Raw genomic sequence first — 72,089 nt, 5'->3', positions numbered from 1 at the left:
TCCCAGTCTTCCGGAATCCAAAGGAGATGAGTAAAGATCCCAAAGAAGTCCAGGCAGGAACAGCATGCGATGGTAGTACTTGCAGGAACCCAGACAGGTAGCCACTGAGTGCTATTTAAAGGTAGCAGCAGCAGCTGTAGGGAATGAGGAAGTCAGAGAGAGGCTTACTTCCTGTCAGGAGGAAGAGGGCAGGATTTGCCCGGAAGCAAGATGGCGTAGTTTGCTTCAGGATACTTAAAAACACAGGATCTTGACTCGCAGCTAGAGGGCGGCGATCAGAAGTTAAACAGGTAAGGAAGGAACACACCGCAGGGGGCGTGTTCCGCGCATCGTTACAGTACCCCCCTCTTCAGGATCGAACTCCGGGCGATCCAACAGACTAAGGGGCAGAGATGCATAGGAAGATAGACTCGCAGCTAGAAGTCAGTGCCTGGCACACAGAGAATCAACAGGGAATCTTGACTCGCAGCTAGAGGGCGGCGCATGCCAGAGAGACATCAGAGAATCTTGACTCGCAGCTGGAGGGCGGTGCACGCTGACACGTGTACGCGCCACGCGTGAGAGAATGCGCGACGCGACCGGGGGTGGCCGGGCTCCGTGGTACGAGTAGGGAACCGCGGCTGCGTGCATGCTCTCTATGGAGAGCAGGAACTGAGATGCGGCAGGCAAGAAGGGAACACGCAGGGAGCGTGTTCCCCAATTCCCTACAGCCTATATGTGGACTATCGTACCCTAAATCACGGTCCTGGACCAATATACTTTACCCCGGATTGAAGAGATCCTCAGTGCCTTCTCTGGCTGTCAGTGGTTTAGCTTGCTGGATTTGCGGTCCGGGTACTACCAGGTCCCCATGAACCCCAAAGACCAGGAGAAGACAGCGTTTGTCTGCTCTCTTGGGTTTTATCAGTTCACCCAGATGCCTAAAGGCATCTGTGGGGCACCCGCCACCTTACAGAGACTGATGGAGAAGACCATCGGAGATATGAATCCCCGGGAGTGTCTGGTCTACCTTGACGATATCATCCTCTATGGACGGACACTAGAATAGCACAAAGAACACCTTCTTACAGTCTTGGACAGACTAGGGAAAGAAGGTCTGAAGTTGTCTTTGGGCAAATGTCGTTTCTGTCGCACCTCGGCCACCTATGTGGGCCACATCGTGTTTGCGGAAGGAGTGGCCACCAACCCAGCCAAGGTCGAAGCAGTAGTGAACTGGCCTAGACCAGAGAACGTAATGGAGCTCCAGTCCTTCCTGGGATTCTGTGGATACTACCAGAGATTCGTGGAAGGATACTCAAGTAAGGCCAAGGTTTCCAACAATCTGCTGAGGATCTATCCAGAAGACCCTCAGCAAAAACAGCGACCCCACGAATGCCGTTCGGTGACAAGTGGACATTTGCCTGTGAGAAGGCATTTATGGAACTTAGGAAAAGTCTTACCGAAGCTCCTGTCTTGGCCTATGCAGACCCGGAGCAACATACGTGTTGCATGACGATGCCAGTTTCAACGGGCTGGGAGCGGTAATACACCAAAAATACTCTGCGGGCCTCCGACCAATATCCTATGTGAGTCGCAGGCTGACGCCAAGTGAACTGAACTACCCAGTCCATAAACTGGAATTCCTAGCGCTCAAGTGGGCTGTTGTAGATAAACTACATGGGGTCTATGGGATCTCCTTCGAGGTAAGGACCGACAACAATCCGTTGACCTACTGTGACAAAATACCCTTTTTGTCTGAAGGGTTCTTGTCTGGGAACCTTAAAACCATTGTCTTTTATGGTAAAGCACAGTCACAGAACCATCAAGCTCTGGTTTGAGTGCTTAATTTTCTTTGTCACTCCAGCAGACAAAATCAAGACAAACAAAAAATAATCAAAATAAATCCTAGCTCTATCTGAGCATTAACTAGACAGCAATTCTCTAGCTATCTTTGGGTGGCTTTCCCACTTACCAAACAATAAAGCAGATATCATAAACCAAACCTGTTGCAGGTCAGAGCCTGTCTGTCGCATCCAGCTCTCTTAGCTGGAATAAGGGGAGGGGGAAGAACTGATCCAGCTTGGCCTTTTTAAATTCTGTTAATTAAGACCAGCTGATCTGCACCTGGCTTCATTTGCAAAACCTTCCCTGGGCCTTTAACCCTTAGGAGGGATAGGTATAATTTGCAAATGCAGGGCTTATGTATCTCTCATCCACAACTTCACCACCTTTCCTCTCGCACTACATCCTGACCTCCGCCAAGCTGGATGCCACAGGCGGTTGGCTGCTCTGTTTAATTACCAGTTCCCTGAAATACAAGCAGGGTCTTCTAGTAATGCTGATAGAATGTTTTTAATTCCATTTTGGATTATGTGCTGCTTTTAATATTCCTTCCTCTGTCGTTTATGTTTTTGTAATTGGGACAGAGGATTGGCATAATATGTACTGTTTAACTTTCTATGTGTGGGGCCTGGGGCAACAGAGGTTAGTCACCAGTGGTGACATCCCCCTGTGTTTATATACACAGTAATGGGGGGATTTCATTCCTTTTATGATTGCTAGGTGTGTGTATTCACAGAGTGGCCTTGGCTGATATCACAGTACTGTCCCTGAGTGCCCCGGGCCGTTCGCGGAGGCACTGACGGGACGGTGTAGAGCATTCTTTAGCCAGTGTCTATTGGCTGAGGTGCGACGCACGGACCAATCAGCCGCCGGAAAATACATCCTGGGAGGGCGGGGACTCACGGCGAATTGCCAGGACAATGGTGAGACATGGAGTAAGTACAGCCCTCTGGAGGGCGCGCGCTGGCGGAGAGAGGGGGGGCGTGCTCACTTGTCGGCATCTTGACTGACATTGTGGCGCCTCGCATGACGTCACGTGCATGCACAATAGAGAGGTGTGTCGACTTTCAATTATCCTTGATTGTTTAGGGTTATGAGAGGGGTATATAAGTAACCTAGGTTGCTGCAGGCTCTATACTCCTTGATAAAGGACCTACCGGTCCGAAACGTGTAGGAGGATTTTGTGCCCCTCCTGGTGTGATGTTTTTACTGGCTTTGTGCTGAATAAATAGGATTTAATTTTTCACCACCTGACTCCCTGGCAGTGCGCTGTTTTCTTCTTTTTCTGTTGTTCTGGATCTCAAGTCGATGGTAGCCTATCCGACCATGAATAATTTGAAGAAGTTTGTCGGAGCCAAAGACCGAGACGTCCTCCAATGAGGGTGGCTTACGATTCATTAGGGGCACCCCACTATGAATCTCAGCAATCGTCTCGGTGCAAGTTAGCCTCCATAATGGTAACTCTGACAGGAGTGTTAAATGCCATTTAAGCATGAACATATTATACTGTTGCTTTTCATTATATAAATGTATGAGATGCATTTTTATTATAAAATATGTTGTGTGTGTTCTCAAGCGGGGACGTTGAATTCTCCACCAAGGGGAGGATGTAGCAGAAACCCTCTCCTTACCTCCGGTGAGGGGGAACTGCTTAGCTGTTTAGCCGGGCTGCAAAACGCGTAAGGCAACACTAAAGGCCAAGATAAGCTAAATAAGCAGAGGTGTTGTGGAGGAACACTGAGGACGTCTGAACCCCTAAACACAGTGACTTTTTGTGGACGGCCGCCACGAGGGTCTGCTGCAAGAAGAGCTTCCCCTGGACTTTTCTCCCCCCCTCCGTGACCCAGGGGGCTCCCACTGCCTACACATGCTTATATACCTGTAAGTGTTTACTGTTTTTACTACTATATTTTCATAAAGTTATCTACATTATTCCTGTGTCCTCTCCTTTGTTTTCCTGGGAGTATCCTGTTCCTCCAGTGGATGATCTACTATCTGAGTTGATCAATCTGAACAACCGAAAGGCTTATATTGCTTACATAAAATGTGAGTGATATCATAATTTTTTTACTGTTGCATTTTACTTATTTTTATTGTGCTACACTATTTTTTGGTATTTTGTTTTTTCTTTTTTTTACATACATACCTGGATGAAAGTGTTCTCCTGACTCCTTTGCTGTTATCCATATAGTGGACTTGGACTAAATCCACCCCAGCTGCAGCACCCATTACAGGACAGTACTTATTTTTATGTAATATTTAATATTAATCCTTTGTCCATAGTTGAGTATTGTAGGGAAGCCCCCCAGATAGGGACCCTCCCCTTAGTATTATAGTAGCACTACTGTGCTGGTGGACGGACATCCACATGGCGACCTGCAGCCTTGGACAAGAGCTGCACGTGGCGGCAGAGAAGAGGAATCCTCCATCTGGAGGCTTCACCGCGGACCGCGCCCTGGATAAGGGGAGTGAGGGGAGTTGTGTTGGAGACCCTGCTGCGTGGGACCTGATCCATCGTCCTCCTCTCATTATTGCCTGGTCAGGCCTGTGACCAGGAAGGTACCACCGTGCACCGACACATCACAGGGGGGTAGCACTACCTCACTCTTGGGTGGGATTGCTTGTGCAAACACTGGGGTTATAGATGCCCAGGCACCCTCAGCACTTTGGGGGAACTACACAGGAAGTGATATTATTGTATATTATTGTGTTGGTGCATTATACTGTGTATAGTAAAGACGAGTTATATATACCTGGTGTGATATTGTTATTACTGTTTGTATTTGTTCCTATGAGGAGTCATCCCGCCGACGCTGGGATCCTTCATAGGTGGAGGCGCTGCACTAAAAGAGAGAGAGAGCTCACCCCAGGCTCCCAGAAGCAGAGGCTCAGGCCTCCTGTGAGCGTACAGGTAACAGCAGCACACGTAATCGCCCACGGTTTCCCTTAGGCATGAGGAAAGGGGGTTACTGTAGCATCCAGAACTCTTTTGACATTACATTTGTATTAAGTAGAAATCGCGGTGTTAGTCCAGTTGCGATAGTGCAGAGTAAATGAGTACTTCAGTTTTAGATGATACCTTTTTTTATTTGGACTAACAATTGATATTATAAGACAAGCTTTGAGAGCTCTCCTCTCTTCCGCCGGTCAGCAATACTGATTTCCAAAGATTCCATGACCTTAACATGTGCTCTCTAAGGCAGATCATGTAGAGAAGGAATGAGAAATTAGATTCAATGAAAAAACTTTACTGCATTTCTCAGTAACTTCAGTTGACCACTTGGTGGCAATATTTACTTGCAGTCTGAAAGACTTCTGTAAAGATATTGCAACAACAAAAAAATACCACTTATCAGCACATTTATGTCTTCAACGGGTCCACAAACCTACCCATTAGCTATTAGTATACAATTCTTCCACTGCTTTTTTGCTTCTTAGCCATTTTAACATGGATCCCTGTAAACCTGGGTTAAAGAAGTGCATGGTCAGTAAACCTACAGTATTCACAGACAGCTATTTTGACCTTTTGGGTCTCATCTGTGTGAGGATGGTTACTGGCTTTGATATTGTAAACATTTAGCAATATTATATTAGTCGTTTTTATTAATTATGTCCAAGAAAAGATATTCATAAGATCAGACATGAAGCAATCCGAAGATGCAGGAACAAGATTTAAATATGTAGAGCTGCGCAAGACAATCCGTAAATGTATAACTGAATGTCAGGCACCACACAGAGAAATCCACTGGGAGAGCTAGAGTTGGAACCAGGGTTCAGGGTGAGTAGAGTAAACAGGGTAAAGCTGAGTCCCCGCTGGAGCTGAGCTCGCTGAGCGGGCGGCGCTTGGCGCGGTTACTTGAATATATATATATATATATATATGTGCAAGTTCCGGCTTGCGCGATATGCACGGGCACACACACTCGGTGCTTTTGTAAATAACATTTTTATACTTTCCCGCTTGCTCAGATAGCCCGCAATTGCGCCCACCCTGCTCCTCCCCCCCGCGCGCAAGTTGCAGGACACCCGGCGCTCATGCTCTAAGCATGAGCGCGCTCAGCGCCAGCGGGGACTCAGCCTAATGCCAGAGTCAGTACCAGGAATCAGGATGAGAAGAGTTAGTCAGTGAGCAAGCCGAACTCAGAACCAGGGTTCAAGATCAGCACATAAGTCAAAGAGCAAGCCAGAGTCTGTACCAGAGTTTATCAACAGCCAAGAACTGAAGCAGTAAATACTGCAGAAACAGCGAAAGGATAGGGAGTGATCACAGGACCATACCAATTGTATAATGTAATCAATTATGTAAGTGAGGTAATCAAAGGATGGGTGCAAACTGTGAACTGAAAAAGTGAATCAGAAAAGGGAAGGGAAACACAAAATGGATGTGCACCCAGGAGCAACACTGCGTTACACTGGAATAGCCAAAAGACTGTGAAGCCTTGATACAAAAAAAAAGGTGCCCTCATATAGGCAGCGGGCATGCCTGGGAATACCATCAGAGTCCACCCACCACAGAGTGCTTATGGACCAACATAAACCCAGCACGTGAGTCCCCACATTACCTCCCCTTCTACCGGTTAAGACACAGGCTGGTGTATGTGGGTACCAGCATGGAATTGTTTAACTAGCCGCGGAGCATGGACCACAGTTGCCAGCTCCCATGAACGTTCTTCAGGGCCATAAATCTTCCAGTCCACCAGGTAAACTAGTCCTCTGCTGAACCGTTTAGCATTACATGTGGGATGTCCTTGAACTTGAACGGATGTAGGGGGTCTTAAAACACTGTTGGCATAAGGATTTTCATGCGAGGACTTTAGCTGTGAGGTGTAAAATACGGGATGTATTCTCCAAGACTGTGGTAATTGCAGACGATAGGACACCAAATGAATCCTCTTCGTGATGGGAAAGAGTCTGACAAACTTGGGCGCAAATTTTCTTGGTATGTTTTTTAACAGAAGGTCCTTTGTGGAGAGCCATAATTTGTCGCCAAGTTGGTAGTTCGGAGCAAGCATCCGGCAACGATCCACAAACCTCTTACTTGTTCTGTACCTGGCATAAACATAATGATAATTCTTGATGAACCTGCTGTTCTGTATGTAACAAAGGAGGTCAGAGCTGGAGCAGGAGACCACTCATCCTAAGGGAAGCATTTTCGGATGGTAGGCAAAAAATGGACTAGTATCAATGGAAGAAGGTGTAGAGTTATTGTAAGTATATACTGCTCTAGGGTCTGGTTTAAACGTTCTGTCTGCATATTGGACTGTGGGTGGTAACCAGAAAACAGGGCTTGCTGGATTTGCAGTAGCAAACACATCTTGGACCAAAACCAGGAGATAAACTGAGATCTTCTATCAGTAATAATCTTACTGGGAAGACAATGCAGATGGTATACCTCTTTCCAAAAGATCTGGGCCAACCTTTGGGCTGTAGGTAATCAAAGAAATTTCACAAAATGAGCCAATTTCAAAATGAATCAATAATAGGAAAAATTACAGTAAACCCCTCAGAATGGGGCAATTCCACAATGAAATCCAAAGAAATACTGGTCCATGGTCTGGATAGATTGTCGATAGGCAGTAACAGCCCTGCAGGACTCTGTCGTGCTTTCTTCATTTGTGCACAGGTCTCACAAAATACGAACAAATTGAGCCATGCAGAGTTGGAGTTGCGGCCACAAACAAAATTGTCTGAGCAATTCCAATATCTCTGATACCCTTGTGACCGCCGCCGGTAGATCATTGTTCCACTGGAGGACTGCAGATGTAATGCCTTAGGCTGAGACCCCACACCCAAAGAATGGACAGGCGCTCCCACACTGATATTATAATATTAAAGTGGATAATTAGATGTAGGTGAAAGAAACTAAGTATACGATCCGCTCAAACCTCTGATGAGGACTTGTTAGGCTGAGTCCCACTGGCGCTGAGCGCGCTCATGCTTGGAGTGCTCTCCAAGCATAAGCGCCGGGTGTCCTGCATTTACGAGCGCGGGTGGGGGCGAGTGGAGAGTTGCAAGTAGTTGAGCGTGCGGGAAAATATAATTTTTTTGTTTATCTAAGCGCCGAGCGCGGGTAAGCGTGTGAGCGCACATAGCATGAGCGGGGACTTACATATATCTATATATGTAAGTAACCTCGCTCAGTGCTAGCGGGGACGCAGCCTTAGTGGGAATATAGAGTCTATTCTTATACCATAAGCATTTACTCCGAATCCCGAAGTTACGTGGCTGGTTATGTTGTATCTTTCTACAAAAACTGTCATTTCCTGTAGCCCATCTGACTTTGTGAAGAAACTTGTCATATATTTTAATTACTGCTAGTACACAGCCTGTAGATAGGACCAACTCCGACGGCCCATGTGGGAACACTGGGGGATCTGTATGTGAGAGAGCATCCACTTTTCTATTGCTTTTTCCCGTTGGTATTTAAGTGATAATCCCCGAAGAACAGGGCATTATTGACCAGTAATGCCCTGTTCTGAGGGGATAAATACAAGTATAGGCTAAATGTAGGCTTATTTATTTTTTACATTTTACATTAAAAAAGACTATTTTGTAGTCATATTGATTTTTATCAGCATGATCATTTACATTCTTATGCTTTTACTGCACGTGTCTATTAAAATGAAATTGTATATACACACAATCCCCCTCTACATACACACTCTCTGCAGCCCCCCCTCTATAAACACAAACACACTTTGCACCCCCCCCCCCTACACCCACAAAACATACTCTGCTGCTCTCCTCCACCCTCTATACTCACAAAACACACACTGAAGACACACACACAACAAACGCAGCAGACCCCCCCCCCCGTACACCCACAAAACACACCAGCAGCCCCCTCTATGCCCACAAACACACACAGCAGACACACACACACCAACAAAACACTCTTCTGGCCCTGTCTAGACCCACAAAACACACAACAGACACACGTACACACAACTTTTTCCTCACTCTACTGTGCTGAGCCCTCTGCAGGCAGGGTGGTGGAGGAGTCAGTGCCTTGATGTTGCCTCCTGTCCAATCACCTCCTCTGTATCAGAGCTGTTCTCACTCTGTGTATGAGAACTCAAAGCTCATTGGCTTAAAAAAGTGGCAGGGTGCTAAAAATTCCGGACCATTGCCCGGAATTTTAACCAATCAGAGAGCAGGAATTTCAATAATGCCCGGAATTTAACAGCCTATCATTAACATTAAAATGAAAACTGTACAAGGAGGCGCATGCACGACACCAGATGAGATGGTCGCATCGGGTAAGATGCACCGATGGCACCCATAAAAATCACCCGAAATACTCCCAAACCCTGAAAAACTAGAGCACTCACCTTTTGGAAGCATAAACATGCCCCCCACTCCCAGAAACAACCAAAGGCCACAGAGCTTATAGGATTATTCCAGCGATGTGACCCACCAAGACCGGTGGCAGAAAATTATGGCTCTTCCCGGGCTTCCTCCCGAGCGTCATCAGACTCTGACCAGGAGAAAGAGTAGGCACCAGGTATTACAAAAAAGGATCGGGACAATCTGGTAGATATATTATTACAAAAAGGTTGATAGATTCAACCCAAAGGATACATAATTGCACATTGGGCCGGTAAAATTTAATCCGTGGGTACTAGTGTCCCTATATGGCCACTCACAAAATAGCGAGAACATTTAAAAATCATTTTATTAAGGCTAAACAAATATACAACAAGGTGAAGGATTTACAATAAAATATAAAAAAATACAGGGAGGTCATCAACATGGGAAAGGTAGTATATCTTCACACAGAACCCAAATCTATCTGCATGTACCCTAATAGGGATTCTAAGATAGGCCAGGTGATGTAAAATACTTAATTCAGAAATTAAAATTATATATATACACTAGTTATTGATAGCCATGAATAATAACCAGGGATTAGAGATACAATGAAGCATTGGTATGTATTGTATTGTATGTCTTTATTTATATAGCGCCATTAATGTACATAGCGCTTCAAAGTAGTAATACACGTGGTAATCAAATAAATAAATAACAGATAATATAAATAACAGATCATGGGAATAAGTGCTCCAGACATAAAAGTAACATTAAGTAAGAGGAGTCCTTGCTGCGAGAAGCTTACAGTCTAATTGTATGTAGCCGGGTCCCCCTTTCTCTCCTTAATTCCGATGCGGGAGTGGAGAAGGGGGAGGCTATGGCTGCGGCCAGTGGTCTGGGACCCGACTACCCACTATAATAGACTCTTAAAGGTGAGACCCTCCAGCGGGGGTTCATCCCACGCAGAGGCGGACGCCTGTAAGGAATCCGCTCCTGGCTTTGATTATAGCCTTGCAGACCTCTGCAGTTGCAAAAGCTTTCTCTGGCAATCAATGGCACATGTGCTGCCTCTCATTGTAGCTTCTGCCCTGTGCTCCATCATTGGAGGAATGCTCACACACCCTCCCCGTGATTGGATCTCCGCCCTTTATATGTTGGGCTTTGGCTCTGAATCAGGGCCGAGCATAATCCTTCTCTGGATGTTACTGTCTCTGCCACAAGCCGCCTGGCTTGTCTCCTTGTGTACTAACCTCTCTAGTTCTCATCTCTAGTTCCTGAGGCTTGCTGCTAGTCTTCATGCAGGGGCCTGTGTTTCCTGAGTATCCTGAGGCCTGCTACTTCTCTCCACGTAGAGGTCTGTGTTTCCTGCTTTCCTGAGGCCTGCTGCTAGTTCCACGCAGAGGCCTGTTCCTGACTCCAGTGCTGAAACGTTGTTTAGCCAGCACTGTTTCCTGGTACCTGCTGCATTCTCCCCCTAGCAGAGGTTACCATTAATTTCCTGAGGCCTGCTGCTATTCTCCATGCAGAGGCCTGCTTTGGACTTCTGTGCTGAAGCATTGGTTTTCCCCGACGCTGCCCCGCGATGTACTTCGGTCAGCCTGCTGTCTCCCCTGCTGAGACCGGCGTCATGGGCCGAGCCCGCTCCTCGCGCAGAGGCCACTCCCGTGCTCATGCTCCTAAGCTGAAGCGGGGAACTCCTGACTACCTGTTGCCGAACTCCTGCTTGAATAACGATGATGCTGCCTTCTCCAATCCTGACCCTGCTACGTACGACTACGAACTGCGCACTCCGGATCAGTCTGCGCGGACTAAGGTCGGTGATTATATAACCCCACCTCAGCCCCGCGGTCCGGTCCCAGTTTGTGGCGAGCACAATCGTAACAACGCCTTTGTGGACCGACGTTGCTGAATCAGGCGGATCCCTCGTGATATTCGGCGTACCCGGGAACTGGAGTGCCCGGGGAGGTAAAAGATCTTCAACCTCCATGTACCCCCCAGTTCCCATCGGGAAGACAATTAGATGCACATGCATAAAGTGTCACAACGGGTTATCGCACCCGTTCCGGCTTTAACTCCTATACAAGTCAATCTCCCAATGACATTGCAGCTTTCTATTACCCACGGGTGAAATAGATGTCAGGGGACCACAGATAAGCTCTGGGGGACACACTGGTTCAGGTAAACTTTCTAAAAAAGAATTAGCAAAAAAATGTGAGCAGTGTGGATTGCTGCTCTTAGAGAGCTATAGTTTTGTATTGGTATTTATTTAAATTCCTCCAATAGCATAGAAAAGTAATAAAATGTGCACAGAATGCTATTTACGTCCTCCTTGCCAAGGATGACGTACACTGTAATAACAATCATCCCTCTGGTGGTCAAGAATTTGTCTAGGGAAGTTACTTTGGCAGTCGCTGAGGCCTCTTTCGAAAGTCTTCACCTCTTTCTTTCATTCATCTTTTCAAGTCAGTTCTAGGCTTTTTTTTATATTTCTCTCTGGCATTCTTTGCAACCTACTGCATTCACTTTCTTAGCAGTTGGTCATATAATTGTCCATTTTGGCAATTATGTCACACAGAAATACAGCACCTTTCTCTAACTATATTCTCTTATGGATGAAGATTGATTTTGCCACATTTCAACTTTAAGTCCAGTTATGCAAGGATTTCATATATAAGTTTTTATGGCAGTTTGGTTGGATTGGATTAAATAAAACAACCATTGAACACCAGGAAAGAAGAGTACCCCCTAAGGGGTTTGTGTGTACCCCGCACTACACCTAAATGAGTGTACTTTTTCTGTAATAGCAAACACCTCACTTCATCTGATAGAAGGGTGGTGCTGACTGGGAGTAATGATAATGTGAACACAAAGTAGAAAGATCTCCCAAGTATGTCGCAAGTATGTCGCACTGAAGAAACACCCTTAACGAGTTAAAATATAACTTTTATTAACACATATAAAATAAAATGTAGATGTAGTGAGGTAAACAATGAACCAAATGATTAAAATAAATTAAAAGTGAAAGGAGACGTTAGTGTGACTCTGACGTCTCCTTTCACTTTTAAGTTATTTTAATCATTTGGTTCATTGTTTACCTCAAAACAGCCATTGAAACAGATAATTGTATCATTGATTGAAAAATATTTTTTTTCCTAATTCACTATAAAGAAAGCAAGGGGTTCTGTAGAGCACCAGATTTATCAAAGTAAAAAAAGCAAAAAAGTCCAAACGTGTTTGTTCTTTGATAGTTTTGGTGCTCTTTTAACTACTTTTACTATACTGTTTATTAATTTTTTTTATTTAATTTTTTTTACTATGCTCATGAGCCAGCTATCACGTAACAATCACATTCAAGCTCCTGGCACACTATTCTCTCACTGAGGAACTTTATACACTCTCCATTGTGTCTTCACAGGGATAGCAGAAACTGGTTGAAGCCATACTAAAATTATGGCGGTGAAGTCCCACTGAGTGCAGCCACTGTGCTCTGAAAAAACCCAGGGGTCAAATAACACGAGGCCAGCATTTTCACAAATCTAGATGTGGCATGACTCCTGCATGTGACTCCTGTGTGTGACTCCTACATGTGACTGCCTTCAGCTCTGATCTTAGTAGTTTATATAAAAGCCCTATAGGAGCTGTACTCAAATGGAACCAGCCATGGAGACCCTACCTGGCACTAAAAATGCCTTTAAATTATTTTCCTCTCCTTTGGCAGCACTCTCATCTCTCTCTACAAATCCCCCCCCCCCTCCCCACCCCCCATGCAGCCGCAGCATAGCCTCCATTTTGCCTTCTGTCACATGGCTGCAACAGGACCTCCTTTTTAATCAGTAAATTGGACATTAAATAAATAGGTATGACTTCAATAATGTGACATTATTTCTCCTATACCAGTTGTATACGATTTGGGTAATAATGTGTTCATTTCCATCTCATTAAAAAGATTGTCGATTAAAAATTACGCAAAGCTTCTTTAGAGAGAAAAAAAATCAAATATCATGTTATGAATACACCCTTAACCTTAAGAAATACGTTAACTTCAGTTAAAATCAATGTAAATAGGCTAACAGACTTTAGTGAATCTGAGCCTTAGTTTATTCCTGTTTTTAGAATTATAGAATAATATGTGGCAAACATACTTTAACGTTTGTTATTTAATTAATAATTATTTATATTAACGACGTGCCCTAGAACCAAATTAAACTGTAAGATATATGTTTCATGAAACGTACCTGAAAGTTGAAGAGAAACTCCCTAACAGATTTCACCACAAGGTGGCACCTACTGTAGTATAGTTGCTGAGATATTCCACTACTGGTATTTAATAAACTCCAGGCATCAATCACTGGATTCATGTACTGTACTGTATTGCTATTACCATGCATTTTAAAATTAGCGGTGCTGAGACTGAATGCACAAATCAATTCTAATAAACAAAAGAACAGTGTTTTTGGATGATAATTTAGCAACCTTATGTTCTAAAAACAGAAATGCTTGTACTCTGCTTAAACTTAATAAGTAGTGTAACGGTGTTTCCCCCACTCGGTGGGAGATTTGGCCATTAACACGGTGTATGGTGCATATACCTGCTGGCAAGAGGAGGGCTGAGTCATCCGCCGGTGGGAGTGGGGACACAGGACTAGGCTTCTGGGGTTCATACCCTACATATCTCTTTAGCAGTGCAGCGCCTCTATCTGCCGTAGGCTCCAGGAACTGAAGGTGATCTCCCACAGTAGAACTATTACCTCTATTACCTCTCCCCCCCAGTAAGGTCACACACCAGGCAGGAAGTATAACGACAGGAACAGTTTATTATCTCTTCTGTACAGCACAGTAACAAGGCAGGGTTCGGCCCAATACAGTCTCTCTCAGCTACCACTGAAGGATGGTCCCTGGACCATCACTACAGACCAAGGGCACCACAGCCATCCTAGCTCCCTAGCAGATGGAAGAGGTATGGTCCACACTGATTCTCACCCGGAGGGAAGAGGACTGGAAAAGGCCCAATACTCAGCCTCCCCAATGTGTGACCTGCCTTCCTCAAGTTGGGAAAGGAACTGCTAAATTTGGGCGGTACCTGCCCTTAAATACAGCCAGGGGGAGGGCACCAGGTCTATCTCATGATTCGTCATGCCCAGGCCTGATGTCACCGCCTCCCGCTGTCACTCAAGTGCAGCACCAAGGAGGATGAAACCCCCATATCAACTACTGGCAACCTGATTGTACCAGGGTTTACTGCCAGGAGGTAAGCAAACTAGTAGCCACAGATGGCATGGCTACACTAGTATAAAGAAATAAAGTAGTGGTAACAAGAAAGTCCCTTGGTGTAAACAAGTTTGTGAATAATTGAAAATAGAACATTTCTTATAAAGTGTTGAAGAACTTTGAGCTATTACAAAATGCAGAACCAAATAACTTGCTTCTAATATGAGCTAACAGATGAGCTTCGTCCATGAATGAAGAGGTGACCCAACAATTTTTTGCTACAGATTATTTATCCTGCCCCCTTCATATTGGTTTTCTTTTGTACAATGACTTTGCTGCTCGTTTAAGCTGTGCAAACCATGATTCAATTTATGACTACACTTTATAGGTGGGGTAGTGGAAATAGTGAAAAGAAGAGACAGTACTGTGCTCAAACATGTGATCGCTTGGTGTAGCGATCACATGGTCAAAGGCAGGCACCCCAGAACATGAGCAGAAGTAGAGGATACTCCACTTCCATTCCGATCGTGCTCACTGCTTCTGAATCTCACCCTAGAAAACAAGCATTTAATACATGATGTACTCTTTATGGCATAGGGCCCCTAGAGTGCCTGCCCTTGTGACTTGCAGAGTATGACTTGGGGCACTCAAAGGGTTAAACCTAATAAACACATTTCCTAAAGTTTCTTTGTTTGAAAAACATTCAAGTTTGAATGAGAACTGCCAGGCTTTAGTCCGATGTGGGATTTACGAGGGAGTAATTGAGTGCCTTCATTTAGAACTTGATAATGAAAACAAAATGGTAGTAAAACAATCATGGGTACACCAACATTTCAAAATGTTAAATACACATTTTGAATACTTAAAAGTTGTTGCCAGAGTTTTACAAATATTACTGTACTGTATACTCTTGTTAATAACTTATGTCAAAATGTGGAAAACATAACTGAAAAGTGTGATTATGGCTATGGGACACTTGCAGCCACCTACTGTATCTTCTGATTGGAAGCTCTTCCATATTGAATACAGAAAAGATGCATTCATATAGGATTAGTTTACCCTTATCAGAGATCATTCTTTATCAGTTTTCTATTGAGATTATATACTTCCACAAAACAATTTATCCTGACTAAATTAAACATAGTTATTATGATTTAGCAGTGAATTCCAATTTAATTAACACCTGCAACTTTAGTAATGCTTTTACATTATTTTCTGAGTGACATGTAAACCCTATTTAGCCTCTAGCTTGTTTTTTTTTTTTTCTTTTAACTTTGGTCCCTGGACTGATACTGGTCCTTGAAGACTTTAGTGGTGGTCGCCTAAAGCCATAAACAATCCTCTTGATAGGCTTCTCCAGATATCTGTGGCTTTTATATCATTACCATTACAGCCAATCCAGATCACTGCGCAGGGTATAAGATTGCCAGGATAGGTCGACTATTATACCTTTAACGTACCTGTTCTTGCTACCATCTGTTTTACATCATGTGTTGCATGAGGCTTATTATACACTGTTCTATTTACAATAATATATATAGCTTAGTGTAAAGGATACCTTACTTTGCCTCCATCTCTATCCTGGGCTCTTTGTATATACATAGCATTTTATACAATACTGCTCTAGATACTATTACCACATACACCCTTAGAGCTATCTAGCCAGGGGTCTCCCCATGTTGGTGTTCATTTACCGGATGTCAATTATTCCATCATCAGTATAGCACAGGTTTTCATTACTAGGCTATACAGTCTAGTTTCTAGCACCGGCTTGCCTAATATTTGTTATCTTTACCCCGGACCAAGTGGGCTTTATATAGGCAGAGTGCTCTTTCAACCCAACTTTTTAGCCTATATCCTGTTGGAGTTCATACTAATTTGTGATAATAAATTACTCTATAGGTTTATCCTTCCTTGTTTCAGGCACACAGTTTTTATTTTGAGTATGCTTCACTGTAAATATTTATTCACTATCCAGTTCATGTTCAAATTATTGAAAAACAAATTGGTGGCGCTTTATCCTATATGTAGGCAGCCTGTGATATATCCCTGAACCCCAGTCAGGTGTTAAACAGTGCAAAAATATATATCAATGGCGCTCTACACTATTAAATAATAGACATATAATAATAGTAATGAAAATATACAACCAGTGGTGTGAGTTTTTCTCCTGGGAATAGATGTTCCACATGTGATGGGAGACCATGTAAGGGAAAAAAATCACAACATAGTGTAATACTGTTAGGCATACATACAAACATATAACATAAGACTGACGCTGAGAACAACAGGTGACCAATTACAAACACATTTAATAAAGCATATCATTAAAATTACATAAAATACATAAAATAGAATCTGTTAGGACTCTCCAACTCAGGTGGGGGTACCTGCTTACCAGAAGTAAGAAGGTAACAGGCAGTGGATATTTAAGAGTATCCCCTCTATGGATGGCTGCTGCTGCACCGGACTGCTGGGCTCACACGTTGGTTGTATACCGTGGTGCTTGCTCCCTCTGTATGTGGCATCCGCCTCTGTGCGCCGTGGACACTGAAGAATCTCGTGTCAGCCGGGGAATGGCAGTTCCCTTCTGCTCGGCTGCTGGAAGCGCGCCAAACGGAGCTACTGCAAGCGCGGATGGATATCCGCCCGAATTCGGCAGTCAACGAGCATCTGCTAGCAGGTTCCAAGGGGGATAGGATACACCACCGAGTCAGGAGGACCTCTCAGAGACACCCTACGCGTTTCGAAAGTCTAGCTTTCTTCCTCAGGGGTAAACGTAGTATAAAAAAGTAGTCCCTGTATGTCCCGATATATATAGTCCCGGATTAAAGGTGCAGTACATCAAAAAAAACTTGCTCATGCGCAGATGTGTACTTTGGGACTCTCAGCGTCTCGAACAAGAACATATACACAAAGGAGAAACATAAAACATAAACGGACAGATAATACATATCAAATACTAGTAATATATTTACACTATCTAAAAATAACAATGAATACAGCCTAATCTCAGAATCATTTTCTATATTATTAAAAAACAGTTGTGTACCCCAGATAAGAAGTATGTTGAGCAGAATTCAAACTATCCCTAACATTAGATTTTATACTTATTAAAGGAAAATGAGTGTTAACCCTTGTAATGGGTGAAATGTGTGATAGTGCTATGTGAGAATAAGGTTATATATTCCCATACATTGGGTGATAGATTGTGATAATATTTTATGAGTGTGAAAATGAATAAATTATGTTTAAATGTGATGTGTGTGAAGTGTTATAAACTTAATAAAATATGTCAATTGTGAAAATTGTTTAATATAATATAAAAGAAACAATTGTGCAGTGGTAACTAAATAAATGTGTGAGTTAATTAAAATTCATCTAATTATGTATACTGTGATTACTAAAAATCTATGTGACTGCTACATTATTAATTTGAGATAAAGACTAATGACCTATTACTTATATAACTTATATGTGATAATTAAAAAATAATATATAAAGTGGTTATCCTGTGGTGGTCAGTGAAGTTGAATGTAGTGGTGTATTATACCTGGGCCCTGACCACCACAGGATAACCACTTTATATATTATTTTGTAATTATCACATATAAGTTATATAAGTAATAGGTCATTAGTCTTTATCTCAAATTAATAATGTAGCAGTCACATAGATTTTTAGTAATCACAGTATACATAATTAGATGAATTTTAATTAACTCACACATTTATTTAGTTACCACTGCACAATTGTTTCTTTTATATTATATTAAACAATTTTCACAATTGACATATTTTATTAAGTTTATAACACTTCACACACATCACATTTAAACATAATTTATTCATTTTCACACTCATAAAATATTATCACAATCTATCACCCAATGTATGGGAATATATAACCTTATTCTCACATAGCACTATCACACATTTCACCCATTACAAGGGTTAACACTCATTTTCCTTTAATAAGTATAAAATCTAATGTTAGGGATAGTTTGAATTCTACTCAACATACTTCTTATCTGGGGTACACAACTGTTTTTTAATAATATAGAAAATGATTCTGAGATTAGGCTGTATTCATTGTTATTTTTAGATAGTGTAAATATATTACTAGTATTTGATATGTATTATCTGTCCGTTTATGTTTTATGTTTCTCCTTTGTGTATATGTTCTTGTTCGAGACGCTGAGAGTCCCAAAGTACACATCTGCGCATGAGCAAGTTTTTTTTGATGTACTGCACCTTTAATCCGGGACTATATATATCGGGACATACAGGGACTACTTTTTTATACTACGTTTACCCCTGAGGAAGAAAGCTAGACTTTCGAAACGCGTAGGGTGTCTCTGAGAGGTCCTCCTGACTCGGTGGTGTATCCTATCCCCCTTGGAACCTGCTAGCAGATGCTCGTTGACTGCCGAATTCGGGCGGATATCCATCCGCGCTTGCAGTAGCTCCGTTTGGCGCGCTTCCAGCAGCCGAGCAGAAGGGAACTGCCATTCCCCGGCTGACACGAGATTCTTCAGTGTCCACGGCGCACAGAGGCGGATGCCACATACAGAGGGAGCAAGCACCACGGTATACAACCAACGTGTGAGCCCAGCAGTCCGGTGCAGCAGCAGCCATCCATAGAGGGGATACTCTTAAATATCCACTGCCTGTTACCTTCTTACTTCTGGTAAGCAGGTACCCCCACCTGAGTTGGAGAGTCCTAACAGATTCTATTTTATGTATTTTATGTAATTTTAATGATATGCTTTATTAAATGTGTTTGTAATTGGTCACCTGTTGTTCTCAGCGTCAGTCTTATGTTATATGTTTGTATGTATGCCTAACAGTATTACACTATGTTGTGATTTTTTTCCCTTACATGGTCTCCCATCACATGTGGAACATCTATTCCCAGGAGAAAAACTCACACCACTGGTTGTATATTTTCATTACTATTATTATATGTCTATTATTTAATAGTGTAGAGCGCCATTGATATATATTTTTGCCATGTTCAAATTATTGACATTATTTTAACTTGTCTATTAAAAGTTAATTTTTATATTGTTATCATTTGTCTCACACTATAATCGAGTGCAGCATACAGACACTTTCCCTTTTGCGATCACGCTTTTATATCATTGACATTATTCGGTGCCAAAGCCTGAATTTTAGATTGAGGTCTAGAATGTTCAATATTTATGTTTTACAAACACAAATATATTTATACAAACTTAACTTAGTTGTTGTCTTGTAGTTAACTTGGTTGTCCTCCAAATGATGATCATTAAACTGGGAAGTGCTCCATAATAAACAAAAGTTTGAGAACCCCTGTTCAAGCTCCATGGTCCCATGCTGTATTCATTATAACCTTCTATTGGCTGTGAGTGACCATGAATAAGCTCTCATCGCTGTAGTCTGACATCATCTGGCCTCGTCCCAAGGATCACTACTGCCCTGATGTGTTTCACAAGTTTCTTCAGTTCATCAGAGGGATATTTGCGGTTACAGTACGCTGGGATGTAGAGGAAGAATTATTCCTGATATCTATGATGTGTTACTTAGTTCTGTGAGTACATAATTGCCATGTCTGTGTAATTTCCTTTATTAAAAATGTGCTGCACTATTATTTTTGTTTCAATGTTCAGGCCATAAGCAGTTGCTAGAAAAAAATCAGAGATGTCAAACTCCAAGGAACGCACTCATTGAGATTTGGGGGCATTTTAATCGGAAAGTGTTCATTTTTATCAGTGAGACAACGCGGAAGTCTATGAGGCCACGTATGCTAAAAAATCATTGAGTTATTCCAAAACAGTGAGACTCACAGAAAATTAGTAACAGTTGTCATAGCTTAAAAAGTGCTACCAGATAAATATATCACTATTTCACAATTTCAGAAACTTTTCTCAGGTTGAGCTGGACTTTACTTCTCAACTCTGAAATACTATATATGAATATATTATCCAAACAGATTGTTAAAAGGAAACACAATGCCCAATTAAGTGACTGACATATATGTTCAATAGTAAAACAGTGTAGTGAATGCCACTCCTACTATTGTAATGTAAAATAAATGTTCAATCACTTTATATCTTGTAGGGCGTGCACTAGCCTCTAAATGCAAAACAAAAGATCAATAATCACTACAAGCAAGCTATTTTGCTTAGTGAAGAAAGAGATAGCCTAAGGAAACTCTTGAAATGACATGTCATTCTAGCTGCTACCACCATCATTTAATGCTGTTTCATAAATGGACTCTTGACTCTTCTGTTCAGCCTGATAATATAGTTCACATATTCACTGTAAAATCATCAGACGTGTCAGAAAAGTCTTAACATTCCCCCTGTTCTTACAAGCCTGATTATTGCATCTATGGAATTACTACATAGTACATAGTACTACATTACAACATAGTAGGCCTTTGTCAGGGAGAAAAAAATCCTTCAGAAAGGTTTACTATGTTGGACTGAAACGTTGGAAAATAAATTAATCGCTTCATTATAATTCTGGATTGCTACTCTTTTTTGTTTATCACATATAGGATTCTTTCTCAGAGTTCCAGCACCCAAAAGTATTATTTGTAAATTACCTTGAGTGCATGTATACTTTTTTTGTACACGTATTTATTGGACATTTGTTTCTATTTCTGTATTGTGATTGTATTATAACAAACATTACAATACAATCACAATACAGAAATAGAAAAGTTGCAAAGCGCTGCGTACCTGGCTGGTGCTATAAAAATATATATATATACACGTAGATTTTGTTCAGATTAAGTCTTTTGGTCCTTGAACAGCTTTCTAAGACACCTTCCAGCCCAATATATGAGGCTATTTTTGTGAGTAAAACTATTGAAAATCACAAAAAATCTCACTAACAGTAATAAACAAAAATGAAGAGCGTCGAGCCTACAAATTAGACTGCAGGCTGTCAGATCCATGCCCTGGATCCTTTTATATTCTGATAGGAAGCTTTCGGAGTGTCAAAAGAAAGAAAAAAACCTATAAGGAAGCGCAGTAAAAACGGTTAAATGGCAAATTGACAACTTTATGTGAATATAAAACACAAAATGAATAATATACAACAATTTTTATATTAAAAACAGTATTTAGAATAGTGTCCATATGATTGGAATCACTGGTGGGCGGTGATCGTAGCTGGCTGCTGCAAGCAGAGAGTCAAAAGGATAAACACAGGTGAGTAAAGCTGGTGCAAAATTGCAAAATTGAATTATGGTGCAAGGTTGAAAATTTCCCAGGACCAGGGTGACGGCCCCAGATGAATGCACAGATCGTTGGGGGATGGAAAAATAGTAAGGGGGAGAGAGTGTATATGGGCCGTTAATGAGCCACTACTGGATGAGCTCACCCAACCTCCGATTGTTGTTTTGAAACGGCACGTAGGTTCCTCCCCGTAGGTTCCTCCCCAGCCAGCTCCTCCAAGTCTCAGATGTAAGAGACCAACTGAATCCAGCCACACCAGGTTTCCGGGTTTGGCGTCACGGCCGGACGTGACGCACTAACCCTTCCAGGCTACAGCATGAACTGTTGAATCCTCCTCCGCAGCACAGATCACAAAACGCAGACAGACACGCCAACAGCAACATCACCGCCGCTTCCTCCAAGGCACACAGCAGTGCCAGATGAGACCAGTCAATGGGACAAATGGGAGCACAGACCCCTGGCTCCTCCTCCTACGCGTTTCACCATCAAAGTGGCTTCATCAGGGATACCATAGAGTAGAGATCATAGAGTATATATACCCCATGTGATTGCTGCACTAATTAAAAAATCAGCATTAATGTGTATTCACTCAATCAATAAAAACAAGGGGGTAAATGAACTCCTACTCACAGTATAAGGAATGGTTCATGTCACAAAAAACCACACAAGCGATTAAAATACACAATGATATAATACAATAAAATGAATAACATTAAAAAAGATAAATAAATATGTATAAGTAGCATTAAACAAAATAAAACAATCTCTTTGTTTAAACATTTAGTGTAATAAATGGCAGTTCTAAATCAATCAATAAATAAAATTCTCTCATCTACTATTGAAATAGTAGACTGGAGTTCAAAAAACTATTCTATAAAATTTCTATTTTGCTAAAAGATCAAGCTCCTCATTGAGACCCCTTGGACTCAATGTTTGTAATTTAAAAATCTAATAGGTCTCCTGTTTTCTGAGCCTTAAAAGTCTATCTCCTCTCATGTTAGTTTTCTCAATCTGTTCAATACCCTTAATAGAGAGTCCGTCAATACACATATTATATTTTGTAAGGAAATGTCTAGAAACTCCATGGCCTACAAAATCTTTTAAAATATTTCTTCTTTGTTCTGTATATCGTTCTTTTAAACTTATTTTTGTTCTTCCTATGTAATAAAGGCCACACGGGCAGGTAAGTAAATAAATAACATATTTGGTATTACAATTAATGAATTGTTTAATTTTGAATACTTCTCCTGTAGCGGTAGACATAAATTCAGTACTTTTGTTAACAATATGTTTACAGGTCAAACAATTAAGGTGTCCACATTTGTAACAGCCTTTCGGGCATGTCGGTAACCACATATTTTCTGGGTATAGATCTTTTGTTAGAGTGTTTCCACACTTTCTCAAAACTGTTGGAGCTAAAACGTTTTTGAGATTTTTTGCACGTTTAAAAACAATCTCTGGTTTATTTTTGAGGGTTTATCCTAAAATTGGGTCATTTTGAATAATTCTCCAATGTTTCACTAGAATTTTTCTTATTTCATTAGAGGCCCCATTGAACTTTGTGATGAATAAACAATTGTTTCCATCAATGGGGTCATTTTTCCCTTTCCTTACTTCTTCACTTTTTCCTTCAATCAGTGATTGTCGATTTTGCCCCCTTACTCTTGCTAACGTAACATCCAATTTATCTTTTTTGTAACCCTTTGCCAACATTTTTTTTATATAATATTTCTGCTTGTTCCTCAAAATCTGAATCTTTCGTACAATTTCTATGGACTCTCAAGAGTTGACCATAGGGAATATTATTAATCCAAGACCTAGAATGGTTGCTTTTTTGGTCAAGGTAACTATTTGAATCAACCTTTTTAAAAAAAAGTTTTAGTCAAAATCTTTTTCCCTTCATTAAATAAAACTAAATCTAAAAAATTAATTGATGTCGGATTATGTTCATGGGTTAAAGTTACCTTGACCAAAAAAGCAACCATTCTAGGTCTTGGATTAATAATATTCCCTATGGTCAACTCTTGAGAGTCCGTAGAAATTGTACGAAAGATTCAGATTTTGAGGAACAAGCAGAAATATTATATAAAAAAATGTTGGCAAAGGGTTACAAAAAAGATAAATTGGATGTTGCGTTAGCAAGAGTAAGGGGGCAAAATCGACAATCACTGATTGAAGGAAAAAGTGAAGAAGGAAAGGGGAAAATTACCCCATTGATGGAAACAATTGTTTATTCATCACAAAGTTTAATGGGGCCTCTAATCAAATAAGAATAATTCTAGTGAAACATTGGGGAATTATTCAAAATGACCCAATTTTAGGAAAAACCCTCAAAAATAAACCAGAGATTGTTTTTAAACGTGCAAAAAATCTCAAAAACGTTTTAGCTCCAACAGTTTTGAGAAAGTGTGGAAACACTCTAACAAAAGATCTATACCCAGAAAATATGTGGTTACCGACATGCCCGAAAGGCTGTTACAAATGTGGACACCTTAATTGTTTGACCTGTAAACATATTGTTAACAAAAGTACTGAATTTATGTCTACCGCTACAGGAGAAGTATTCAAAATTAAACAATTCATTAATTGTAATACCAAATATGTTATTTATTTACTTACCTGCCCGTGTGGCCTTTATTACATAGGAAGAACAAAAATAAGTTTAAAAGAACGATATACAGAACACAGAAGAAATATTTTAAAAGGTTTTGTAGGCCATGGAGTTTCTAGACATTTCCTTACAAAACATAATATGTGTATTGACGGACTCTCTATTAAGGGTATTGAACAGATTGAGAAAACTAACATGAGAGGAGATAGACTTTTAAGGCTCAGAAAACAGGAGACCTATTGGATTTTTAAATTACAAACATTGAGTCCAAGGGGTCTCAATGAGGAGCTTGATCTTTTAGCATTTCAATAGTAGATGGGAGAATTTTATTTATTGATTGATTTAGAACTGCCATTTATTACACTAAATGTTTAAACAAAGAGATTGTTTTATTATGTTTAATGCTACTTATATATATGTATTTATCTTTTTTTAATGTTATTCATTTTATTGTATTATATCATTGTGTATTTTAATCGCTTGTGTGGTTTTTTGTGACATGAACCATTCCTTATACTGTGAGTAGGAGTTCATTTACCCCCTTGTTTTTATTGATTGAGTGAATACACATTAATGCTGATTTTTTAATTAGTGCAGCAATCACATGGGGTATATATACTCTATGATCTCTACTCTATGGTATCCCTGATGAAGCCACTTTGATGGTGAAACGCGTAGGAGGAGGAGCCAGGTGTCTGTGCTCCCATTTGTCCCATTGACTGGTCTCATCTGGCACTGCTGTGTGCCTTGGAGGAAGCGGCGGTGATGTTGCTGTTGGCGTGTCTGTCTGCGTTCTGCGATCTGTGCTGCGGAGGAGGACTCAACAGTTCATCCTGTAGCCTGGAAGGGTTAGTGCGTCACGTCCGGCCGTGACGCCAAACCCGGAAACCCGGTGTGGCTGGATTCAGTTGGTCTCTTACATCTGAGACTTGGAGGAGCTCGCTGGGGAGGAACCTACGAGGAGGAACCTACGTGCCGTTTCAAAACAACAATCGGAGGTTGGGTGAGCTCATCCAGTAGTGGCTCATTAACGGCCCATATACACTCTCTCCCCCCTTACTATTTTTCCATCCCCCGACGATCTGTGCATTCATCTGGGGCCGTCACCCTGGTCCTAGGAAATTTTCAACCTTGCACCATAATTCAATTTTGCAATTTTGCACCAGCTTTACTCACCTGTGTTTATCCTTTTGACTCTCTGCTTGCAGCAGCCAGCTACGATCACCGCCCACCAGTGATTCCAATCATATGGACACTATTCTAAATACTGTTTTTAATATAACAATTGTTGTATATTATTCATTTTGTGTTTTATATTCACATAAAGTTGTCAATTTGCCATTTACCCGTTTTTACTGCGCTTCCTTATATGTTTTTTTCTTTCTTTTGATCTCACAACCAAGGACTGGGGTCCCTTGTATTGGAAGCAGCAATTAATTTGTTTTTTGTTTTTTTTTACTTACTTTATTAGTGTTTATACTTATATTAAGACCTTTTATGCTCCGGAATGGTTCATGTCACGTTATAATCATTTGTGTATTTATTGATTTTAACCTCAATGGTTTCATGAATCAATCATTTGGCGCACCTACCTTTCTTTTTCTTTTCGGAGTGTCACCTATTTGAACTCAAACTACGCAACTCAGGATATGTATTTCTGATTCCATATAAGCATTAGGCATCATGTTGTCCAAATAATTATAGCATAGTTGGTAATAATGCTTTAAATCTTCACAAGCCCAAAAAGTTGGCTCATATTTAATTTTTGTACAAATTGATTTTGATTTACTTCTTCCTTCCTTCAAAATAGTAGCTTTTATATTTTGCAGGTTTAAGCAATGTTGCAGTGGTTTTTATAAACAACCACTTTTTGTAGTTCTGGTATTAATAAATAGTATGTTATGAACAAAAACAGCAAGTAATTGAAAGTCCAGCATTGGTACTTTTGATTTTTGCAGTCAGGATGTTGGGCCCAAACTTGCAGAGATATTGAACATATCTTGCTTTCCACTTGATCACAACTCGAGTACTGTATATGCAACTAAGTGGAACTTCACCATTAATTTATAATGGGGAGAAGGGATTGTGTTACATACAAAAGCTGGTTGGTAATATTCCAGGCTCAGTTTACGCTCTTGACCTTGATCTGTGAACTTGGGCAAATTACTTTGTAATTGGGTAATAAAATGATTGCTTAGGAATTCCTTCAGTGGTGGCCCACCTATGGGGCCAAGTATCTCCTTCAATTTGTTTAACGCTCTACAAAAGCTCAATGACTTTTTATATAATTTATTTTGTGCAGATTGTGCTGGTTGTTATATTGTAAATTATTTACAATTTGGCTTTCCATTTGATTGTATTTGAGCTCTGGCACTGTGGAATGTGTATGAGAAGCATCTGTGACACTGAATAGGTGAGGGTCAATAGTGGTTTGCCCCTACCACCTTTGAAGGTTGCTGTGCAGAGTACACACCAAGATTGTACTGATAGAATAATATCCAGAATTAATTTGGTTAGCCGGATGTCTATAAAGTATAACTACAACATGCATTAGCATTAAAGTCACAATCCGGACTGGGAGAATTTTTGTTTTATTGATTTTGTTTTACGTAATAGGACCTGATGAGTCCTCCGCACCTGAACAGCGCTATTTTCCGTTCTGGAGACACACCAGTTTCCAAGATACAAATAAATCAATTACCATTTTTGGGGCGATTACTGCGCTAAGGCTTTACAATCCATTGAATACGATAAAAATGGCATTGTAATAATGGAGTTGCTTTTTCATTAGCACATATTTGGAGTGTATTGCCGTGCCTTTCCGACCGCAAGAATCACAAATAATCGACTGCACGATTTATGTACCATGTCCTTTAACCCTTAACTATGCTGCAAATGTACAAAGCCATTTGTTAAAGTAAAGAATAAGGTACAAGAATAGCCTACATGTATGACAAAATCATTCATGTATGTGCATATACAGCATTGGCCTTCAAGGCAGCTAATGTAGGCTGCAGCCTTGTTACTGTAAGTCTATCCTGCATCAGTGCTTCTATGCATTTTTTCATTTATTCCATTCTATTTTTTTGCAGCTAAACCCCCACAATCTTGCACATTTTTGGATGACTGCGCACTACCAATCGAGCAATCTGAATTGCTGCTGCTGAACAAACAAGAGGGAGAAAAAGGGCACGTCTTATAAAGTTTTCTTGAAGAAGGGAAAAGGGGCTAAGAGGAAGAAGAAAAAAAAAAAAAAAAAAAAGCAGAACTGGCAGAGTCAGGAGCATGCTCAGTAAGGTTGTTTTTCACAAAGCTGCACATAAGTGAGCCGGCACACTGCAGACACCCGTCTTTGTAAAGAGACCACTGATCAGAGCACTGTGACAGCAGCCAGTGCTGTTACTTTTTATACCTACCATTCTCAATGAACTGCCAGCAAAGGAAGCACTGACCCTGCCTGCAGCATTTGCAGGGGCACAGGCATTGATCAGTGCAATATCAAGATCGCATTTTATATGAGATCTTAACTTTTCCCCCCACTCTTACAGTATATTTTTTTATACATTTTTTTTGTTACAAACATGGTGCTGGGAAAGGTGAAGAGTTTAACAATAAGCTTTGACTGTCTGAATGACAGCAATGTCCCCGTGTATTCCAGCGGGGATACGGTCTCAGGAAGGGTGAATCTGGAAGTTACTGGGGAAATTAGAGTGAAATCTCTTAAAATCCATGCAAGGGGACATGCAAAAGTACGGTGGACTGAATCAAGAAATGCTGGATCTAACACTGCCTATACACAGAACTATACTGAAGAAGTAGAATATTTTAACCATAAGGACATACTAATTGGACATGAAAGAGGTAAGTGTACAATCATGTTTTTTTATCTATTGTAAATGATAGTTGTGGGATTACAGGTGTAAATAATTCCACATTTACAAAACTGCATGTTTTCTAAATTTTGTCATTCAGATGATCAAGAGGGTCTTTTTTTAAACTATATCCCGTGTTCTAATATATTTCCCTCAGAACATTACGTGTCACTTCTGCTTTAACACTTAATATATTTTCTAAGAAGATGACCGGTCACAGTCTATCCAATTTTGGGGTTGGCCATCGTTACTTCTTCGTGTGGCTGCTAAATGAATGCCAAATAATTCCATCTTGGAAGAATTGTCCATTTTCCCTGCCAACGTGTGAGCCTTTGCAGACTTCCCTGGCATCCCTACCCCATTCACATGCGAATGACCAGCATACATATTTAAATAATGACAAGCGAAAAGTCCCACTACATAATGCTGTAACCAAAAAACGTATACTGTTTGTGCATTTGAAGCCAGTGATCCCAGTTATGCACCATGGTTTTTTTCCCTTTCCTAGCCTGGTCATCTCCATCTCAACTTTTGTAGGTGTGTGAGAGGCAAGGGGCTCTCTCCTGTGTGTGCTGCAGCTACTTGGCCATAGGTTGGGGCAAGAGCATTCTGTATTGGTGTGATTGAGGAAGGGACATAGGGGGGTTGGTGGGTGCAGCCTGATGCCAATGCAGGGTAGAGAAGTCATTGTATGGGGGAAGTGAAGGAATCATCTTGTTTTTCTGAAGTTTACACCACCCTTTGTTAGAAGCGGTTCAATCCTGTTTTGGGGCTAGTGGTGTCAGTGGAGAGCGAGATCTGAGTGGGAGGGGAACCTCCTCTTCTCACAGGAGATTGGCTGCAGCAGTGTCAGGTGGTGACCATGACTTAATATGTTCCTAAAGGGAATAGCACAGAATAAGATGGAAAAGATATCCAAAAATACATGTATGACAGCCATTGCATGTATATAAAAGGTAATGGTCTATTGCTGATAGTTTGTGCTTTGAACAGACATGGACATGTATTAGAGGGTTAGACACAGGGTTTGCATGCAATGAAGTTATCCTGCGTGGTGATCAGAGTGGCACTGTGTGGGTGCAGCCGGTCAGTAGGTGACATTTTTGACCCAAATTTAGCAGTGACATGCTCCATGAAGGCAGCTCTCCTTCCACAATCCGCATTGTCATTGTGAATAAAGCCTACTTGGGTTGCAGTTTTTTACAATGGCAGTGCTATTTGATCCTGGTCCCCATTATAACCAGTAACTATCCATTTAAGGTCCTGGACCTGATAAATGTACATCACTACACCTGAAAAGTGAGCCCATATCCGAGCCTGGACACGGTTAATGATTAAAGGGGTGGGGGTAGGTTTGCTTTGGGGTCTGTGGAAGGTGCTATTCTGTAAGTTATTGCTGGAGAGAGAGGGCTGGACTCTGATTTTGGCAGTTGGGGGAGAGGATTTGGTAAGCAGCTGTGTAATGATTTTGAAAACATCTCAAGCACTTTAGATGTTAAAGCCCACTCCTTTCTGAAGGGACCCTTTTTTAAAGAACATAATGCTTGCAGATGAAGTGGGTCTGCCCCCCGTTTGGTAATATAGTGTGGGTGATATGGTTGACATCACTATGGTGCTTTGCAAAATAAACGTGTGCAACATGGCTGAGAGCTGCCGTGATATGCAGCATTAACCCGTTGAGGACCCGGCCGTGCACTGCAGCAGTGTGGGGGTTACTCTGCCGTGTCTGCCCCTCTCCTGTTACGTGCAGCTGTGCAGGCGCCTCTCACACAAGCTTGGTTAGCGGGGGAGGTGAGCCGCGCCCAGCGCGCACCTGATTGGGTAGGGTGAGGTTTTGTTAGGCTGTTGTCAAGGTGACGGCTGAGGCCTGCGATTGGTGGGCCTTGTTGCTTAGGGCGCCCTGGAGCAGCTGAAGAGAATGAAGTGGGCGTGGTTATGACGTGTCGAGCGTTTCATTTCCTGGGTACTTAGCCATATGTTACAAGTATGCAAAAGTAGTGGAGGAGGAGGGGGAGACCTATACTATGTACAGTGGGACACATTCTGGGGATAGATTTGATAGTGTATAATATTCAGAATATACATTGTAATAATTTTTACACGCTAAAGTATGAAACCTCATTCGCTGATAAGCGCTCTACAGTGCACGTGGAAAGCTTTAATACGATGCTATATTCAGCCGAGGAAATAGACATGCATACTTCTTGCCACTAAACTATTCCATGTGGGTGTAAATGCGTCAGATGGATCTGCAGCGCATTGCAAAGCAGTTTGTAGCTTGCTCTGGCACGAAAGGGGTTACAAAGACCGGATGGTGTGTAACGATTGCATTATCTCCTTTGAGAGAAGGGTTATTTCTGAACAAAAGAACATCATGGGGACATTTTGACTTCAGTCTGTGACTCCATTTTACTCTGCTCCTCATCAAAATCTCCCTGCTGCAAAGCAGTGCATTATCTTACACAATAATAATAATAATAATAATGTCGTTTTATATATGCATTGGCAAAGAAACAAATGCATGACTTTCTTTCCAATAAAAAATGTTCGGTATTGCATCCCATGGCAGAAAGGAGCAGCGCAGCTAGCCACCCTCCTCTGCCTGTCTTTCACATGGAGTGAAACTACTTCAATATGAGAGCCTCCTAACACGAGCAGCTTATAGAGACCTCAATCGGCAGCAATGGCATAACTTTCATAATATGATAAAATTATAATATGAGTATATGGTGGTTATAAAAATAATTTTATCATATTAACCCATTTACTGCCGGATGGGCTGTGTATTGCCGGCTGGAACCAGCATGGTCTGTTGCAGACCCGGAAACTGAAGGCGGAGGGAGGGAGGGGTAGCGGGCGGAGCCATCAGGTTAGGATGCGCTTTCCCGTCTATGCGGCGTGCTACGTAATGTCTATGCATATACGAGACTGGCTGAGGATCTGCTTGCACCGGTTCAGGCCGGTCCTCTCCTGCTAGAGTCTGTCTGTGATTGACAGCGCAGCACTTGTTTACCACACTGTACTTCTGCTAGTGCTACTGCTCAGCTTCCAGGAGACTGCTGAGCTGGCATTAAGGAAGACAAAAAACTTTGCAGTGGGGGAAGGAAGAAAGTGTATTTTGAATTAAACTATAACTGAAAAGAAAGCACACACTTTTTAATGTTGAAAAAGGATGTAGTTCCAAAGCATATAGGCTAAATAAAATATAATAATAAAGCAATAATGAGGTTTAAACCTTTGCTCTAATGACATTGGTCTCTCATTCTTTCTTCTTACATTACTAGCAAGAGATATTTATTAGGGTTGGTTAACAGGAAAATATATTTATCACATTTTTATTTTTTGATAATCTTTGTAAGGCAGTGAAGTGGTTGAATTAATATTAATTAAACCTTGTTAGATCCGTCTCTTTCTTTTGGTACTTGGCACTGGTGTACAAAAAGTATACATAACCTTATATTTTCTCCCTTTTATTATAAATTATACTGTATCCAAAAGGCTGTGACTGTACAAACCGAAAAATTAGATTAAATATCTGTAGCAAGAACCTGCCAACACAGACTGGGAAGGTCAAGTTGTTTACTGCGAATGGAAACTCCTCCCAAATATCTCGCCTTTATGGGTGGGGAAGGACCTTAATGACACTCACCAGATTCCATTGTTTCCAAAGGGCTGGTTTTCTTGGCTTATCGTATTGCTAATTTTCTACGGTGTATTATTTCCATTGGTGATGTGATACGGTTACTAGGCAATATTAAAATAGGGAAGATGAATTGAGCAAGAAGAACATTTCATCACTTTAAAATTAACCCACCATATACTGTACTATGTGAAATTATAAATATTTTGCTGACGCATTCATGTTCAGTAACCCCCTTATTATATCGTACAACTTACATAGTACATAAGCAGTTATACTTCATTTAATATGTTTAACACTTTTCAGTGCTGAATTTCGCCTACGGGTCATTGTAAAGAAATATAAATGGTGGATCCTTTGATAGAAAGGGGATTGAACCAGCAACATTAAAATTAAATACTATGTAGTGCAATATGGGGACATTAGGCCTCGGCCCGGGGTGGCACTGAGCGGGCGCGCTCACGCTGGCCGCGATGAAACACATTGCGGTTATGTGTGGCCTGCATGAGCAAGCGCCTGAGCATGGGCGGCGCTTAGCTGCTTGCGCAAAATTGAATTTGTCGCTCGCGCGTCACGTGAGCGGTTCGCCCAATGAGGGTGAACCAGCTCTGTGATGTCATGGGCGCGCCCCTGTGCTCGCACCTAGCTGGCCACAAACATCCCGGCCGAGCAGGGAGCGTGACGTCAATGCGCATGAGCGCCAGTGCGCCCCCTCCCTGCCTGGCTACAGCCAAAGGCCACTTCCATGGTTAGTGGGCTGTTGCCGAGGCGCGCTCACGCTCGGCACTGAGCCCCTGCAGCCGCAATGAGAGCGGCTTTAGCAGGGGCTCGCTCGCTTCCGCAAGCGTAAGTCTTAGCAGAATTTAAAATTTCGCGCTCGTCGGAGCGCAGGGCCGGTCACGTGAGCGGTTCGCCCAATGAGGGCGAACCAGCTCCGTGACGTCACTGGCCCGCCTGCCGACACGCCCCCGGACGGCGCGCTGTCTAAGGCCAGGGAAAGCACCCACTTTCAGCAGTATCCATGGACGCAGCCTTAGCCATACCATGGCAGCAGAATAGTTGAAGGAAACTTCCAATGTGTGACTTGATTTTTCTAATTGGACATTATTGATATTTTATACAACAGTGATAATGAACAAAAAACTGCTTTTTGTTTCCCTATGTAAACTGGCAAATATTTGCCTTTTGTACAATAATACAACAGTTGCATTTTAATAAGGTTTTGTTTCGCACTTTTTCAGATGATGATAACTCTGAAGAAGGACTGACCACTATCCTTTCAGGAAGGCATGAATATGCATTCAGTTTTGAGCTTCCACAAATGTAAGTACCCCCTGATTTTGACACCTGTAGTGGGATCATTTACATAGGTTAGGAAAAGAGCATTTCCAATTTACCAAACGTTTTTGTGTTATCAGGATATAACTAATCCTGATTTAGCAATATTACTCAAATACAGAAGCTGCTGCAGGATTTGATATTTTTTTTGCAAACAAGTCTATTGTAAAAACATCCCAGACATTGTACATTGCTGGAAAATGTTATAATTTAGTTTTTGTGTTCAGATTGAAGTCGGTTATCACATAAAGAAGACTTCAATAGTCAACTATAACACTATAATATGTCTATTTCTGAGACATTAAAATATTAGTGCAATTTCTGGTTTTCGTTGACTTTTGAGCACCTGTAGATTACAATGCCAAAGTGAAATTCTATTGTAACCATGTTCAGCTTTTAAGGAGCTTGATGCAGTTAGCTGCCATAAAATAAATTTAAGAATTTCATGTTGGTTGGACATTATCCTTAATTTTGCCTTCTTATCCTGCACAGACCACTTGCTACCTCATTTGAAGGCAGACATGGCAGTGTGCGCTATTGGGTGAAAGCCGAATTGCACAGAGCTTGGCTCCTACCAGTAAAATTAAAGAAGGAATTCACAGTCTTTGAACATATAGATATCAACACTCCTTCATTACTGGTAAGAATTGAACTAAATTTTTTTGCAGAAATACAAATTTTGCTACAATCCGTTTTTTTAACCGTAATCTTTAGTATAGATTTTTTTTTATTTTTTTTTACCTTTTTTGCATTAAAAAAAAATCTAGTGTTTTTTTTGTAAACTTTTTTTTGCCTATACGTACATTATATGTTGGCGTTAAAGGCATTGCACCCTTTTGCTACAGCAGCAGTTTTTCCCAGTGCCTTTTGACTTTGATGGGCTTAAAATCCTATTTAGTTTTGGGAATTCAAATTGCAACCCAATAATATGAATTTGTCTTAAAATTGTAGTACACCATTATTTAGATTGTGTTGTCTTCATCATCTTAGTAATGTGTGTCTTCCATAATGAACATTTATTTAAAATGCATATTTTCTTTTCTCTCTTTTTTTTTTTCTTTTCTTCCCAGTCACCCCAAGCAGGCACAAAAGAAAAGACCTTGTGTTGCTGGTTCTGTACCTCAGGTCCAATATCCTTAAGTGCCAAAATAGAAAGGAAGGGCTACACCCCAGGTATGTTTTAATCACGTTTAGCAGAAAATCATTAAAATAATTTGCATTGGTGGGTGTATTTTTTCCCCCCCATAGTTTTAGGGATGCCTAGAATATTTAGTACAGCAATAACTCTTTACTTCTTATAATGAAAGGATCATGTGATGCTTTCTGCGAAGATAAATGGTAGCAACAAAAACTAAATTTATTTAGCGATGCTGTTCCTGTTTGTGTTTAATTTCCTCTCCCCAGATGAGCTTCTCCTTGCCTCCTCAAATCCTTTAAAGCCTGTGCTTCTTTCTGTTTGAAGGTGAATCAATTCAGATTTTTGCTGAGATTGAGAACTGCTCTTCCCGCATGGTTGTTCCAAAGGCAGCCATTTATCAAACGCAGACATTCTATGCCAAAGGGAAAATTAAGGAAGTTAAGCAACTTGTTGCCAACTTGCGAGGAGAGTCTCTGTCTTCTGGGAAAACAGAGACCTGGAATGGCAAACTGTTGAAAATTCCACCCGTGTCGCCCTCCATCATCGATTGCAGCATAATCCGTGTGGAGTATTCTCTCATGGTATGTATGTTCAGATATTTTGCCTAATACGCCATTCATGTTCATTTTATTACTTTTTGCTAATACTAATATTATTTTTACACACAGGAGGGAGAGATATATATTTATATGTATTTTATATGCCCCAACTTTCATCAAATTCTGAGTATAGTATATTCTGAGCATGTTTTTTAGACGCCTGTGTATTCGAAGCGCAAAAAAAGGTAAAGTGACATGCTAGAAATGCAAGCTACATGTAATACATCCCATTAAAAACTGCTACTTTATGATATCTACTTGCAGTACAAAAATGAACTTAATATATATTGTCCCTTTTGTATATTAAATGGAATAGAGCTCCCAAAACTGTTAATTTGTTTTTGTATTTTTACATTGGTCTTGAGTGTTGGTGATTAGAAAAAAAATGTTCTTTATTTTCCCTTGTTTTTTCAGGTATATGTGGATATTCCAGGGGCTATGGATTTATTCCTTAACTTACCATTGGTGATTGGCACTATTCCCTTGCATCCATTTGGCAGCCGGACATCCAGTGTGAGCAGCCAGTATAGCATTAACAACTGGCTTGGTTTGACACTGCCAGAAAGACCTGAAGGTAATTTCACAATGCTCAGAAAAGATCAGTGTTCAGGCACATGATGCAATAACCTTATTATATTCACCACGTGCAAATCATACTCAACAAGCGTGTACAAGATTGTGAGATGTTGCATATAAACCAGAGTGCAAACCAGTTTATGTCTCAGGAATCCTGGTAAAATGTTCTGGTTACATTGACAAACATACTAGATTATATTTCTTTTTACTTTTTTGGAAAATATTTTTGCATTCTCCTTTTATTTTCTTTTTTTTTTCTGGCCTTTATATTAAATAATCCGTAAATATTTCTTTATATTTTAGCACCTCCTAGCTATGCAGAAGTTGTCACAGAAGAGCAAAGACAAAATCTTTCATCTTTAAATGCGTGTGATAATTTTGAGTTGGCACTTCAAGGATCACTGTTTGCATACATCCAAGAGTTTCGTTTTCTACCACCTCCTCTCTATTCAGAGGTAAGCAAACTCCCAACTGTAAGAATTCATTGTCTTTGTTAATGTTGTGAATATTGAGAATTGATGCATTTTTCTATAGAATTCTTCTAGCAACATTTGGGTCCCACCACAAGCCTCCCACCCTAGGTGGAAAGCAGGGGCTCTCTGGAGATCAACCGTGGTAATTTCAGTTCCACGGACCCCCTGCTCCATGAAATACATACCTCTAAAGGTAATGGTAGTATTCAATGTAGGTTTAAATATCCCGTGTGACACGGGCCTATAGGAAGCTGCAAGGGATGATGTCACAGCTTCCTATTGGCTCGTGTAACCTGGGACCCTTTAAGCAACCATATTGCGTGCTTCCAGGAGCCCTTTCTGAGGTATGTATCTTGGGAAGCAGTGGGTCCACGAACACCCTCTGCTTCACGCCTAGGGTAAAGAAATAAACCCACTCTCCGCCAGGCAGAAATGCTGCTTTAATATCCAATAATAAAGTTGGTTATTTTAAATGAACGAACACATGATGTGGCTTTCTACATCGCAGGCAAATCTGCTTATTTTGCTTTACACATTTTAGCCGTTTATTGCAGGAGTTAAAAATAATATAATAGTCAACTTATGCCATCCATGTCAAATTGCCACCATTTTACATTGGTAGGGGTTGATTTTTATAGTGGCTCATTTTTCACAAAGCAATGTTTCAAACAAGTCCTATGCAATAGCCTAACTGTTGCATAATCCAGTGGTGCGCAAACTTACTGCGCTGAGCCCCCCTGCCTATTGTCCTCCTGGGTCGCGTCCCCCCTCACCTCTAATGTGGCGTCAAATGACGCAGGGTAATGTGACATCATATCACGTGACACGTGGCGCCAGTTGACTTCACGTCTCCATGGCAATGGGCGTCATTTGACGTCGCGTTGCCATGGAGACGTGTGACTGAAGCCGGGTAAGTAAGTTTACAGAGGCCTCACAATCTCAGCGCGGGGCCTCTGTAACCGCCGCGCCCCCCAGTTTGCGCACCCCTGGCATAATCAATCATTTTTTAAGTACAGTTGAGTGGCACCACCACAGTTCCATTTCTGTTTCCTCACATCGGAGACGTCACCAAGATATGTTGCTCAGACAACTGTCCTTGTTCGTGCCCTTTCCTTACCAGAAAATGGACAATAGCCTTGTTGACGTTCTTCCCTAAAGGTTACATGATTAATAGCCTGTCTAATGAGACTTTCATAGCCCAGCATCAAAGAACATAAGTAGTTTGTTTGTTTGTGAATATATGAGAAAAGCCAGGACAATGCACCATTCAGAATCGAGCAATGCAAGAATAATTTTGTGAACAAGATTTAACAGTACTCCATTATATTAGTTTACAGTGAGGACAAGAATAGTTTTGGGGTTAACAATGTAGAGTATCACGCTAGATGATGCTTTGCTAATGGAGCATAGGAAAAGAAATGCAATCCTTGTCTCATTCTTTCATGCCTTACTGTTTGTAAATGCATTTGTTTTTAACCCATTAGTAGATGTGAGGGAGCCAACATTACTACACAATGCTTTTCTATTTGTAATGGATCTAGATATGTCTATTTAAAGTGGAATTTTGTGGATCTTTTAAAAGTGTGGATGATGAGTAACTAGATAATTAATGTATATAAATTAAGCAAACATTAAAATAACAGAATTTGTTAGTAAAGAGCCAAAATACACACAACGCGGAAGGGATGGTTTATATTGATAACAAATGCATTCTTATTTTAGCATTAATTTGCCTAATTACTGTAGCCAACTGGACTGATGGTACAAATAAATGTCTATTCTAAATTAAACCAACTATTCTGACCAACATGATGGATCCAAATACAGACGGATGAACATTGCTGAGAATTTGCACTCTTTATGACAAGGGAATACATTCCCATAACATTCTTTCCTCTGTTCTTTTCTTAGGTTGATCCCAACCCAGATCAGCCCACAGAAGAGCATCCCTCCTGCCCATCTCGTTGAGTGGATTGGTTTTGATGAACGGATGAGACTTTTAAACTGCCCATCAGAAGATAGGGCAGCCATTTTGGAGATGCACTTTCAAAGAAAACAGTTTGTCTTTCACCTTGGAAGCGGCAAACAAAATCAACCTGTGGTCACGATTATGACGCCTACAGCATTTTTACAGAGTCTGCTCTCCATACTTAAGGGAGTTCTTCCTTGCTGTTGGCACACCCATGAAGCTGCTGCTTTCATACAGTACAAGTAACGAGACTCTCGTCACAGTAATAATGAGAGGATTAGATCCCTCTTTTACTTTGAAAATTTGCACATATTCAGTGCGTATGTTGAGCAGCTTTCTATCACTACAGCTTTCCTTAATTCTGCCAGACTGTTTTAATTCTCTTCTGCTCATCAAGAAGAAAACGAAAGCTTTGAGAAACTGAAACGTGACAAATGCACTGACTTTTTTTTTCGTTTTTAATTTTTTTTTTTTTAACTAGAGTTGTTGTAGCCTGGATTCTACCTGCATATGTACATGCTCAGTATTGTCCTATCTGGCCACCCATGCATCACCTCTTCAGCAGTGGATTTCTTTACAAACATCAAAAGCCTTCATGCCAATCCTTATTGCTGTATGTTGTATTGCAGCCTACTGTAGTAGAATAGCAACAAATTCAGTGGGTAAAAAAAAATGTATATGAGGAAATAAGACTGTCAAGATTGTACATCATCTTAAATTCTTTCAAAGACATGTTGCCTTTATACTCTCACCCCAAGCAGGATTTTGTTACAGACTTCCTAAATATCACTTAATCTCAGGAGAACTCATCACTTGCCAAACTTTGGAATGCTATTTGTGTTTTTATGTTGCACTGTTCTTTGTCAGGGGTTGGACGTAGTGATGTTGGCTAATGACATGCACAAGAATATCTTAAGAAACCCCTGTTCCCTTTTTTTGTATGTTTCTATGAAATTCACAACACTTAAAATAAGAGACTGTTTTGAGCAAAAATCGGGCATAAAACAAGTGAGCACCAGAGGAAGTACAGGCCAAGGCAGAATATACTGTACTAAGCTTTTCCCAGTTTGTGGGACTCCTGTGACAGGGTTAAGTGAGAATGGGCTAATTGCTGTCTGTAAACAGCAAACTAGAGTGTTCTTTCCTCTAGACACTGGGGTGTATTTCATAATGATAGAAACCATAGTCTTCACGTGAAAAGTTTATTGATGTGCAGAAATAACACACTAATTATGTTGGCGTGTGCTCGGCGTACCCTAACCCTAATGTGTACTTTGTGCTTTGAACAAGTACATGGAAAACTGATTCTTCCTGCTACAGCACAGGGTAAGCATGAATCTTCAGCGTGTTGCAGATATTGTAGCATTGGTTGGGTAACCGTAATATTCCCAATATGTTATTCATGAAGCATAAATATTCTAGGAAATACTGAATCATAACTCACGTAATAAGTACATTTATCATTCTCTGTACCAAAACTCTCTGAACTCTGTAGCACGAATGGTGAGAGCGTTTAATGGTTTTTTTTTTTTTTTTACATACAGGTGAGCCCTGAGGAAAGAACATCCAATAAAAACAAGTTTATGAAAGTTGTGCTGGATATTTGCACTATAGCAAAATGTCTTGAGTTATTCACCAGTCCCTCTTAACCCCTTCTTTATAAATAATGTTTTAATTATAAATCTACCAGTTTTGTTGGAGTGCAATATTTTCGTACAACTTTCAAAAAGTTCCTTCTTTACAATTGCCATTCATTCTCCCTGCTGGTTAAAAAAACATCTTGTTTCAAGAGTTATTGACGTTAAGCAAAAATATACTTTTTGCAAGTGTCCTTTTTTTTTTTAAAGCTAATTTAGGTAATAATTCCACATTAAAAGCTTCCAGAGTGAAGAAACATTAAAGTTGAATTAGTCACGTTTTAAGTGACACAGTCTCCTCTAACAGAAATGGTATTGGTTTAGGAGGAAGTGACAGTAATTTTACTTTTTTAATCATTGCGTGGATGTTTCCTCTCGCCTTCACGGTTTCTCTAGAGTGGTGGTATAGTTGGCATTAAAGCACATTGTTTTGTTTTTTTTTGTATTGTCATTTTAATTTTTTCCGTGTTTTAAGAAACAAGGGAACAATTCCTGGTTTACCTATGAAGCTATAAGCTAAGGTTGCATATGAAGTAGGTTTGACCAATATTCTAGCCACTGCAAATGTATGTGAAGTTTAGCAGCATTAAAGCCACTGGCACTGTATCGCATGAGAATGTGGTAAAACAAAATTCTTTAAAAAAAAAAAAACTTCTGCAAAGTTTGTGAAAGTATTTATTTACTCTGTTATTAGAGGCATTATTGTTTTTCTTAATTTCTTTTCGTATATTGGTCAATTCCTTACAAAATCACACATGTTGACATATGTAGTCCAGTATTCAAGATAGTTTCCTGATTCTTAATTGGGAACAAATGAGTAAAATCCAAAACAATTTGAGAAACAAAGTGCAATATTAAATGTATGCTTATAGATATTATTCTATGGCTGTTTGACCATTTTCTTTTCTTTTGGTGCTGTACGTTTATTGTAGGCTCCAGTTTAAAAAAATAAATAAATAAATAAAAAAAACTGGAAAATGTTACGTTTTCCTATTGCTCTTCCTTGTGAAAAATAAAAAAGTACATTTTTGATAAAGTTGTGTGTTGTATGGGTTTTTTTTTGTGTATCTGTCTAACAGCAGGAAAATAAAGAACTTTCATGGAGTGGTTAGCTCTAGAGAGATGCAAAACTTTACAAAAAGCACTCGCAAACAACTTCTTTTTTTTTTTTTTTTTTTGCACAATGTTCGATTCTTGGCAAATTCGCAGAACTTTGAAAGCAGCCGTCCTGGCCACACTTCACTTTTATTTTTGTGTTTGTTTTACTATGCGCAGCATGTGAGTAGCATTAATGAGAAATAATTACATAAGCCAGGGATCCTAGATGTCTTTCAAAATGGTTGCTTAGCAGCCAAAGAATGCTCTGTGCATTATTAAAACCCTATGGGGGAAAAGGCATTGAGCTGGGGGGAAAATATTTAAAAATGTAGTAAGTATCATCTAATACTAAACAACTATTTTTTTTTTTTTTTTTAAACAAACGTATAGGGTTGCTGCTTTAAGGGCTAAAATGCAGAAATGACACATTTCCACCGTCTCACTTGCTTTCTTTCATTTTTTTCCACATGGCTCTTTGCACATCTCTTGTTAGATCGGTGTACAAAGCAACACATTGGCTTAATAACTGTCCTGGAACAGGATTGTGGTTTTTTTTCCCCTCAGTCTTCAGGCTGCCAGCACTCCTCAGCCTAGCTGTTGCAACAATGTTGCGATCCCTTGTGGGTTTCTTGGTTTCAGCCAGTTGCCTTGGCAACCCCCCCTGCCTTTTACCAGGATGGACAGAACCCCCTTCCCTTGCCAGGTGGTATTGTCCCAGTTAATTTCCCGTCAAACCAGACCAGCATTCTGTCTTTTAGTATCAGCAGCCATTTTGAGCAGTCATCTCTCCTATTCTGGTAAAGTTATGGATTTTTACCTATCCCTATATCTTGCATTTATCCCACTTCCCTCATAGCTCCCCTTCCCCTCCATTGCTTTCATGTCCCAGTGTTCATTCAGTACTTTACCTTCCCCTTTTTATTTGTATGTTGTTATACAAATAATACAAATAAACACTTCAGCAAGTAAGAAGGTTCACTTGCTTGATATATGGGATTGAGTTAACCTGCCTGTCTTTACGCATCTATCAGGGTGTGCTTGGGCCAGAACAGTACAAATCAACTCTACAGGAGACAGGCTGAGACACCTATATGTAGCCTGCAGCTTTAAAAACAGTTTCATAGACACAGAAGCTGCAGCACTGTTTAAAGCAGCGGTGCGCAAACTGTGGGGCGCGACACTGGCGACGGGGGGCGCGGGGTTTACAGAGGCCCCGCGCGCTTCCCGAAGGCACTTAAATTCATTGCCGGGGGAGCTGCAGGGCCTCTGTAAACCTAACTTACCGTGGCTCCGGCGGCTTCCTCCCTGCGGCGCCATGGCAACGCGGCGTCAAAATGACGCCGCGAGGTCATGTGACGTCACGTTGCTATGGCAACGTGACGTCATTACGCCGGAGCGCGGGTAAGTTGGGGTTGGGGGGGGCGCGGGAGCGAGGGGACAGCCATCAGGGGGGCGCAGGGAAAAAAGTTTGCGCCCCCCTGGTTTAAAGGATCCGTGCATCATACATTGCACTGTCACTCTCCTATCCTGCCTGAGTTTGCAGCTCTGCACAGCTAAACAGTGAGGTACAGCCATTACACCTAAACCTGCGCGATGTTCCCACGGCTAGGGCAACCAAGGGCCATGTCAGCGGACATCTGCCAGGACAAGGGTCAGAGCCACGGACACCTATAAGTACAGCTATCGCTACGCTGACTGCTGCGTGACACTGACCAGCACCATCTGAGACAGTTGTCTAGGGCCGCCAACATGGGGTCGGCCGGGGTTGGTGTCCCGGGCCTGCTGGCTGGGAGGGCGCAGCCTGCCGGCGCTGCACATTTCCCCCGACCTCTGGCCAGGCCCTGCTACCGGTCGCGGCCGGGCTCAGACTCTCAGCTGCCTAGAAGTCTTTCTTTGCCCCACGCCACAGAGCTTCCACTGCCTCTCTGACAGCGCATGGCACGCCGGAAGCTGTGTCAAGCTTCCGGCGCTGACGTCAGAGAGCCCCGTCACACGCTGGCAGTGGAAGCTCAGCGGCGTGGGGCAAGGAAAGGAAGAGGCTTATAGGCAGCTGAGAGTCGGACCGGCAGCAGGGCCTGGCCAGATGTTGGGGGAAATGTGCAGCGCCGGCCGGGCCCCCCCAGCCAGTAGACCCCCTCAAACACCGGGCCTGGCCTGACCCGTAAGTCTGTATTTTATATGTATTGGGGGTATTTTTATATGTATTGGGGGGCTTAAAACGTTTGTCCTGGGCCCCACGATTTCTGTTGGCGGGCCTGCAGTTGTCCATCGCTGACACAGGTTACAGAATGCACGCCACACGCACTGGCTAAAGGCCTACATACACCGGCAGCATGGCAGAACTTGGACGCTCACCAGACACCACACATGAGAGTGACAACTCAGATGCTGAGGCCGCTATACAACTGCAAAAGATGCAAGAAGGTGCCAGGCCTAAGCGGACAGTGACACTTACACAAAAGGCCCACGAAAAGTGACATTGACGCACACCGCGACAAGTTAGAGAAGGCCTGGGAAAATACTGAACTTGAAATGTGTAATGCCACAAATATTAGCGAGCAAGAAATACAGATTAAGCAAGCTATAGCGCAACTAAGGTCATGCTATAGGCTTTACCAAATGCTATCATGGGCCTATCTCTCCTACCTGTCAAAAACAAATACTGAAGATAGCCTGCGAGAGCGTGACCTGCAAATGGCCGTAGACCTGGAACGTGATGGCGTAGTGCAGATCGCTATCATGGAAGCAGAAGATCAGAGAAAAGACCTTTTGCTGGAGACCGCATCACTGCGCTCCAGCGCATCCAGGCATTCATCAAGATCAGCAAAATCAGCACGATCTAACGTGTCTAGCGCAAGCACAAGCGCTACCAAGGCAAGAGCTATCGCAGAGGCTGCACGCGCAAGGGCCGCATATGCTCAGAAAGAGGCAGCCATGAGAATAGAAAGAGCGCGCGTAGAAGAGGAGGAACAGAGGGCCGCTGAAGCCAAAACTGTCACTTCTATCGCAGCAGCCACTGCGCACATGAAGACCGAGTTGGACGTGAATCTAGAGGCAATAAAGAAAGGAAGCCGCTGTAGCCAAGCCGAAGTCCTAGAAGCAGCCGCACGACAGGATGGCGGGGAGCAATCGTACAGTTGGGTAGCTTCAGAGGATCCAGCCCAACGCACTAAAGCCTATGTAAGGAGCCTCCCCAGTGTACACAAAAGCGCACCATCTCTACATAATGATGAGGATATCACAGATGCGGAAGCCTTGCAATGTCCACGTGGAGATGCTGTTTCTTCAAAGGCAAACACTACCCGGGATATCTGCTGCCACAAAAGTTATCCACATGCCCACATAAACATGATGCACTACAACAGGCTCGCAATTCAGGTACGACCACACAGAGAAAAACAGCTCCTCACACTAACCAGTAGTCATTGAACATCCACACCAAGGAAGAAGCGACTGCAAGGTCCACCCCTGGCAACTACCAAAACGCACATTCCGCACATAGGTCAAAGACGCACGATTGACCTCACTCGACATTACAGTCCAACGCTGCAAACATTGATGGCGGACATGGCACCATACAAGGAAGCGATCGACCACATCCTCCGCAAGACCAACACACTGATGCATCAGGCCTAACAGACATGGGCAAGTACATAATACGGCGTGAGATGGTGCAAACAGGACTTACCAAATTCAACGACCGTCCTGAGAATGACAGAATATGAAAGGCCACATTCAAGGACGCAATCGAGAGTCTGGGCTTCACTGCGAGGGAAGAACTCAGCCTGCTAACCAAATGGTTGGGAAAGAATCTGCAGATCATGCGATGAGGCTCAGCAGCAAACGTAAACCGCCCCCAAGTAGGTCTTGACTTAGTATGGGAAAGGCTAGGAGTGCTATGGTAGCCCCGAGGCAGTTGAAGATGCACTCTTCAAGAGAGTCGACAACTTCCCCAGAATCACGGTCAAAGACTATTCAAAGTTACGAGAGCTCAGAGATCTGCTGCAGGAATTGGAGTCTTCAAGAGCAGATCAATCTATCAGGTCTCAACGTCTTAGGCCACGGTTTCAGTGCCGGCGACGCGACCGATGATGTCACCCGTCACCGTCGCCATTGAGATAGTTATATTTCAAATTTGGCCGACGTTGCTGGCCCTATAGTCATAAAGGGGGAAGGTAGAGGGACGGAGAAGCTCCTGATTGGCCGCAAGTGGAGACAGTCGCCGAAAAAATCAAATAACAATGCCTACCAGATTTTTGGTAGCACTGTCGCTCCGTCGCGTGCACTATAAGACCCTATGATGGCGAAAATGCATTTATTTTTTACGCGACAATCGCATCGCCGTCACCGGCACTATAAGCACAGCCTTAGACTCTGCTCGTGGAGTGAAACACATCTTGGAGAAGCTATCTCACAACCTCCAAGAAACATGCTCTTCGCAAGGTTCAAAATACAAAAGGGAGAAGCAAGTCGCCTCCCCCCCTTTTCATTCTTCTTAAGCTTTATTTGCAAAGTAGCCAAAACATAAAATGATCCCAGCTTCATCCTAGGTACACTAACCGCACCCAGTGCAAGCAACCTAAAGAATGAAGGACTGGTGACAAGATACGGTAGCACCAGAATGCCTATCTCGGTCCACAGGAGAGATGTGTCTTCTAAAACATCTACACGTCTCAATCATTCTACCGCTTCAAGCAGGGAGACAGGGGACCCAAACAGGGAATGCCCCATACACAAGAAGCCATACCCATTTAACAGGTGTTTTGGGTTTAGGATGAAGCCCATTGAGGAACGCAAGAATCTACTCAGAGAATTTGGAGTTTGCTTCAGGTGCTGCGCTTCATTAACTCATCTATTCAAAGACTGTAAAGAAGCCATCAAATGTACAGTGTGCAACAGTGACAAGCATGTAACATCTCTACATCCAGAGGCGCTGACACTTGACCAACTCAACAACCCTTCCTCCATGGCAAAACATGGTGGGGAGGAAGGAGAAGAGAAGTCAACATCTGTCACATCCCAGTGCACTGAGGTTTGCGGAGAAGGACGTTACCAAAGGTCCTGCTCCAAAATATGTCTTGTTGCAGTATACCCCAAAGGACAACCTGAGAGGGCTATTAGGATGTACGCAATCATCGATGATCAAAGCAACAGATCATTAGTGAAATTGGAGTTCTTTAGTTGTTTAACACACAAGACAATGCCTGACCCTACACACTCAGAAGATGTGCAGGACTGACTGAGACAACAGGGAGGAGAGCAAATGACTATACCACACATTCTGTGGATGGCAGAGTAAAGATACCTCTGCCTACACTCAGAGTGCAATCACATGGCAGGAAACAGGAACGAGATTCCCACACCAGAAGTGGCACGTCACCACCCACACCTTAGGGGAATGGCTGACCGCATCCCGCCAATAGAACAAGATGCCAAGATTTTGCTACTGCTCGGCTGGGATATCCTGAGAGTGCACAAAATCCGTGAACAGCGCAATGGACCCCACAACGCCCTATTTGCCCATATACTCGACCTAGGATGGGTGATAGTGGGCAATGTATCCATTGGCAAAGGGCACAAACCAGACTATGTTGATGCCCGCAGAACAAATATAATGGAACGTGGACACACATCCCTCTTCAAACCATGTCTTGGCCATATCCAAGTGACAGGAAGGCCTAGCAAGGAAGAGAAACAAGGTCATGCCATGAGTACCACAAAAACATCTTCATATCAGGGGAATGTGACAATGGTCTAGGATGTTCAGTTGTCCAGATGAGCCAACTTCACCAAAGGAAGAGAACTATCTCCTGAAGGTGATCGACGAAGAGATTGTCCAAGATAAGACAAACAATCGGACAACTCTGCCTCCATTCCATCCACCCAGTGGACACCCCCTAACAAAAGGGAAAGGAGATGAGAAATCCACACAAACATATCAGTGGCACGATGGCTTAGCATCTACAGCTGCAGACCAGAACTCTGCAGACCACACTACTGGTTTAGAGTCTACAGCTCGCCCTCAGAGCACATAATTGCTTACAGAACCAGAGTCTCTGACGCAATCAGATGAGATCCCATCGGTTCCAGCAGATACAGGTCAATTAACAATTCTGGAAACAGCTACAGAAATCCACCCTCCAGTCTGGGCTGTGGTCACAAACGTGACACCTGAAGATATGCTACGACTTCATCGTTCCTCTAGATGGACAATGCTCCAGTGAGCGTTTGCATAGTTTTGGCATACTACCACTGTTCTCAACCACACACCTGGTGGTAAAATGGACAACCGCCGTGGTAAGCCTCCTTACAGAAGACTAAGTACTATCAGCACAGTGACCGAGGCAAAGATGGTCATCCCCAGTTGCGTCCAAATGGGAACGTATACTCCAAAGGGAGTTCCTTCTGGAAGCAAAATCCTAAGACCAACAAGGGTGACAACACAAGAACATGTGGTCACCTTACCAATCCCCAAGTTTGCTGGGAACGCACAGTTGGAATTACCCAACCAACCAGTCTTCATTACCCTGGAGGAAAGTCCAGCCTGACTTTCCCATGAGCCTTGACAAAGCTCTTGGACGCGATTCAAGTCTTTGTCGAATCCAGAATCTTTGCCTGGATTTTGGGGACTTATCATTCATGGGCTGACCCGTTTTATGGACTCTTCAGAAATAATGAGGAGCACCCAGCCATCTTGGATTGGTGCACCTACCTGGATACCTGGAGCACCAAAAGACTTTGGAGCTCAATGGTACCAACCGGTACCATCTGTCATGCATACATGGACTGTTGTTATATCATGTGTTCCACATGTTTATATTAATATAGTGGTAACTACAGATACCAGACGGGGAGTGTCTTGGAACAGGATTGTGTTTTTTCTCTGTCTTCAGCCTGCCAGCACTCCTCAGCCTAGCTGTTGCAACAATGTTGCAATCCATTGTGGGTTTCTTGACTTCAGCCAGTTGCCTTGGCAACCCCCTGCCTTTTTACCAGGATGGACTGCTACACCTCCCCTTGCCAAGGGGGAATTGTCCCAGTTAATTTTCCATCAACCCAGACCAGCATGCTGTCTTTTAGTACCAGCAGCCATCTTGAGCAGTCATCTCTCCTATCCTGGTAAAGTTCCTGATTTTTACCTATCCCTATATCTTGCATTTAGCTCACTTCCCTCATAGCTCCCCTTCCCCTCCATTGCTCTCATGTCCCAGTGTTCCCTCAGTACTTTCCCCTCCCCTTTTTATTTGTATGTTGTTGCCCCAAATAAACACTTCAGCAAGTAAGCAGGTTTCCTTGCTTGATATATGGGATTGAGTTAACCTGCCTGTCCCTAAGCATCTATCAGGGTGTGCTTGGGCCAGAACAATAATCCAAAACTTGTTTATTGGCTATTTTATCATTTCTTAGTGGGATTTCCTTTTCTGCTGATTTAATGAGAACTTATTTGGCCACCTGTTACAAAATCATTTTTTGTTCAATATTTGGCAATTACCAACTGTCCTTCAAGTAATGTTCGGCCTAAATGAGCAATGCAATAAGGCAATACCTTAAAGTCAGTGTTACTCTAAGATACAGGAATGGTTTACATTCTGTCCTTTACTTAGAACATCAAGCTCATGTCTAGAATTTAAGATGCATGGTTTGTTCGCATTAGGTGGGAAGCAAGGGGTCTTAACAGGATTCTTCTCCAGGGATTCCCCCTGCTTCCCACGATACTTCCCTCCATAGCTCAGCCGGTAGAAGCCCAGCCTTTTGAAAAATGTATAATGTTTTTATTTTGCCAAAAATGTCCTGGTTGAATATATTTTTTTTATTTTTAAAGCAGCAATTTGCCTTTTTTCCTAGCGCAGGCCTCTGCAGCTGATCCAAACTATTATTAGCTTCTGGAACTCCTCATTTCTCAAGATATTTACCATTCTATGTGCTGGTTTTAAAATAAGAAAGAAAAGTAAAATCAAAGATGGCCACCGGAGTTATCCAATATGAACCCTGTGTGAGTATGGCTCGAAGATGTGAAAGGTGGCCATTTTTATTTCATGAAAGGGAACAGGAAAACCGGCACATGTATGTACAGTATATGTATATCTTTATTTGTATGTAGTGCCAGTCACATAATGCTTTACAGCAGTAATTCATGTGACAAAATAATAGGAGGCATAATGGGTATAAGCACTACAGACAATCCTGAGGAAGAAGCGTGAAGCTTTGCAACGCGTAGAAATTGAGCCTCAGTGGATTTAGTGAGGGTCAGGAAAACAGACCTTTGTTGCCTGTTGATTTCCCCATTGTGCAGAGCCGGAAGTGAGACATCAGCATCACCTGAAGTTATATCAGACGGTGGTAGAACGCATGAGGGGAGTTGGAGGACGGAGACCAGCTGTACACCTCCCTAAGCTCTATCCAACAGGGCTATTGGATACACGAAGACCAGACCAATCCAGAGTCCCTCACTTGTATACATGCCACTTATACATGTACAGAATGTGAGTACATTGAGTATATGTTTTATGATAAATGTGATATTTTTTATCTGCACTATGTCTGTTCCCATTCTTTTATCCTGAGATATACCAGCATATATCTTCAAGAAAGAAAAGCCATAGCCACAGATTGGAGGCTTTATTTACATCTACTTCTTGTCAGTAGAATAAACTTATGAGCTAAGATTCCACTCACCTTTTACTTTTTGTCACAACAGTACACTGGCGACACACTTTATTCGAGCTCGGCTAGTCCCACGAATTCGGGTATACCCGGGTGTATTGAGGTTTGTGACTGTTTTCTGCCCGAGTGCATTGGGTTATTTTCCAGGCAGGGATTGAAGCATTTTATTCCCGCTGGCTGCAATACTGCACAGTATATATATATATATATATATATATATACTGCATTACAATTCATGAATTTATGCCATCTGGTAGACACGCGAAGCATTGCAGCCTATTAAATCCTAATCATTATCATTTAACAGATCAGCCGCCCGTCAGCCAGGCATGAACTCAGGCTGGGAAGGCAAATGCAACGGGGCTTGTCAGAGGTGAGGAGCGGCGCATTCCAGGTATCTGCCAGGTACATACTGGGTATTTGCTCGAATAAAGTGTGTCGGTGCAGTATACTGTATGTATTATTTTTCATCTTTGGGTTGATCCTTCTTCCTTTGGATTTTTGTGGAGAGCTGTTATAGAGGAGGACTTTTGGAAACAAGTCCCCACCAGAGATCTTTTCAGCATCATCACCAATCTATTTAATTTATATGTTCACAATTCACATATGTATTTAATTAATATTTGATCACAGATCAGTTTTATGTGTACTAGGGTAGGTAACCAATTCTATGCTATTTATACCCAAACTTTTACATGTTTACTGTTACTGATGTTCTGTTATCAGTAGTGTGCTGTGTTATAGTGAATATAAAGCGCTAACTCTACTAGTGTCCACTATCAATATACAGTGGATATTATTAAATCAATTGATGCAGAAATATAACAAACTCATGTACATGCGTATTCAATACGTGAATATATATAATAACAAAGTGTATAAAAAATATATATTGTATAAAAAAACCCTGCTCGACCCGGCTGGTTAGGGACTGGTTCCACTGGTCCCTCAGGTTGTACAAGTCCGTGCGTGATCCAGGGGGAGCATGGGAGAAAAGAATATAGAAAAACACAATATAAGTGCAGACAGTTTGATACTGGGTGAATTAAAGTGATTTTTTATCTTGGCTCATGAGTGTTGCCTACTCACAAGATTCAAATAGGACACGGGCAATTTAGACACAATGGTCTCAGTGGACTGGATCTGTGAATTCTGAGTATGATGAGGTCTTCACTCTCAGCCAGACAGCATATATGTGGAGGGAAAGAAAGTATACATAGTGCAGACCAGTATAGTAAAAAGGTATGACTTTATAGAACTTTAAAAATGAACACTTACAATAAAAACATTGATTTCAAGCATGTATCACAATAATTGTGAGTGAAAGGAGGTGGACCGTGGATCTTAGGGCTCACCCGCCACCTTTGATGTGCAGGCACTGCAAGGGAAACTGCTCCGCTGAAGGGTCCTTCTCAGTCCCTTCCCGGGTACTCGGGAAGGGACTGAGAAGGACCCTTCAGCGGAGCAGTTTCCCTCGCAGTGCCTGCGCATCAAAGGTGGCGGGTGAGCCCTAAGATCCACGGTCCACCTCCTTTCACTCACAATTATTGTGATACATGCTTGAAATCAATGTTTTTATTGTAAGTGTTCATTTTTAAAGTTCTATAAAGTCATACCTTTTTACTATACTGGTGTGCACTATGTATACTTTCTTTCCCTCCACATATATGCTGTCTGGCTGAGAGTGAAGATCTCATCATACTCAGAATTCACAGATCCAGTCCACTGAGACCATTGTGTTTAAATTGCCCGTGTCCTATTTGAATCTTGTGAGTAGGCAACACTCATGAGCCAAGATAAAAAATCACTTTAATTCACCTAGTATCAAACTGTCTGCACTTATATTGTGTTTTTCTATATTCTTTTCTCCCATGCTCCCCCTGGATCACGCACGGACTGTTATCAGTAGTCTCATAGATTTTAATGGAGTCTAACTGATAAAAAGAAGTACTTTTCACTAAAATGCAATTTTTCAGCCAAGGATTCCTAAGCCTTGCTGATTTTGATCCCTGGAGGTTGGTATCTCTGTATACCTTACTAATCACGTTTCATACAAATATTAATATTATTCTTCGAGACATTTTGGCACATATTTACAAACAATACTCTGCCATAAAGCAGCATGGAAGACTCCATACAGTACCTCAGCTGAATGTGACTTATGGTGTCCTCTGGCACTGGAAAGAGTCTTGCGGCATAACACTTCTTAGTAAATTTTGTCCTTCATTGTATTGCAGATTTACGCTTTGGATTTTTTTTGTTTCATTTTCACCCTCAAGTGCTTGTAAATTGTCATAATGTACCTAGCAACAAATTCTGGCAGAACTGATGCATGTAAAAGTTGTCTGCAAGTAATCGGATAGTGAGATGTTTAATTTTACTATATTTTTTTATTTAAACAATTTGTAATCCCAAACTATCATATTTAATCTTGTTATAGATATTGATTTTCTGTTCTATAATTTGGGCTGAGACAAATACAATTTGTTGCTAAAATTATTCAAAGTTTATTCCCTTTAGCTAAATTTGAAGACGTAGTTTAGAATCACATTTAAAAAAAAAAGAGCCACTCTGCAGGATATACAGTATTCAAATCCTCTTTATTTTTACCAGCATGTATCTCTATAGAATTTCAGAATACCGTATTGGCTCGGTTATAAGGCAATGTTTTTTTATTTATTTTTTAATAAAGTTAAGTTGAAATTTCCATACTTGCCTTATAATTGGGCCCGCCCACTTTGCGAGCCAATCAGCAGTCGGATTTATGAGGTAAACGCGTAAAATTGAGGAAGATCCACCTTGGGGCCAGAGGCAGCCATATTGCTTGTGGATGGAAGGTCAAGCCGAGAGGGTGTGCGTGCGTGTAACCTGTTTGCTTTCCAGCTGCTTCTAAAATTAGACGGTCGTCCTAAAATCGGGAAAATACAGTGTTGGGTAAATAATTTTTACAAGACATGTTATATGGAGAGTTATATAAAAGGTGAGTCACGTCTGAATGGCAAGGTTTCTGTTTCAGTCTGAGTCATTGTAGTCCTGCCAAAAACGTCCGGTGCCTTTGCAGTATTTCTAGAAGCAGCTGTTGGAAGGGATAATCATAGCAGAACACAAGTCTGAACTGCTTCTAGTTTCTTATCCATGCTCTAAAAATACAGCTTGGCCTTGAAAGACCTTTAAATAGAAACGAAGAGAGCCTAAATTATGTAATACCTTATTTTCTCTCTGCCTTCATATAAGTAGCTCATACAGATACATTCACCCTTGTAATATACAGAGCTCTTACAAACTATGGATTATTAGCCCTGGTGGAAAAGACGCTTCCCAAAAAAAATTCATTTTGAAAGCCTTTACTGCCAGAAAGATCTGCTCACATGTATTGTGAAGACGAGTTTTTCTTGCTGCTTAACCTTTGTTTACCAACTTTTGAGGGCATAATTAAATAGAGGTATTATTTGTGTTTTCATTTTTTGTATCTTTAAATATACTAGGAAATGCTATATTGTATACTGCATTGTGGGATGAGCGCGTAAACATAATAGGAAGAAGATTCACAACATAGACTGAAACACGGGCAAAATAAAATTGGAAACGCCATCAATTTGTGGATTTGGTTATCAAATTGTCCTGGTATTCTCAAACTTCAGTTAAAAACAGTCATGTTTATCCAATTTAATTCTCACACTATTGTGTGCTATTATACGACCCTATATGCCTAGTTTCTACTGTCAGTTGAGGCACCAGCAGTGAAGTTGTCCAGAAAGGCAGCTATTGTCTGTCATGACGATCAAGCACTGTCTTGAAGTCAAACAAAAATGTAAATGCTGAATACCACCTCAACTCTCACATTGGTGCGACTTGAAAATAAATCAGTTTAATATAATATCAAACTGCAAAGCACACCCAATGTGTCCAAAAAGTGTAGTTGATGTCTTCGCTCGCTCATTCAATCACTGGGATAAAGGTCTAGATGGCACGTTGGCAGTTTATTTCAATATAATTGTAGCCATATCATTGTGCAGGAGAATAGTCACGTTATCTCTTGTGTCAGAGAGTCCGTGGCCACGGGGTGGAATGACCCACCGTCACTGAAAGGGTTAAAGCAAGTAAAAAATAACATGCACAAAATGGCAGCCAGCGCTGACTGCTGCTTTAACTTTCTCAGTGTCAGAGGACCAGCAGAACCAGAGTGCTATCGGACCACCACCATTTTCAGTTATGTGATTGCTTTCGCATTTAATTGAAATTTAGTAGCTCTTAAAGTCTTGGAGAAGTGTAGGTTATTTGCAAGTTGGGATATGTGTATATAATATATGTACCAACATGATAGTTCTTCATAGATATAGTTGTATTTGAGATGAAGACCTCACATTTCTGCCACGTGTATAATATTGGATATTGAGACTATTTAAGCACATGAATATGGATGTTAATGACATGAAACTCAAGAAAAAGAATATGCTTTTCATTATATAAACATTCACTCAGAGGTCGCGTTTACGCATATGTAGGCGTCTCAGATTTGCATGCACCTACATATGGGTGCATAACAAAATGAAGGAGACAAGAATCAAACAGCAACTCAGGAATCTTCTGGACAGTAATGGGAATTAATATTATCGACACTTCTTTAAACATGACTCACTATGACATGAGCATTTTCACAAGACTACCCTGGCTTCATATATTGACCCTTTACAAACAGAAATATCATAGCCCTAGGTCACCTTAGGGACACATCTCCATTTTGTTTGTACGCTAGAGATTATTCAGAATGGAAAGTTAAAAGAAACAGATGAACCTTGTAACGCTAGAGGCAAAAAGATTAAAATGTGTGTACAAATACAGCAACCAAGGGGTTAACTTTAATTTTAAAAATACCTCATTTTTTCTGACTCTTTTGAGGGTAGAAAAAAGATGTGAAGGGCACTCCTATAGTAAGTAAATTACTGATGTGCCAAATATGTTTCACTCTCAAACAAATCAGTAAAAATCTACAAAATCACAGTGTAATGATAATCAAAGCAAATATAAAGTGAGATCATTATTTGTGCTAAACGTGCTATAATCAAGATTAGTGCCAAACTTAATTAAATGTGTGAACAAAAATTGCAACTCAAACCCTATGGGGAATGGTCCGAAATTTTCCTTGTAGACTGGTCTTCAGAAATTGGGGAGCGCAGATGTCATCACCAAAAAGTAGAAAAAAAAACTATATAGTGCAATATATTCTGAACTATATGGTGACTGACAGTGGTAGTCTATGAAGGGAACACTCACATTCTTTAAAAAAAAGATAGGCACTTCTAAAACTGTGGCAAATACACGAGGAGGTTAAAGGAATCCCAGATCCAATCATAGAACACAGGTCACGTATTTCCAAGATCCATATTCCTCAATGTTATGTATGTGTGCTAATCTCAGCACAGAGAGAAGGAACATAGTGTCAACCATACAAAAAGGGAGTTTATGTATAAAAACACTTTAAAAATGTACACTTATGTAATACAGTTCCCCCTCCCTCTCCCACACCCCCCTCTGGAAGATGTCACTACTGGTTACTGCTGTATTTTGTGCGTGCATACCTGTGAGGGTCCAGGAGAGCTGAGAGGTAAGCGATGGTGTGGGGAACAGGACAGGCTTTTGGTGATCTTTAGTCTTCACTCATGGGTGTCAGCGCCTCCAGTTGTGGTGGGCTCCAGGATTTCCAGAGACAGTCGCCACCAGAACAGACTTATTTCACACCCCTGCCCAATAGACTGTAGACTCAGGCAGGGGTATATAAAACAAAGGGGCTTTATTTGAGCAGTCACTGCAGATGAAATACAGCGGATGCAGATGGATGTCAGAGGGTCCCAGGCCTCTGGATGGTGCTGGGCTCTCTGGTAGTCTTGAAGCCTCTGATCTCTCTTTTACCAGCCAGCCCAGGAGGGACTGACTGACATGTCTCACTCCCAGCCGGGAGGAGCAGTACACACCTCTCCCTAGGAGGGGTGGAAGAGAACTCTCACACGCTTCTCTCCCCAGGAGGGGTCGAGAAGGACTGACTATAATTTAGTACTTTCTCTCTGATGCACAATAAGGGGAGGGCAGAAGGTCTGTACCATGATTGGTTGTACACAGACCCTTGTGGCACCACCCCTTCGTCACTCAGAGAATCAACATGAGGGGGGTCAATGCCCCTAGGATAGCCTGCCACAGCCTGTAGCTATCAGGACTTACATGACAGGAGGCAGACAGGCAGTCTGGACCAGCCATGCTACACTTACAAAGTGTATATTCAAAATACTCATGAATGAATACAAGTGGTGTGGGATTATAGCGTTCTCACCGCCGCCCTTGCTCCAGTGTCTCTCCATCTCCAGTACTTCCGGTTTCACGACTTCCGGTTGTCGGGTGGAAAGGTGGAGGAGAGATGGAATACGTCTCGTGGGGACAGTATAAAGCCAGCCACCTACTCAACGTGTTTTGCTCGGCTTCGTCAGGAATCATCCTGTGAGGGTAACCTGGATCGTCATCGTGTTTGCATTAATGGGCCAATGAAAAGGTACATGTTTATAAGTCAAGGGACTGGTGACAGTACACAGATGTACCAGAGATCTGACCTGATCTGGCCGTGGTATCTTCAAAGAGACCAATTAGATTGTAAGCTCTTCGGAGCAGGGACTCCCTTTCCAAAATGTTACTGACATGTCTGAAGCACTTCTCCCCTTTGTGTTATTTATATTATTTGTTATCTATATGATTGTCACATGTATTACTGCTGTAACGCGCTATGTACAGTACATTAATGGCGCTATATAAATAAAGACATACAATATAAAAATTCCTGTGCCCTCTCTGTCCAGCAGACAAAATGTGACAGAAAGGACACCATTCGAATCTTTACAGATTTACAAAATGTATGATCATTCAAATCAGGCACAAATCCAAATAACATAAGATCTAGATTTGTTACGAGCCGAAATACATGATTGTGCTCACTGTAAATATGTCAGGGCTATTTATGTTGCACATCTCAGATATTTGTTTCCTCACTCAGAATTAGATGTTGCGTTAGCAAAAATGGTACCAAGGCCTGGGGAAAAATCATCCGAATGCAGTGATGAGTGCAGCATTATCGGGTATTTTATTTTTCTGCATCAAGCACTGTCCACTTTTCGTTATATTACATTTTAGATTTAATAAGTTTTGTCTTTGGGCTGTAATTTTTAAAGAGATTATCCACATTTTCGGACACATTTTGCTACATTGGGTAACTTACATATTTTTCTAGTAAACGAGACTAAGGACTCCTGAGGGTAAGACCTTAAATTATTCTTGCCGGTGGCAGCATCATTGAGGTGTAGTGTGACAGTTGAGGAGTTATTGCTCATTCTTAGTGCCCTGCGGGCAGGTAAGTGAATCAGCTGGATGGCTGAATGTTATTAAACCCGTACACAGTCACGTGCACAATCAAGTCAAACACAAGCAAAAACTGCACAGAGTGAACCGGGTGGCAGCAGAAAAATCCACCTGCAAATGAAATATGGATAATGAATCAGTTACTGTGACTCGTGGTGAGCTTGTCTGTAGTAATGGTGCTGTTGTGACTAAGTGAGCCAGTCAGACCTGATTAGCCAAAAAGTGTAAGCAACGTGCATTTATGTGACGAATATCATGGGGAAAAAATTGGTTGGCTAAACCTGCATTTTAAGGTCATGTGCAGACAATACAACCTCAAGCATCAATAACTTCAGTAAAACAAAAATACATTGAGACAACAAATGTCAAGACACATGTACTCTGTAACCAAGTTAGTGCTCTAGAGTTGGTGATTTTTCAATATTTTATATATTAGCAAAATAAGAAGTGCTTAAAAACATTAAACCAATGAGGATGCTAATGAAATCCTTGGGAAATTGTGCAATTAAGGAAAGTCACATTAATCTACATCATCAAACTTGATCTGACATATAATTGACAGATATTAATCCACTGATATTGTAGTTCACCATAAAATGATAATACATGCTAGAACAGGTCATGGAAAAGCTCAAACACATTTGGGTCAATTTTGCAGAGGGGAGTGGTCAACAGAAGTAATTATTGCTTTGAAAAAAAGGGCATTTCTGTAACTAAAGATGCATTTTGCTACTGACTGTGACTAAGTTTACTTCATTTTACATTTTCATTGCATTGCTCATCACTTGGCAGTAGCTATATCAGTCAACTATGGGTATTTCTTAAAAGGAATCTGCACAGAATCTGATTAGTGACAAAGGTTCATATTTCCATGCTTCTACAAGAAGACATGAGCATCTTCAATAAATGCAGGAAGCGCTAGAGCAAATACATATTTCTCGGAAGGTGGTACAGTACATACCGTGAGATGGCTTTCACAGGGAAGAGCTGTAAAGCTCTGCATAATAGCTATGATGCTGTCATAATCCCACTAACACACATACCTTGACTGGTCCGGCATTAGAGTTTGCGCAGGCCCAAGGTGCTACGTTAGTAGCGGGGCCCCTCCGGTGAAAGTAGTCAGGGACAGAATTTACTTTCCTGCTGGCCCAGCCAATTCCATGAAGAGCGGCCCTCCTCGTAGCCTCAATTTACGTCACATTGTCATGGAAATGCATCGCCATTTGATGGGTCGGCCCAGCTCCCTCTTCTAGTTGGGCGGAAGTTGGATCCCGGCACTGACAGGAGGAGGGAGAGTATTGCAGACGGTCAGGGAGATGGGGAGCCACAGCACCGGCACACCGACCCACCAGCCCAAGGCAACCGCCTTGCCCTAAGGACAGTTCTGCCCATGGATTTCTTAAATACTTTTCAGAATATGGTTTTATTGTCACCGTTTGTTTGCTTACAGATGTGCTTGAAATAATCAATAGAGCCAGCAGAGTATTTGAGACTGATGATATACATTTCTCTGTGTTGCTTAGTGAGCTCATTCGTGTAAATCTTTTATTGCAAAAAATAAGATACTTCATAAAAATATCTAGCAGATTACTGGTCCCAAATGTCTCAAAAAGTGTGTGTGTGTGTGTTTTATTTGGATTAAAATGAATGTTCGGACTATTTCAGAACTAAAAAAAAAAACATGAAGGAAGAGTTCTGCATCTATCTTACTTCATCTTGATCAAGTGTTAGATCCAGTCTCGCTTCCCCATATTTTAACTCAAGGCCAGTCATTTCATAATGTTGTCAAAAAGTTGTGTACCAGAAACAGAACCTAGTACATACCAGTGTCAAGTTAAAACAAAAGCTACTTTAAGGGAAGAATGGCTTGAAGTGTTAGACCTGCTGAAAAAAATGGCTGACTTTAGTAAACTTCTGCTCTCATACAAATTGATAAAGTTGCAGTTTATGGCAGACCTTTCTGCTTTAGCTTCAATAGCCCTTGTTCTTTCCTTATCCACTGCAAGCTGTGAACGTGGCTCAAAATAGAATGAAAAGAAGCAAGCAAGCTAGAATAACAGACACACACCTTGAAGATCTTGCAAGCACTTCTGAAGAAGGTCCTTCTTTTATTACGAAAGATGGTACTGTGGAATGCAGTTATGATTTTCCAGCAGAAGTAAAACTGTGGAAGAATAAAACGTGCAAGTGACTCTGTGATTTAGAAACACTGAAAATAAACATTGCAGTAAAATGTATCATGGGGAAACCAAACAGAGACTTGATAAATCTTGAATTCTTTCCCTCCTTTCACTTAATCCATCTCAAATTAATCTCATTGAGGCAGAGAACATGATAAAAATGGCCCCACTTTATTGAAACGCATATGGTGAAAACAAAGAGTAATGCTAAACAGATTAAACATCTATGTCATGCCATTTCACTATACCAGTCAAAGCTCATCATTTATCATTGGAGTACCCAACTGAATGGCTTCAACCATGACTAATTGGACCAGAACACTTCACACCTCATACCAAGATACATTTTCAGTGGCTGCCCCCAGCTACAGTAGAACGACTAAACGTTTCCCCCAGAACACACACACATGTATATACAGTTAGGTCCGGAAATAATTGGACACTGACACAATTTTCATAAATTTGGCTCTTTACGCCACCACAATGGATTTGAAATGAAACAAACGAGATGCAATACAAGTATAGACTTTCAGCTTTAATTCAAGGGGTTGAACAAAAATATCGTATGAAAAGTTTAGGAATTACAACCATTTTCATACACAGTCCCCTTATTTCAGGGGCTCAAATGTAATTGTACAAATGAACACAGTCATAAATAAAATGTTCATTTTTAATACTTTGTTGAGAATCCTTTGCAGGCAATCACTGCTTGAAGTCTGGAACGCATGGACATCACCAAACGCTGGGTTTCCTCCTTTGTGATGCTTTGCCAGGCCTTTACTGCAGCTGTCTTCAGTTGTTGTTTGATTGTGGGTCTTTCTGCCTTAAGTTTTGTCTTCAGCAAAATGAAATGCATGCTCGATCGGGTTGAGATCAGGTGATTGACTTGGCCATTGCAGAATATTCCACTTCTTTGCCTTAAAAAACTCCTGGGTAGCTTCCATAGTATGCCTTGGGTCATTGTCCATCTGTAAAGTGAAGCGCCGTCCAATCAACTTTGCTGAATTTGGCTGAATCTGAGCAGGCAATATATCCCTATACACTTCAGAATTCATCCGGGGACTTCTGTCTTCTGTCACATCATCAATAAACACTAGTGACCCAGTGCCATTGTAAGCCATGCATGCCCATGAAATCACACTGCCTCCACTGTGTTTTACAGATGATGTGGTATGCTTCGGATCATGAGCCATTCCAAGCCTTCTCCATACTTTTTTCTCCCCATCATTCTGGTACAGGTTGATCTTAGTTTCATCTGTCCAAAGAATGCTGTTCCAGAACTGGGCTGGCTATTTTAGATATTGTTTGGCAAAGTCTAATCTGGCCTTTCTATTCTTGAGGCTTATGAATGGTTTGCATGTTGTGATGAACCCTCTGTATTTGCTCTCGTGAAGTCTTCTCTTTATGGTAGACTTGGATAATGATATGCCTACCTCCTGGAGAGTGTTCTTCACTTGGCTGGATGTTGTGAAGGGGTTTTTCTTTGCCATGGAAAGGATTATACGATCATCCACCACTGATGTCTTCTGTGGACATCAAGGCCTTTTTGTGTTGCCTAGCTCACCAGTGCATTCTTTTTTTCTCAGAATGCACCAAACTGTTGATTTGGCCACTCCTAATGTTCCTGCTATCTCTCTGATGATTTTTCTTTTTTTTTTGCAGCCTAAGGATGCCCTGTTTCACTTGCATTGAGAGCTCCTGTGACCGCATGTTGTGGGTTCACAGCAACAGCTTCCAAATGCGAATGCCACACCTGGAATCAACTCTAGACCTTTTACCTGCGTAATTGATGATGAAATAACGAAAGGAATAGCCCACACCTGTCCATGAAACAGCTTTTGAGTCAATTGTCCAATTACTTTTGGTCCCTTGAAAAAGAGAGGGCTACATATTAAAGAGATGTAATTCCTAAACCCTTCCTCCAATTTGGATGTGAATACCCTCAAATTAAAGCGGATAGACTGAACTTTAAGCCCATATTCATTATTTAACTGTAACTTGAATTTATTTTGGTACACAACCGAAATAACAAAACTTGTATCAGTGTCCAATTATTTCTGGACCTAACTGTATATCACATAAACAAAAGAAAAAAGAAGTCCTGTGTTAAGCACTCACAATATCAAAAAAATAACAAGATTTTATTTTATTCAAACATCATACATATAAAACATAATTAAGACCAAAATGCTCAAAAAGATCTAGATGCATTTAAGAAAATTACATCGGTTGCCAGACACTTTTTGCATAAACATGATTCGTAACTGCCTTTGTGATAGACAAAGTCTCTCTCGGTATCCGAGAGGGCAATTTGGAAAGGATCCTCTTGCAGAGAGAAAGAAGATGGAACATTCAGCTGGATACCATGATACCTGCTGGTCTTAATGACTACCTTGGTTTTGCCATGTTTCTATAACAATAGTGTTTTAGTCTCCTTGAGGTTTAACATGTGGGTTATATCCGTATTCCTAGGTACATGTATATATCCCTCTTTTCTCTTCTCTGTTGGAGGGAATGTGGCTTTTGGACATATGTATGTCCATTAATGTACATACTGTAGCGCTTCACAGCAGTAATAGTTACAATCATATAAATAATGCAAAAACATAACATACAAAACATATGCTTATGAATACTTTGTTTCCACTTTCATATGTATATTTTGCATACCTATTTCATGTTTTAACCATGTTTTGTCTGTCTTTTTTTTTTTGCCCCGAGGATGTGATGATGCATCAGACGGACACATCCCCAACAATACATGCGGGCGAAATCAACCCTGTACCAACCTTTAAATAGCCGTCTACTTGCAGCTGACGCCTCACTCCGTGAAGAAGCCTACGTGTGAAACACGTGTCGAGATGGAGCACTACTGGGACCCTGAGGTTTTCTTTGCTCATCATCTGCTATTTATGCACATGTGAGGACAATCCAGCCTGTCTGTCCCATGAAAATTACTTTTTCTTAATCCACTGTGGTGGTCACTACTCCTTAGTGCCATTCTCGACAGCGTGTATCTGGAGGAATAAGTATAATCCTCTTATCCTTATCTGTTGCTGGATCATTTCCTCTCACTGAGTCAAGAACATTTTTTGCCCCTCTTGAGCTTTAATATCTTTTTGATTTTTGATCTATATTAATCTCAATTGTATGTATATATGGACATATGTATGGATACATATCCACCTACCTCGGTGTTGTTCTGGACATTATTCTTCCATAACATTTTTTTCTTTTTGGTGACCGAATTATTACATTTATTCAGTCTCTGATTTATTGTGCTGCCCTATTACAATCTCTGACGACTGTATGTTTGTATGTTTGGTCTGCGTGCTGCACTTCTGCTCTGACTCTTTACCTATTGTTGATCCTACTAGGGTTTACTATGAGTTAGGCAGCATGCTCTTATTATGATTTTCATAGTCTTGAGTATTGAAGATACTATTGTCTTGTCTCTGTACATGTGACCGTCCGTTCTTGATATCTCAGCCATCTATGTTTCCCTGAGCTATCACTCTTTTGCATTAGCTTTGATTAGTTAGACCATAGATCCTTATTTGGGGTTTCAGTGATATTCTCAGTTATGTTGTGTGCACCTCAGGGTCCTGTGTGCTTTTTGGTCTTAATTATGTTTTATATGTATAATGTTTAAATATAGTAAAATCTTGTTATTTTTTTTGATACCCTGAGTGCTTAATATAGGACTTCTTTTTTCTTTTGTTTATGTGATTATTATGTATTGTCACTGAGCACCGACCGGCTTCTCTAATTGCAGAATGATAAATTGCTGGTCTTTTTTATACCAATTTATTATAGGTGTGTATGCGGTATCTGTTTGTTTGTGTGTGTATATATATATATATATATATATATATATATATATATATATATATATATATATATATATATATATAAAAACGATACCGTGTTTGAATCCACGAAATCAGGAGACCGCACTCTGGGGTTTGAGAAATAAAGCTGTATTAACAAAGCATGGCACAATACATCCAACGTTTCGGTTCCTGGAACGGGACCTTGCTCAGGGTGGTGCACCACTCTGAGGACGATCCCGTTCCAGGGACCGAAACGTTGGATGTATTGTGCCATGCTTTGTTAATACAGCTTTATTTCTCAAACCCCAGAGTGCGGTCTCCTGATTTCGTGGATTCACACATGGTATCGTTACCTTATCTTTATGTATGGGACCTGCACCTACAAATATCAACTGCTATTGGTGTGCTAACTGACGTTCTTTCCATACTGTATATATATATAGCAAATACTTAGAGGGGAGAAAGATCCCAAACTAAAAGGCACTCAAGCTCCTCACTAGTGATGAAAATTAATTCATTACAACTTACATTTTAATAGGTAATCAAATAAAATAAAAAGCTACAAAATAATGGCGATAAGCTGGTATATGTAACAGATACACTCGGATAAACGGGCCCTGTGCCTTGCTTAAAAACAAATGTTTAATATGTATACTCCTTCCACTCCCTGCTGTGCCTCAATGCCTTCTGATCATATAGTACAGTAGATGTTACTGAGCCAAGTACTCTGTGTTTTTAGGGCTATGATGTGCCTTGAAGCTTATAGCCCATCCTAATCTATTGGTGGTTTGTAATTATCGGAACCCTATGTGTCTGTATATTGGTAATGATGCTACACTTTAACATCAGTACACAGCCTCCTCTGTACTTTGGAGACTGGCGAGTGATTTGAAGAGCAGAAGCTTCACCTGGGGTGGATACCGCTCAGCCCCGGCAGTCCCGGAACCTGCCTGATGCAGGCTCAGGTACTTTGAATCGTTCAGAGGGAAACTCGTACTGCCTCAGTGCCTTAGAGGTAAACAGTCTATCTCCTCTAGATCAAATTTCATGGGGAGTCGATATGTGTGTATGCAGACAGCGTTATCAGTTAATATCCACATATAACAACTTGGCTCATCTGGCACTGCATTTAATAAGGCAAGATTGCTATATTTCTATCACAATAAGGCAAATAGTGGTAGAGCATGGTTATCTTAGTATATAAATATTTGGGCATATGTTTTGACTCCCATTTAACATTTGGGATGCACATTGATACCCTGACATCCAAAACCTATGCCAAACTAGGTGTACTTTATAGGAACAAATCCTCCCTAAATATGCTGGTCAGAAAGCGTATCGCACAGCAGTTGCTAATGCCAATTATAGACTATGGGGACATAGTATATGGCACAGCACCCCAAACCCACCTTAGCAAACTTGATACCCTTTACAATTCAATATGCCATTTTGTCCTCCAATGCAACTACAACTCACATCACTGCGAAATGCTCAAAGAACTAGATTGGTCATCACTTGAGTCTAAGCGCAAAGTTCATCTTTCCTGTCTTGTCTTCAAATACTTTCTGGGCAAGCTACCCATAAATCTGAGCAAGCTCCTCACCCCTACAACATTCAGCACTTATCATCTGCGATCTGACTCCAAAGCCTGTTCATGGTCCAAAGATTCAACAAAGTATCCAGCCACTCCTCCTCCTACCATATACCTCCCAACTGGAACAATTTATCGGAGACTCACAGCCGCCACTAGTCTAAGGCAGGGATTATGGTGCCGGCGTCACAGCGTGCGCGTACTTGCGTGCGCACGCCCAGCCAACCACTCTTCAGTTGTTTGTTGAGTTAGCAACCAACGTGCCTGCGCATCTGCCGGCAAAGTAGTGTGTTGAAGCGGCAGCATTTAGAGAAGATCAAAACATTTGATTTTTAAGACGGATGACGCGGCAAATCAAATACAGTTCTAGTCAAAATACATTTTCACACAGGCCTACATGAGTCCCTCAGGGTCAGTGTCACATCTCATTGAAATAAACTTTGGTGTAGCAGCATAATTATCGTCTCTTGATTTTGTAAATTGATATATACATATAAAAACTTTTAGCATTTATATTTATAAATTGAATCTTTGTATAAACAGTATATATTCCGTTTTTATTTTATAAAAAGTTAAATTTTTTATAATAATAATAATAATTTTATACTTACAAAATACAATGGATAATTCTGCGGTAGAGCAGTTAATTTCCAAGATATTCCAGCGAGATGCGTTGTGGAACCAGCGCAGTCGGACTTATCATGACCGATATATACATGATAAATTGTGGCGTGAAATTGGGGATATTTTATCAATCACAAGTAAGTATTGTGACCGAGTCACTGACTCAGTAGGCTGTGACAGTGAATGGAGAGATGCTGCAGCCAGATCACTGAGTGTTAATCTCCTCAGACAGAGAAAGCACAGCTGAAGACTGATTAAACAGGGGCTGAACTCATGAGTGAAACAAGTGCTTTAAAAAGCAGGAAGTTGCTCACACAAGGTGAGCTTGTTTTTCCACAGGAAGGTGGAGAGAACTCTCCCGGCTTGGAAGCCGTAGCAGCTGCTGCTGCTCTTGTCCCCAGTCCTGCGAGGAGCTTTGCTGCTGGGACCAGCTGGGACCCCAACCCAGGATAAAGATAAACATTGCTGCGAGGCTGGACACAGCCTGCTCCCTGGAACCGTGTTCCTGTTTGCTGTTTGGAGCTGCAACAGATAAGACTTTATTATTACACTTATTGGTTATACTTTGTCTTGCATATGTTTTGGGCATGACCAGATTAGCTGGCTGTCTTGTTAGTAAGGGCTCAAGAAGTGAGTTAGTTTCCCTAAAGGGAACAGGCTTTAATTTTCAAGAAAGTAGTTTCTTAAAGGGACAGTGCACCCATACTTTATTTTGGCTGTGGCTAATAAACCACTATAGTTGAACGTTTCCCACCGTGTCTAGCATCTTACTGACCCCGCCGCGAGGCCGTCCTGCCACAGTATATTTAAATTGTATTAATGTCACATGTCCATTTGCTATATATGCATATACAGTTAGGTCCGGAAATAATTGGGCACTGACACAATTTTCATAATTTTGTCTCTGTATGCCACCACAATGGATTTGAAATGAAACAACCGAGATGCAATAGAAGTGCAGACTTTCAGCTTGAATTCAAGGGGTTGAACAAAAATATTGTATGAAACGTTTAGGAATTGCAACCATTTTCATACACTGTCCCCTTATTTCAGGGGCTCAAACGTAATTGGACAAATGAACACAATCATAAATAAAATGTTCATTTGTAATACTTTGTTGAGAATCCTTTGCAGGCAATGACGACTTGAAGTCTGGAACGCATGGACATCACCAAACTGTGTTTCCCTCCTTTGTGATGCTTTGCCAGGCCTCTCCTGCAGCTGTCTTCAGTTGTTGTTTGTTTGTGGGTCTTTCTGCCTTAAGTTTTGTCTTCAGCAAGTGAAATGCATGCTTGATCGGGTTGAGATCAGGTGATTGACTTGGCCATTGCAGAATATTCCACTTCTTTGCCTTAAAAAACTCATGGGTTGCTTTCGCAGTATGTTTTGGGTAATTGCCCATCTGTAAAGTGAAGCGCCGTCCAATCAACTTCGCTGAATTTGGCTGAATCTGAGCAGACAATATATCCCTATACACTTCAGAATTCATCCGGCTGCTTCTGTCTTCTGTCACATCATCAATAAACACTAGTGACCATTGTCATGTATGCCCATGCCATCACACTGCCTCCACCGTGTTTTACAGATGATGTGGTTTGCTTCGGATCATGAGCCGTTCCAAGCCTCCGTACTTTTTTCTTCCCATCATCTGTCCAAAGAATTCTGTTCCAGTACTGGGCTGGCTTTTTTAGATATTGTTTGGCAAAGTCTAATCTGGCCTTTCCATTCTTGAGGCTTATGAACGGTTTGCACCTTGTGGTGAACCCTCTGTATTTGCTCTCGTGAAGTCTTCTCTTTATGGTAGACTTGGATAATGATATGCCTACCTCCTGGAGAGTGTTCTTCACTTGGCTGGATGTTGTGAAAGGGTTTTTCTTTACCATGGAAAGGATCCTACGATCATCTACCACTGTTGTCTTCCGTGGACGTCCAGGCCTTTTTGTGTTGCAGAGCTCACCAGTGCGTTCTTTTTTTCTCAGAATGTACCAAACTGTTGATTTGGCCACTCCTAATGTTCCTGCTATCTCTCAGATGGATTTTCTTTTTTTTGCAGCCTAAGGATGCCCTGTTTCACTTGCATTGAGAGCTCATTTGACCACATGTTATGGGTTCACAGCAACAGCTTCCAAATGCGAATGCCACACCTGGAATCAACTCCAGACCTTTTACCTGCTTAATTTATGATGAAATAACGAAGCAATAGCCCACACCTGTCCATCAAACAGCTTTTGAGTCAATTGTCCAATTACTTTTGGTCCCTTTAAAAAGAGGGGCTACATAATTAAAGAGATGTAATTCCTAAACCCTTCCTCCAATTTGGATGTGAATACCCTCAAATTATAGCGGATAGACTGAACTTTAAGCCCATATTCATTATTTAACTGTAACTTGAATTTATTTTGGTACACAGCCGAAATAACAAAACTTATATCCGAACCTAACTGTATACATTTGAGGTACTTTATATTTTCATTGTCATGTGAAAAAGGGGAAACAATGTATAGTTTACACTCACTGTCTTTCCCCCTACTAACTCTATTGAGCACCTACATGTGGTGGAAAAAATATCAGTGTGATGTAAATAAATAGCTGTATATAATACAAACCTAATTTGCCACGCACTTTTACAGAACAATCACCCCAAAATATACCATTGTATATTAAGAGGTTTATTTACCAAATAAAAAGTAGAGCAATCCTGGGGCAAAAATGTTCACCAGATATATTAAAGAAAAAAAAACCATATTGCTTTCATACATTTTGGGCAGTTATTATACCTTAGAATTGTACCTCTTTTGCCTTTATATATTCAGTGGCTATGTATAAAGAGTGTTGTTGAAAAAGTGCATTGTGTGAAACAGTAAATTATGTGCCTAAAATCAGAAGCCGCATATGTTGGTATGTCATGAATCATGTTCTTACTATACATTTGGCGCACATTTTCGAATTTTTTGTGTATGTCCTGTTCATGAATGCACAAATAATGGTTTGCTATTACTGGTCTTTTATGCCAAGAAAAACTCAGACAATTTTGATTCATTTATGGCACACAGAAGTGTGACATGCTTATATATTTCATAGCAGCAGTCCAAGCTGGCGTTGTTGTTTTTTCCCCCTTTAATATGTACATCAATACAATCCACACAATACAGTAGAGGCAACTCTTATTCGAACAAAAACCAGTGGCAATTCCCCAAAAAACCCAGGAAACACCCAGGTACATTCTGAATACATGCCTTAAACTTTCCTTAAACTAGCCCCAGCATTTCTGCATTGATTAATGGCCTATCAGATTAACAGCGGGGGTCCCTGGCAGTCCCATTCAAACTGAATTGGAATGCCAGGAATCCCTGCTGTGTTAATCCTATGGGTCGTTAGTCAATGCAGAAATGCCTTAAACGTGCCTCAAACTAGCCCAGAACATACCCAGCACATACCCAGCACATACCCAGAATGTAACCCGGCTAGTTTACGGCAAATGTTAGAATAAACGTTGCCTCTACTGTAAGTAATTAGCTAAGTTGCCAAACGATTTGTTCTCCTTTGATCGATCAGCAAAGATTCGGCTCGGGGGTTCACTAAATGACTTTTAGTGCAGCAGAAGAGGACCAAAGATGCAAAGTTCTGTGGGGAAGATCATATGACCAGGCAGTCACTATATAGAATTGGTTCACTGCTAGAGAGTGGGCAGGGCTCCAAAAAACGGCATGCCAGGGTCTGTTTCAGAAGAGGAAGGCGATGTGACTTTGTGAATGGTTTCTACAGAAACAAAAATGCTTGTTACATTATAATACAGTAAAAAATTTATTTACAGTTGTTGTTTTTTTAAACAAAAAAAATGCAGCAAGTATTTTCTCAGTACAGAATGGATTTAAAAAAAAAAAAAACACATGTAGGCTATTGCTTGGTCTGCAGCTTTAATATAACATAATTTGCATATGTGCTTCAGAGACATCCAAGCTCCACCCCAAAGTGTATTTTTTAATTTGTGAAACAAGTTAACGCACACACTGCACACCACAAACATTTTTTTATACATTCAAGTACAGATGCAATACCTTGCTATGCTTACATGTGTCGGTTTTATGCCAAAATCATGTTTAGCGACACTTTATACATAGACATTCAAGAAAGTTTTATGTGCTTGGTCAGGAAATTATTTTACGTTTTTACCTGCACAAGTATAGTACTATATTGTAGAAACACAAACATTGATCACACATTGTTGGCTAGGTTTAAAATAAAAAGTAATAATTGATATTTAGGTTTGATATTTAGGTTTAGCAACTCAGAGTTTTAAACAAGTTCAAAGGTTTAGCCAATTCCAAATGAACTTATTTTACTGATAGGGATAGCACAAAGCAAATATTATTTTAAGTGGATATTCTTAGAATCCCATCCAGCTCTAGCTTAACAATAGAAAATCAGACAAACACTGCTGTTTCAAAAAAGAAAGTTTCACAAGCTGTCTGCCCTTTGAATAAAGCACTATTTTTAGAGTGAAAAAGTTAAACTATATTTTTCTCATCAGAAGGGATTTTCCTTTGTATGTATATATATATATATATATATATATATATATATATATATATATATATATATATATACACACAGAATTACTGATGATCAGTGAGAAGCAGACACAATTTTGCAGCAGGAGTGTAGCTCACTGGTTTATTTTGTCCAGACTTAAAATAAATACAGTAACACTTGCGGGTACACTGTCCCTTTAATGAAAAGTAATAAAAAAATAAAAAAATACTCCACTCAGGAGGCTAACTAAACAAAATAACTTCACTAACTACCAGCACTAGCCAGCTAAGCTGGTTCACTAGTCAAACTAAAAAGCAGAAGTTTAATGAGTTGATTTACATGACCCGTTAACCCTCAACTTCTGCCCATTCTGTTACTCTTCCCCCTAAAAAAATAAAGACACCTTAGTTGGCTACAAGTGGCTACAGCATTTATAAATCAAACTATATTACTTCTGATCTGGTCAGAAAGTAGCCCCACCAGTTGAACCATGATACTGCCCAGTGCTGTCACATGATCCAGTGCACACTCATGGTACATAATACCTGGGGCCCAAATTTGGAGTACACCCATAGGCCCCTTTCACATGGTCCTGACCCAAAAGCGCCTCCTGTGGGACCCCTCACATACAGTACCTCTCAATTTTACGACCTGGGAAGAACTGACAAGTCCAAAAACCTCCAACTGTGACAAATATCATAACACCACCAAACTTTTACCATACCCTTTTCCTTCTTTATTTTAATCTGAGTAAAAAAAAATTGTATTATTACAACTGGTTAACATCATCATAACAAACATAAACATTCCATGAGGGGTGGGAACCTTTTTGGGAGGTCAGCCGAGGACAGAGGTAGGTCACGAGGCTGCCATCCCTTATGTAACCTAGCCCTCCCCCTCATCTTCTCTCCCCCGCCCCCCCCCCTGCATCACTACATGGCCCATCGGGCCAAGATCATATTACCCTTTACTTATTGGTCAGGGCTTTCTTAACCCTCACACACAGTCCTTTCCAAGGTAGACTTGCTGTGTCGGGACTCTAGATATATAGCCTTCTCTCAAACCCCTGTGTGAGACACTGGCTTTTTTTGCAGGATGCCTTTTTAAAACTTGAAACACAAGAAAAAACACAAAAGCGCACCAAGATGAGAGATAGATATTGTATTAGCAACAAATAATAAAATTAGTAACTTACATATAAAATTTCTTTAATGATCCCCGATTCTGGTGTCTATCACAGGAGTAGGGCATCACATAGGATGAAGGGTAATCTCAGTTCTGAGAGATCAGACCCGCGCGCTGGGGCTGTCTCTGTTCACTCTCCTGTCCTCCACGTGTGGTAGCGTGGTGCAGAGTGTAGCACACATGTGCAGGAACCGGGGCCTTCAATAGGTGTCCTTAGGATGCCTGTCCGTTTTTGATAGCATAGAAACGATCGGAAATAAGCAGGAACGGTACACTTGAGTGTGTACTGGTGGTGGGTAGTAAAACCGCCAGCCACAACAGTCGCCTTTTTAAAACTTGCAGCTCAGGTTAATTAGTGGCACCTGGAACCTGCTGTCAGCAGAAGTGAACCCCAACATGCTGGAAATAGAGCATTTTCTAATCTTCTGCTGACATAGAAGGAATCTCTGCCTCTGTCAGTATATATTCAGTGATCATACAATAATGTGTTGTGTATGTAAAATCAGACTATTAAAAGCAAGCCTTACTCACTAGAACGGAAATGTAATTCTGCAGCAATTCCTTGATGACCTTACCAAAGACTATTGGTATAAAATAATTTGATATCTTATCCTGATCTTGCACTTGAGTATTTACAGTCTGCGTTCCTGGAATTATGTGATATCCATGCTTCACTGTGCAGAGTTCATGGGGCCAACCTTTGTGCTGGGTTACATCTGATCTTATTGAGCTTTACTGCTTTAGAGATGCCTTGTAGAATATTTTCAGAGAAGTGGGTTGAGACTGTATTAAAAATACACAGGAGTTAAATGGATAGAGATAAAAACTTGACTTTTAATACAGTACACAACTTAAAATATAGGTGATATACACAGTGAAACAGTAAAAAGCTCGGAGCAGTACTCATACTGTACTTGGTACAGTGAAGGCATTGGTAGTTACAGGGGGAGGTACTAGTGACACGTTTGAGGTTGGGAATGAGCTGCGCGCATTTGAATGAGTCGGAACGCCAGACGAGCAGCGGGGTCTGGGAGGTCTGAGAGGTAACTAGCAGAGGAGCAACAGAGAGTTCTGATCTTTCTTCCTAGGACCAATAGGTTACCAACTGGACTCCATTCACCTCGGTACACCCTTGTATATTTATTATTAATCCTATCCACTCACGGAGAGGTTGAGATTAACAGCACATACAGGCAGTATTAACTGGAGTGATATGGCCGGAATCAGTTTTTTTTTTGCACATGCATTTTAGTTTAATATATGTCTTATACCATAATGCACTGTATTTTGCATGTGTAGTTTTGTGAATTTTGTGTTTTTTTCTTGTTATCTTATTATAAGCATCTAGCTTATTGATTTTATTGTTTTGATTGTGTTTTTAATAGTCTTCATTGGATACCATTATTTAGTCCTATGTGGGATATAGTGAATTCTTGTTTTTATATTACATTTATATATTTTTTCAATTACTGATCCTGTGCTGTTTGCATTTTTCTTGTCATAAGGGAAAAATATGTTTGTAGCAATGTACATCATGAGTTAGACACGTGTAGAAGGGCACACA

At 41.1% G+C, this 72,089-nt stretch overlaps 1 protein-coding gene and 1 long non-coding RNA gene across 2 annotated transcripts; both read left to right on the top strand.

The window, feature by feature from the left end:
• The first annotated feature begins 27,507 nt into the window (after positions 1-27,507).
• ARRDC3 (arrestin domain containing 3) lies at positions 27,508-40,455 on the top strand. The gene is made up of 8 exons (XM_075593099.1): positions 27,508-28,038; positions 32,931-33,012; positions 33,520-33,667; positions 34,098-34,200; positions 34,490-34,746; positions 35,179-35,338; positions 35,644-35,795; positions 37,725-40,455. Exons 1-8 carry the CDS (start codon positions 27,759-27,761, stop codon positions 37,779-37,781), a joined length of 1,239 nt encoding a protein of 412 aa, XP_075449214.1. The 5' UTR covers positions 27,508-27,758; the 3' UTR covers positions 37,782-40,455.
• Positions 40,456-48,382: 7,927 nt separating this feature from the next.
• LOC142469371 (uncharacterized) lies at positions 48,383-62,432 on the top strand. Its single transcript, XR_012789055.1, has 3 exons — positions 48,383-48,510; positions 48,811-49,000; positions 61,481-62,432. It is a non-coding gene; the product is annotated as an uncharacterized LOC142469371 (long non-coding RNA).
• The last annotated feature ends 9,657 nt before the right edge of the window (positions 62,433-72,089 follow it).

This window comes from Ascaphus truei, chromosome 1 (genome assembly GCF_040206685.1).
Source record: "Ascaphus truei isolate aAscTru1 chromosome 1, aAscTru1.hap1, whole genome shotgun sequence".
Taxonomy (NCBI): Eukaryota; Metazoa; Chordata; class Amphibia; order Anura; family Ascaphidae; genus Ascaphus; species Ascaphus truei.
The sequence above is the reverse complement of the archived record's forward strand: the minus strand, read 5'-3'. Positions and strand labels throughout refer to the sequence as shown.

Excerpts from the sequence above, each read along its gene's own strand:
- ARRDC3 (XM_075593099.1), top strand. The coding sequence starts at position 27,759 with ATGGTGCTGGGAAAGGTGAAGAGTTTAACAATAAGCTTTGACTGTCTG. Across the intron at positions 33,668-34,097 it reads TCAACACTCCTTCATTACTG|TCACCCCAAGCAGGCACAAA; the intron begins GTAAGAATTGAA and ends TTTTCTTCCCAG. Across the intron at positions 35,339-35,643 it reads ACTGCCAGAAAGACCTGAAG|CACCTCCTAGCTATGCAGAA; the intron begins GTAATTTCACAA and ends TTTATATTTTAG.